A 71557-nucleotide genomic window follows, 5' to 3' on the forward strand; every position below is an offset into this window, starting at 1 on the left:
CATGGCAACTACATCCATCGGGGCATACAATGTCTACAAAGTGAAAGAGCAATTCAGGTGTGTGATTTGTAGGTTACGACCTCACAAATGGAAAATGCGTGAACAAAACAACTGCACTGACATTCAATTTATTACGCAGGTTATTCGGTAAAAATAATAACTATGTATGTATATAATACAATCATACATAAATTAATCTTAAATATAAAGGGGTGATTGAAGAGATGATCCGATGACACGTGACGATGACGCGTGGACGCTTACCACATAGCATTTCATCGTCCCCAGCTTGACATTGTTTGATCCCATCACATCTTTGATCCATCGATACACACTGGGATTCCCCAATACATCTATATGCACCTGGACAGTGGTATGTATCTACAAAGACAGATAAATAGGAAGAAGTTAGTTAAACTGGACAGGAGAAAGTGTTGGGTTTGAAGCTGATGCGAGTTCTACGTCCCACAATAACGGATGTTTAATTAGTTAATTTATTTAACCGCTCACTGATTGGTTTGGTTAATATTATGCACGTGCTGATTTTTTGATATTGTCAATCATTTTGTTCTTCTATTTGAGCAAAAAAACCTGTGACGCGAACAGTTTTAACTTTCGCGCGGTGACCAAAAACATTATTTTTTCTCTGAAAGTAAGCTATAATAGCTTTAAACTTACCAGTCAATTTCGTCTTTTCCATTTGGGCAGTCACGTGATCCGTCACATTTTCTATTGATTGGTATACAATATGAGTTGGGGCACTTCAAAGTTCCAAAAGGGCACATGAAATCATCTGTAATTAGAGGTACGCATGACTGAGACGTTTGAAGTTTGATAGATTTTCATTTATAGAAATAGATGCGACATATTCAAAACAGCAATGCATTAGAAAAAGACTATATATATAATCTGCTTGTAATTGAAAACGTTTCTTACCACAAAAACGCAGGTGCGTGACATCACGGCAGCCGAGATGATAGTCTCTGCCATTGATTATACTATAGTCAAACACACAGAGCCTAATGTCTGCTGCACATGCACCGTTGTTGCATCACAGATGGTTTTCATTACATTCCTTGTCGTGGTAATCTATTGTCAATTATAACAATATTTCTTTGAATGATAGTGGGGTTAGAAATATATATGATACTGGCATCAATATTATAAATATGCACAGGGAATTGTTTTACCCACGGGAATACAGTCATGATATTCACTACATGCCTATATTCTGGATATTTCAACCATTCTCATATATTTTTAAATATTCGTTATCAAAATACCCCGCCATAACACACTTGTGAGGCAACAGAGTACATGAACAATGGCAGAAAACTTGGATATTCATTGTGTTTCGTATCGTTAGTGTAATGTGTAGCAACATTGAATGACTTTATATATCCCTCGATATATTAGTATATCAATGTGACACTTTCACAAAATCTGGCGTAGTGATGCAAAATAAAATTAACTGTTAATTAAGCGTTCTTTATTAGACAAACACTCATCACATAATGAATGTTCATCTTCGTGATGAGCTCCTTGACAGTCAACCATACCGTCACATTCAGCAAATGATGGAAGGCATTTGTTGTCATAATAACGGAATCCATCGCACGCTGTTAGTTGAAACATGAGACATGGTAAACAAAGAGGACGTTATATAAGGTATTCCCGGGTGTAGATCTACTTTGACACTTTGCATAGATGCCGGAAACCATGTGGAGGTTGTACATATTTAAAACAGTCGTGATGCGGAAATGTGTTTTAGTGATAAAGTGCTATCTGTGATCTCAGTTTCAGAATGCTCGTACTTGATTTTATATTTCATTACAATTTGTAATTTGCAATTTTTGCGGGAAGGCGCTGATGACTACATGTTTCTGGGTGACGTTATATATCATTATAACTTTAATATAAAATACCAGTGTCCTCCTAACAGTCAGTCCTATGTACTTTGTCATTGACTTGCCCAGATAAGGGTTGATTTGCAGGCATAATATATCACCTTATATTATATTTTAAACGGTGGCAAACATACATGTTTCCACGTGACTTGCAATTAGTGATCACGCCCAAGAAACATTCCATGTGTATTATCATATTTAACGTCAATTATTCAAGGCGTTGACTTGATTGTTTCCAATCTATTTCCCATTTTCGCGCATTGAATGATGGGAAACATAAAGCAGTTAATAGTAATAGTGAAACATAACAGAAGTCGTGCTTAATTGGGTTACAGTGTTTGAATATTACTAAGTGTGTCGACCCCGAAAGTTTAAAAGTTACGTGATTGACGTCATATCTAATTGAGACAGGCTTAAAATTCCTCGTGGCGCAATTCGAGACACGCAGCACATTTTTACAAAGCATTCTAATAACTACGAATTTAATATGTATTTTGAATGTTACATTGAACGAAGGTAAACATTTGCAGGTGTTTATTGGTTGGTTTATTATCAACATTTCACTTGTTCTAATGCCTTGAGAAGTGATAATATTCAACAATAGATACACCTAGAAAATGTTGGCATTAATCGAGTGCAATGTATAACAAATGGTTAGGGATAACCAGTCTTGAATTCAAACTAGACTAACCAATAGCCAATATAAATTGCATACCATTCTCACATAGATAAGTAATTTGTAAATTACATCGCAGTTCAATAGCAATACACTGACCACTTGAACATAGAAACTGCTCAGATGTGCATAGAGGATATACTAGAAACACAATAATTGTATAAATGAAAGCTTGTGACTAAATGTGAATAAAATAATTACGGCACATTTTCAAAACAACTTGCTGGTATTTTATTCTATCGTGCATTTTGATCGACGTAATTATTGTGATATAGAAGAAGTATCTTACCACAATCAACTTCATCTGAACTATCTTGACAATGAACAATGAAATCGCAATAAAATGAAAACGAAATGCATCCGCCGTCATCGCACCGGAACTGTGACCTATGGCACGATGGCTCTGAAATCATACAGAAAAATAAAATGAAGTTTATCTGGTGAAAAGCAATTTATATGTAAATTACGCATAGTGGGATTCCCATCAAAAAATGAATGGATATGTCGTAGTTACAAAGTAGACTCATAAGGCGTGGTACTCAAGCACTTACGTAAGAACGAGAGTAATGAACATAATATTGTCATATATAAAATGTAACATATTTTAAAATAAACGGTGATATCTGGCGTGATGAAATCTATTATTTTCATGATAATTAGCATTGCTAATAATGATAGATGCCTAACTACAATGCATTTCGTCAGTTTTATCAGCACAGTCCCAATGTCTGTCGCATACTACTTCACGTAATGCGCATTCATGCGTAGTGTTACACTGAAAGTACTCTGCACTGCAATCCGAGGAGTAATCTAATAAGAAGAAACAACAAATCAAGTTTAAAATAATGCTATCCGGAGATGGTTCAATAAAATAAAAAGTTAATTATGTACACACAATTAATAGATTAAAATAATTATTATTATTATTATATGTACCTATATATGTGTCCGAATTGTTTGTATACCAATCCAATGTCATCAAATAGTGATTAAACGTCATTTCCTGCAAGTTCTTTATGCTAATGAGGTTGCCACCTGAAACATGCTCATGCTCTGCTTCTGGCCAAATCAACGGACTTCTATATTTGAAAAATCTATAGCAGTTGTTCTTGAAGATTACCCATTCGTAATCAGGACATTGGGAACCTGATATTAAAAATAAATATATTTATATAATACACACGTATAATTGTTAAAATAATATGTAATCTTAAAAGCCTAGATTGAGTAAAATCTAGCAAATATCCAGGGCTTTAAACATTGTTGACTGTCCTATAATTGTCATATACATTTCGTATTTACTGTACTGTGGTGTGGTGTGGTGTTATGTTATGTGATACGCTGTGTTGTACTGTACTGTACTGTACTGTATTTACTGCAATACACAGTGCTGTGTCGCACAACACTGCACAACACAGGTACTGTACCGTTGTGACAATATTTGAATATTCTATATTATATGAATGTATTTTTGTGCGTATACAAGTCAATTTATTATAGTCATTGTTCTGTCTAAAGTTCATTGAATCTGATTTGTATATTCAATATGTTACACTTAGGGAATTCTCTGTAATATAAATACGACCGTCATGTGGTCTGAATTTCAGTGCCGTGGTAGAATTTCAGTTGAATATCAGCTGGGTGGTTTTGTGTGCTTTCACTTGTACGCGTAGCCATGCACTTTGTGGACATTGAACGCAGCAGTTTCAAGAAACCGTCATGGTTCTACCTTCTGCCGATAAGTAGTCAACTTACTTTGTGCACCGACATCTAGCAAACGCACCTAATGTACTAAGAGGTCTATTTAACGAACAGAGACTACGTGAAACCGTGCCGTACTGTACTGTACTGTATACTGCATTTGACTGAACCATTCTGCACCGTTCTATACTATAATGCGCTGTGCTGTGCCGTGCTGTGGTGCACTGTGCTGTGGTGTGCTGTTCTGTGCTTTACTGTGCTGTTCTGTGCTTCACTGTGTGTGGTGTGGTGTGTTGTACTGTGCTGTGCTGTTCTGTGCTGTGTTTTACTGAGTGTGATGTGGTGTACTGTGCTGTGCTATGCTGTAATGCTATTGAACGAATCAGTAGGCTTACCATCAGGAGAAGAGTAGTCAATGGATACTGTAGGTGTATATCTAGCATATTTATAGGTAACAAGGAATCCAGTAATATTACTATTCATAACCATATTTTCGCCACACATTTCGAACAATATTACCATGGAATTCATCGTCATTTAGGGGACGTGCTTCTGCAGTAAACTTTTCAATGGGTCGTAATCCCAATGTTTGAGAATCATAAATCTCAACGAATTCGTTTTCACAGATGTACGATGGTTTCAATATGAACGTTTCAAACGTCAGCGTAATATGATGAATTTGTTTTCGCGTATCTGTTGACCGACTTAATTAGCTGATTATTAGCTGAAAGGCTGCGTTATGTCTGTCATCGTTTAGGCAGGCGAGGCCCTGAACGAAACTTGGCTCAGTGATTTGGAACTAATTACGAGATAACCGTTGCTATTTGGACTACTATTTCTGACAGTTGGTATTCGTAGTTATTAATGTAGTGAACGATTAATCAAAAGATATGACGTATTCAGTGCTTAGTGTGATTGGCTTTATGATTGAAGGTTACGCCTTAGAGTCTTAATACTGTTTTGTAATTGGTTAGTGTTTTGAAAATGAATAAAGAGAGTTTGAGTTGGTCTTGGCGAGTACAGCACGATAGACGCAGTCTAGAGTCCAGTCCTGGAGAGTCTTGGGTCAGCCTTGCGATAGTCTTGGGGACTTTTCCCCAGGGCGCTGTGTATTATAGAGTGCTCAAAAGACCGACTAAGACGAGAGTTGAAACGTATTTCGTTGTGTGCGTCTTATTTGACTGTAAAGCTTAAGTGACTTTCCTGATCCCGTACCTCAAGGGGACGCGATAGAGAGACGGGACGAGATTCCCCCTGACACGTGTGGAGAACCCCGCAGAGAGAATTCCCCCCTGATAGTAACATAAGTCCCCGGTGGTCCAACCAGTGACCAGCTCCAAGAAGGTAGACGCTCGTTGTGATATGATGGAAAATTTGGCGATGTGATGACGCCGCAATTTGGGTTTGAGAAGCATTGGACGTTTTGGCTTCTTTGTGTTATCCCAACAAAGCACCCAGGAAATGCTGTGAACCAAAAGTGGTATACATAGACAGATAGAACATGGTAAGGACAAATCTTTCAACACAAATAGAAAACATTATAAGGAATACAAGTAAATCTGAAATGGTTGATTGTGTCTCCGTGTCATGGTCTATATTATATATTGTTTGATTTGTTCGTGTTACTTTATTAATTCGAATATAATTTCTCATATGAAATCATATACTCATTATTTTCTTGTTCTCCCTGTAAATATGTATCAAGTGTTGCCTGCGTAGGCAAGCATAACTGGTGAACTAACGATCGGCTTGCAGCTGTTGTACCATGTTACCGTTTGTCATCGAAATGAAGGTATTTTACTTTTGGAAATTACGCCATATTTGGAATAGATCTATATGAATCAGGATTTGCATAAATTACTTTGATCATGTGATTCATTAATTATGAACATATTTTTCATCCATGTGCACAATTTCGTTTTAGTAGTAAATGTGTATCTATAATAGACAACTGATAATTGGATATGCACATAATCAATAAGGTAACATGGTCAGCTAACAGTTTATACACGTCTTCACAGTGTTAACTTGTAGTAAATGTAGAAAACCTGCATTTATAATAAACCACTGGTAATTTGGTATGCGTATAATGAATGAGGGCACATGACCAGATAATAGTCATCTATATGCATAATATCAAGCTAGTAGTGAATGTGAGTTTATGTGTAATAGATCTTTGGGAGTTAGATATATGCATAATTTATGAACTCATGTGATCATCAAATAGATTATCCAAATATCTGGGAAATTGCTGACATTTTTTCATATTCTTTATATACAAATGTATTGTGAAATGTTTATTTTTTAATTTTAATATTTTGTTATAAATACACTGCACAATATGACAACCCTTCTTTGAAAAAAACGTTGATAAATATTGATGATGATATTCATAACAATACAATAAATAGCCAAACTAAAAATAGCTCATGTGAAAAACGTTATGTAACTTTTTTTCTACACAATTATATGCTTCTATGATAAATATATAACTCACCGACGATGCGATATTCCAAAGTAAAGTTATATAAAGTATCATTGTCCGCTGTGGGTATTCTGTTACTTGTTAATACAATTAACACACTCTGAGTAGAAGATATGATTAATGGTGCCGTGACGTCACAATATGTACCAATATATTTATCCATATCACTAATTTGTCCTTCATATATATCTACTTTATCAATGCATGATGCATCTTGGTTCCGGGGTGGAAAATTGGATTCAATGAACTTCACTTGAATATACTTAGATTTATGTCCTGTAATAGTCCATGCACAGCGTGCATATGGAAGGTAATTGCCGCTGACTATTCTACCCATTGCTTCTTTTAGAATTGTTTGTCCTATGCATTCTGAGTTATCGGATTCTGTCTGATACTCTGTTGGAACTTATAATGATTAATGTAATAATGATATTTGGTTACTGCCTACACAACAAAACAATACAACGCGACACGACACAACACGACACATCTCACATCGCAATACAATGTAACATAACTCAACGCAACGCAGCACAACATAATGCAATGCAACACAACGCAATGCAACACAGTTAATAACGAAAGTTAATAAACAATGCATACGCCAATAACAGTAAATCCAAAATGTCATATATGTATCAATGTTGTGTTGTACATAATGCTTGGCTTAAAATAATGATAAGTTATATTACCTATTTGTTGATAGATTGCTTGGAAACCATAATTGTGGTATTGCATGTAATTAAGATCAATATCTCCAGATTGAAAGACTAGATAAAACTGGTGAGAGGATGACGTAATTATGAGATCTCTGTAGAGATTACCACAATACACGCCATACAATGGAATGTTGTGTGAACCACCGTCATAAAGTCGAAGAACATCAATACACTGATCCAATGACGTACGAAGATGAAGGACCCAGAGAATAATTCTAAGAACAGGATGAAACGTTACATTTACGTTATTCACAATTAATTATGCTGGTCATTTGTTTAGTATGTTATATTTGGGCGGCTACATCAAATAAATCCTGTTATTTGAAGTTAATGGCATGATGAGTTTGACGTATGGCATCATGTTCAACAGGAGTATTAGTGGTATTCTATATTCTTAGACTTGTGTCCATAGTAAATAATAAAAGAAAATTCTGTCATTATATACCTCTCGGGAATATTGTTGTAAACAGTGAAAGTACCATACACTAAAAGTAGTCGAATTTAATTAAATTCCCAAAGTGAAATATCGCAATTGTACAAGTATACATAAATACTTTTCCGTTGTTATATAAGAGAAAATGTACAGTCGAGAAAATACGCTAAATCATACAAGCTAGGCATATTATTTGTGTAGATATTTAAGAAATATCAAAACTTATTTGCCAGAATCAATCTAATCTGAAAAATGATTTTGGAGAGTAGATGGCCTAAGAACTCGTCCCTATCCAATATCATGACGCTGAGATATTGCAAGGAAGTTGTTAATATCCCGATTTATTGACAATGCAATTTGCATTAAATAAAGCACGCATGTTGTTATCATTAGTTGAACATTTAGAGAACTGGTTTTAGTCCTAATTGAAAATTCAACCACCATATTATCGTCTATATAGTTTCCACATTGTATTACTTCATCAAAGCAAACGCCAACAATAGTACCATCTGCGAGCTTTATTTGGTTGCAGGAGATATGGGATCTCAACGGTTAAATACATGAAGATCTTGAGTAGTTACATGGTTTCATCTGCCCGAGGAATTTGATTCCGACTTTAGTGAGCCCATCACTGAGCGCCAATGACTGGAGGTCTACATGTTCTCTACCACTGGGACAAAGCCTCACCAGGCATTTATTGGCGTTTCAATTATATCATCAACTATGGTTCAAGTCACCTTAGGCTCTGACGAATTGTAGCTGTGGGGCAGTGTGGGCATGGTACTGTTAACAGGACGAGAAACATTTCCCAGTTTTCGAAAAACATGGTTTTTACATTTTTTGATCAGAAAATTTAACAAAATGTATTGGAAATGAAGATAATTTTACTTTTTATTATGATCGAATATAGAAAAGTATTATTGTATGTCACAAGTGTGCCTAAAGTGCCTGTGAAATAGTCCACGACTACAAAAACCATCAATGTATACGTTACTATATATCACTTGAAAAAAAAATTCTTTGATCTTAGTATGGCAGCAACAGTAAGAAATTGTTTATTTCATTAAAAATATATATACATAAAAAAGATATTTCACAGAACACTTTTGTACAACAAAAATGAATGATATGAGACAAACAGTATAGTTTTATGGACAGAAAATATGTTATGAAACTTTCTAACCTACAAATATCCAGTTTACCATATGTAATTTCACTATAATTAACAGATGCATATTGAAATAGAAAATATTTGGGTAAAATATACCATCGTTTGGATAGTCGAGAAACTTTAGATTTTGATCCTCATATTACAATTCAATATCAGCAACTGCTAAGCTCTCAGAAGTGCCAAAGGGCTCTCCAGACAAAGAGTGTCAGAAATTTCCGACAACACTGCTATATTGAGATGTCAGAAATTTCCGACAACACTGTTATAATGAGATGTCAGAAATTTCCGACAACAGTACCAATGTGAAATGTCAGAAATTTCTGACAACACTGTTATATTGAGATGTCAGAAATTTCCGACAACAGTACCAATGTAAAATGTCAGAAATTTCCGACAACACTGTTATGTTGAGATGTCAGAAATTTCCGAAAACAGTACCAATGTGAAATGTCAGAAATTTCCGACAACACTGTTGAGATGTCAGAAATTTTCGACAACAGTACTAAATTTCTGATAACACTGAGAATGACCATGACAAAATCTTGGTAAGAACTGTCCTCACTTCTATTAAAATGTGCATTTTAGTGCAAACAAATAAATGTTTTCTACATGTAGCAACTAAAAAAAAAAGTTTAATACCTCTATCCAATTTACAGAAAATGATAATGAAATTTGTCAAGAGAAAATTAGCAAATTAAAATATTTCTCAAGAACATTACAGTCGACACTGTATGAAGATGGGCCACATCCAATGAAGATTTAAACATTTACTACAATACAACAAGTTCGATAACAGACCCAAAAATTCTACACAGATTCACAAGGATATGCCGTTCGACTCCAACCATAACTGTCATTACAGTACACATTTTTTGGGTTTCAATTTAGATCATACAGAGTTGCATTCAGTTCAAGTTTAAAACTCTGGTTTACCAGCATTTTGACTTGCAATTAGTTGTGGGTAAATGCTAACACAAATTAGCCACTTTCACTACTGTCAACTTAAAATAAAAGAACCTATCAAAGATAATGTCACCCACTGAATAACCTTAAGAAGTCCCGTCTCAGATTTCTGCACATATTTTCATTACTTCAGTCACTGTCACTGTTGAGAAAAAAGTAAACGATAAACAAAAAAGGAATTGCATTTAAAAGACTAATTTGATAATCATTTCTCAAAAGCTGAAAAATCGCTTTATTTAATTACCTATTATGATAGAACACAGTTCATTCCAAAACTGAAACCACAAACTTTTTACAATGCAACTGTGCAAAACAGCCTACATTTTACATTACTGTTTATACCAGAATATTTTTGTGTGTTTTCTTATATTGCAAGAAATTGACACAAATTGCCTTATTTCTAGATAACTATATTGATATTTTAAATATACTGAATACAGTTAGTAAAAATATTGCCTGTATTAATATACGATTAATATAAAAACTAACCTGGCATTGAATTTGTCCAGCTCAGCATACTTTTTCTTAAGATTTTCTGAAGTGCCTTTCTTTAATTTGTTTGATTTAGTGAACGCAAAATCCCATAAAATACAAGACTCTACTTCAACTTCATCCTCCCATGCATTTCTATTTGCTCCAACCCCATGGTATGCTGATTTCCAAACACCTGTGTATGTCCCAACAAACCAATGTATTTTCAGTTTGCTGTCTGTCCTTGCAATGACTTGAGCTATCTGTGGCCTAGCATCATTATCAGGTGCCCAAACAGCAACCAGCATACCATCTTTAACTGAAATGAAGTCATCCATCTCCTGTACTTCAGGAACAACCTTCTTTCCTTGATTTCCAATAATGATCTAAATACGGTATACAAAAATAAAATTTTTGTCATTTTTTAAAAAGTAACCAACATCCACTCTAATAAAGGGATGTAACAAGTGAAAATAATAGATATTTGACTTTTCAAACTTAATGTGATTCTATGTACCATCAGTATGGCACTTACTGGATTACATGCACGGTTCAGATTCTGTTCAATTCTTCGTATATTTTCAGGCATTGCATCCAAATCTTCAGAATTTTGCCTTAACTGTTGTTTGGCCTCTGCTGCCTCTACTAAATCATGAAGCTGCCACCTTTCAGGAACATCTACGGGAGTCTGAAAATGACAGTCACAATAAAAAAACTTGCAAGTTATGAAAAATCAAACATTATAATGTTTAATAGTAAATTAACAATTAAAAATAGGCACATGGGCCTGTCACTCATCGGTGATTATAACTTTACCGTCTTGGGAAGTTAATTTTACCCCCAGGTGCAAATGTTTCTAAACTTTTTTGGGAGCAAGATGCTAGTAAAATAAGCAAATTTACAATAAACTTTGATTGTTTATGTTTTTATTAGCGCATTATTGCAATGTAACTATATATTTATGTTGATTTTGTTTTCACATTAACTTTACACACATTATCTATGATGTCAATCATACATTATTATGACCAATGCATTTGCTAAATTAGACTGTTCATGTTTTTTTCACACTGTCATCCAATTTTGTTTCGTCGTCACGACCGAGTGTCCAAGCGTCATGGTACAGTGTCGTTTCAGAGGCCTGGAAAGAACACTTTGCTAAAAACTGTAATTAGTGACTGACCAGATGTATAAATGCACATAGTTTGGTCAAAAGTCCAAGTATGTAAAACTCCCTTTTACACAAACGTTCCAGTGCGACCATGGATCCATAGAGAGAACATATAGGATTGTGGGTGTCAAGTGTTGCAATGCAGTGTACATGCGCGATGTCAAGTACAAATGGAACACCCGGTACTTACTTTTTCTAAATCCTTTATATTACTCATGAAATCTTTCCAAGATTGTACAGCATGAGATGGCATTCTGTGAACAAAACCATTTGGAATGGATCTTTCCAGGGCTTCAACATCTAATTTCATTAAACTTGGTACTACCCATTCTGGGGGGTCATCTATACATGGAGTACTCTAATATGAAAACATACACAGAAAGAACATTAGCTTTGCTAAATAAAGTTTAAAATTTTGTAACTGGGACTCATCTTGCAGTCACGCTAGTGCAAACCCTGAGCTTATCACAATCACACCTACACCTCCCAAACCTCCAATAATATGTGCCAACACATTTCTGTAGGTGTGACTGTGTTAAAATTAAAAAAAAATGCAGGTAACAGCACCTGGTGTTCTCGCCAGAAACAGGACACTGTGTAATCAATAAATTACTTATCAGTCTGATGGACTGAGGAGATAAAAATAAATTATTTCTAACTTACTTTGAAACATATTAGGCCTGGAACATCATCTTCACTAGTACACTGAGGTTCCCATGGGTCTGATGACCATAATCTATAATGCATGTATGTTTTCTGGTCAACTTTTCTGAATCGAAAGTTATGTGGCTTTGAATGTCCATTAAAATTACCATATAGATGTGGTATCAGCCATTCTTTTATATTTAGAAGTGGCCCCAATACCGCCACATTGATGGCAGGTGTATAGGCATTCTTGATAATACTTATCAAATCTGTAAATATACAATAATATTAGCATTACATGGATAACACACATTTACAGTCACAAATGAAACAGAAGAAGCAATCTGTTGGGATTTAACAAATAATTAAGACATTAGCAAACACTGTTCATTACAATCTAAATATGTAAAGTTTTTCAAAATGAATGTGTACCTAGATTTTACTATCAGTACATATGTTTTTGAATATTTTTATCTACATGTATTGCTTGCACAACGTACCTTCAACTGTATATGCATTATCTTTCCTGAGGCCTGTTGATATTTTAGAAAACATCTGATCAACATTTTCATGGGTATGACCAACCGGTAAAAAGTTGACATACACCTTCAGAAGAAAAACAGTAAATTGGAACTGTAACAATCATGTTTTATGTGCTGCATAGTTTTTATCTGATCTGATACAATTACAAATCTCAAAGATAAGTACAATACCAGAGATACTAGTAATTGAATTATGTGCTGTTCCTGTCTTGATAACTTAGAACCGCTTTCTAGGCTTCAAGCTAATGTAATATCAGCACTCTCCCAATATTCAGGAACTTACACGTTAAAATATTAACAACAGAAAAATAGTAATGTAACGGGGAGATCAAGCTATTTATTCAGAGTCCATGGTAAGTGCAAATCATAACCTACAATACTAAATATGCGAATAGGAAGTGAAGAAACATTGTATTTACCCATTTACTTCATCATAAAATATGAAAAAGATCAGGGTCCCTATAAAATATCACATGGTTTGTAGATGTTGTTCTACTGGTTGAAATAGGATATCTTTTCAGTAATAACTTGAATAAATACTTACCTCTTCAAATATATCTAGTTCCACTAATAATGACATGAAGCTGAGAACATAACGGTTTTTGTTTTCACGGAAACAGTTATCTAGTTGGAGATACAGTACTTTGGCAAGATGATTTTTGGCAGCAACTAGCACTTCTAACAGAACATTTAATGTTAAGTTGGAGTCATGTGGCACTTGATTAAAGTCAATATATACATATGGCAACTTCCCAGATGTCACACCTGTATGCACAATATTTCCTTGATGTTTGGGGTAAAAAAAACATTAAATGTTAGTACTAACATAGATATTCGCAAGATAAACTTGTAATGTAGTTCCTCTTACTCAATGGAAGTAGTATTTTAACTACTGTAAATATTGTACTCTACTCTTTAGTGAATGTTATGTCTCCACAAGTTATTTCAGTAAAATTTATAGTTCATCGAATGTTATGCAGGAGTACTGTAACTGATTATCTGTACAATTATATTTCCCAATCACAGCAGCTAAACAGTCAGTACAAAACAAACAATACCTGTAACATGTGACCTAAGTCTATGTAAATTAGAGGTTCCCTTGTCTTCTTTAATCAGATGTGGTAAATCAGTTTTATTTTGATCCATGCCATCTTGTATAATAGTCAGTATTTCGTCTGGCTCCTTCTCGGCTTTCTCTCTATGGTAATGGAATCGTTTACGCTCTTTTCTAGAAAGCATAAAGAGGATAAAGTAAGTGACTAACTTGAACTAAACCAACTCCACAATATGACAAAAAATGTGAATTAAAAAAACAACATCGATTCATAAAAATAAGTGCAGTCCCGATGATGCATTGTCAAACAGTCTGCCTTCTGCACATGCATACTTGCTAGACTCTCATAACATATTGAAGTTGTATTTTAATTTTTGTTAAAAACTAATCATTTTTTCTTTTCAAAAACATATGTATATATATTTTACTATACTTCATACAGTACAACGCGTGAAAACAGTAAATTTTAAAAAAGAGTTCTCGGCTACTTAGGGAGTCCCAAATAAACATGGTAAATCCAGACGACTACATACAGCCAAAACAAAGTCAGCTTGGACTTTCAGTTGTGGGACACGACAAAATAAACGCTGCCGATGATACATTTCGAGAATAAACGCAATCAAAGGCGCCGACCACGCACGTTGGAAATAAATAATAATTTTATTCAACACGAAAATCCACTACAGAGAATAATTTTATGGTTGTAAAACAAATAACAGAAATAACACTTCACGCAACTAATATCACAAATAACACAGTTTATTTTTCAAATTTTGACAAATTTCACTTTTTAATTTTTTATGGCATTGTATGAACATCTGTATTCTGTAAAAATTTGAAATTAAAATTATTAGTGGAACTCTGTTAAATTTGCATCAAAAAATTAATAAGTGAATGCATGTGGCAGTGTTGTTGTTTTAATTGGCTCATTTGCATAAATAGACATAACCGGTTGCCTATCTACAGTTGACTGACAGGGCATATGCAAATTACTGATCAGGGGTCAAACTCATCTAATACCATAAGCTAATGTTATTGTTTAGGACAAAGCAAAATTGAAGTACAGTTCACTCCAAGAGAACACGTTGCGACATGAAGTAACACCTGCCTTTTCACTCTGCAAACGCACACACAAGCACTATTTCCGTATATTGAATACGTTGGCAAAGAAAAAATACCAAAAGGAACAAGTTTAAATCATGTTTGTATTAACACAACACGAAAGCAGTTTCACAGTGAATACGAGTAATTACATTACGTGAGCATGATTACTAAAAACTGTGGCGTGATTGAAGGAGGCTGATGTTCTATTTATTTCCAATACATGTGGTTGGCGACTTTGATTGCGTTTATTTTTTAAATGTATCATAGGCTGAGTTTGTTTTGTTCTGTCTTGCAACTGAAAGTCCAAGCTAACTTTGTTTTGGCTGTAATGTGCTTTTGCCAAGTTTTTTCTGTCTTACCACACCATTTTTTGTTAGTTAATGCTTTAAATGTGCAACCAGACTCCCCAGGCCAATGTTAGTGAGCTACTCACTGTTGCATCTTGGGATTTAATTTGAACTAAGTCAAATAACTTAGCCATTTTTCAGGCAAAACCCACAGATGATTTCCTGGATTTCTCACAAATTGTGCACATGTTGGATTTAAGTTAAGGGTCAAATTAACCTACATAAGTTTACAAAAAGGTTTCAACTAAATATAAAACATAATAAGCCACAAAAAAAATCACCAAAAATTCAACGTCTGTCATAACATTGAAAATAAAGTTTTTATTTATGCGACAACCACTATGCTACCAGTGACTGGTAATTCTTTGATCCTGATCTGTGTGATTGACATGCCTATTGTCTGTACATGTGCGACTAATTTCTCTAAAAGGTGTAGTCTTTAATGTATAGGGTGAACATTTTAAGCGATAACATTTTGAATACCTACAAAGCGAATGTGAAAGCAACTGCTTCAAAGAAGAAGTCAGAAAATTAGAAATAAACAAATCCTCATCTTTATTGTTTTTTACCTACCATACCTTTATACAAATCTACCAATCCAGCAATAAAGGAATACAAATACTTACTCAACTTGATGGTTATGTAGAATTACCAATGCTCTAATTCTGTTTCTCTCCACAGCTGACTTTGCCTTCTGATACTGTTCATCTAATTGTACACATGTGCTACACGCTACAAACTCATTACCCTACACAAAGAAAAATCAATGCATATAACAAATCAAATTACCGGTACCAATTAAGAAAATATGTAATTTAACTCTGGAAAAATATCATGTATAAATTTATTATGTATAATTTATGTACATATTAAGGTGAACCACTTGAAGAAACGGGTCCAACTACATGTACAAAACTGTGTTAATGTGTTTTTATGGTGAATAAAAAAAATAAACATGTACGTACAGGGTGACAAATAGCTACCCACATACACACACATTCTCACTGAATAACGTAAAAATGACTAATTTCCACTGGGTTTTGGAAAATTTACCAGTCTGGTAAAATTTGTGGTTTGTTCAGTTAAACATTAAAGAATTCTTCACACAGTTTTATTTAATTAAGGTATAGATGCAGGCTCTATTATTATCCAAACAGTCTTGGCTATAGACTGTTAAAATTTTACATCAATGTGAATAGTGGAACATACTCAAAAAAAACAATTTTAAAATATAGAAAACAGGTACAAACATTCTCTCTTTTGAATGCTTAGCAAGATTTAGCAAGGCTGTACATAAATAATAAAAAAGAAACATGGCGAAAGAAAAAGTAATGACAGGATCTTCATATTATGTATTATTTAACTTTTTACAAAACAATAATAGGTTTAAACACAGTCCCTCTGGTTTAAGTTTGGAACTGTTACAGCCATTTTAATTATGAGCATGAACAAACTTCTTACTGAGCGAATGTTTATGCAGATTAGCCATTATCTCTACTTGTGTTTTTCAGTTTACCATGGAAGTTCAAATATAAATACATGTAGCTCTCACAATTCTTGTTTATTCCAAGTGAAACCTTAACACAACGTTTATTAGTTCAGGTGTATAGATAGTATGTTTTGTTTTCATATTACAAAGTTGTCAAGCAGGATGTGTGCCGTATATGTTCAATCCCGGTCAGTATTTCACACTTCGAATGTCATTGTCCGATAATACAAAGCTTTTAAAAATAAGCCCAGACGTCCTTTTGTTTGTAAATACATCGTCGAATAGTGTGTCAATTTTGCAATCAGTCAAATGTAGCAGGCAAAATTAACCAACATCGAATGAAAGGCTATGAAAAAAAATCTCAGATAACCAACTCTAAGAAAACCATTTGGATTGGTTGTATGGGGCACCGCCAGCTGGCATCGCTGTCGCTGGGTGCATATGATAGAGGGAAGTTGTGCAACCAAATTTGCCAAGTTCGCAGTTTTTCGCCGATAACAAAATAACTAAGGCAAAAACTCACGGTTTTCAGCATTTTTGTAATAAAGACATTATTCTCTATTAATAATCCGCCCAAAACAGTAAAATTTATATTAATTCTTGTGTTTTTTCGACGTTTTTCGAAAAACCTGCGATTAGGCTGCGAAAGTAAACAATCCGGAGGGGGTGAAACGGAAGAGCATTACCAGGCGACGGACGCTGGGCTCTTTGGCAACGACCGCAAACGTATCGTGTCCAGTCATTGGTTAGTCACATAGAGGTCAAAATACGCGTTCTATTTTTACGCATTAAATTTGGCTCTTCTCTCTATCATATACACCCAGCGATACCGATACCAGCTGACTGTGGAACATAAATACCCAAAGATAATAAATACCTTGCCAATGGTGAATTCTGACAAATGTGTTGTCCACATCCTGCAGAAATAATCATAGCAAATGGTGTCTTGTCTGCAAAAACCTCTCTGCTCGAATTCATTGATCATTCTTTCATACACCATAATTTTTGTCCAGGAACATGGTAAAACAACTTTGGTGTTGTGTGGCATGTAGTCGCCCATTCTCTCAAAATAAAAGCGCATCCATGCAATTGATGTTGAAGTTTTGTCACGCATGCCACCCCTGTATAAATTGCCGTGCTTCACAGTAATAATATCTCGGCGGAACAGCTTTTGGCACTCTCTGAATCTGTAGCGTGAGACATTGAACACCATGCACCAACAAAAAATACATACATCCTTTCCATAAATTCGCAAATTAGTTTCTGCATAAACTTTGCCTTTGATGTATCTTTTGAATGACGAATCTCGAATGACCTTCAAAATGAATTGTTTTTGCTTAGACTCGTTTAAATTTTTCATTTCCCGCTCGCACTGAAGCACGTCGTTCACGGTTAGATCTCGAATACAATAGTCATTGCAACATGTCTCACATAACACATCAACTGGGTTACGTATTGGCTGACTTAGTCGACGGCGCTTCGTGCTATAAGTTTTGTTTGGCGTAGAACTTGCTGCTGGTTCGGTCTGCGGGGAGTTGACAGCAACACCGCGTTCGCTGAAAGAGTCAATGCTCCTGCTACTGGTGCTTTCATCGAACTGTGTTCTTATACTTGTATCAGAAATAGAACTATCAAATACAGTGTGTATGGATGAGCGAGTATTCTCACCTTCAAGTGAATCGTCGAACAAAGTAACCACACTGTTAACAGATTCGTCGAATAATGTTGTAAACGAACACTCGTGGACACTCTCCATGATTCGACCATTCATAGTATTATTGGTGGTGTAAATTAACAATGACACGGGACACACATCAACTATAAAATCGTTGTAACTTTATAATCGGTATATTGGGAGAAAAACACCTACACACCAATTTTCCGGTCTACCGATTGCGCGTGTCATGTCAAGCGCCTAACTGGGCGAAAAGATTTTCACGAGGGGTTTTTATGTAGAATGTATAAAAATAGGTCAGGTAATTCTGACATGCAATGGGTCATGGATAAATATTTTCAGTGTTTCATTATATATTTATTAATACAAACATACCGATCACAACTGAATGACCACAAATCACATAATATGATACAACTTTTAACAAAACATCCCCCACACCAGTAAGTGAAACTGTCTTGAAATGTTGGCTCCCAGAATCCTCTATGAAGATGAGCAATACAGCTGGTTTAATTCCCGAGATCAAGATCCTGTAATCACACCTTCACTTTTGAACTGTAATTCTACACAGCGGAACTCACAGCTTGGGTGATTACCTCTTTTGTTTTAAAATGATTAATACCAACCAGCTCTCAGTGTTGGAGTCAGTCAGTTGCTTATCGTGCTTCTTGGTGTTTACGCTCAAGCGCTCGTACATACGGAACGTTACCAAATTACGCAGTCAACAAACGTGTTTATTTTCAAAATGGGAAGAAGGAGTTGGTGGTTAGAAGAGGACGGACCTAAAATATACGTTTATGTGAATGAAGGAAAGAAGAAAGACAGGCTCACCGATAGAAAGACTGGCGTCCCTTATCCTCATGTTGAAAATGTTGAAGTTTATCCAAAGAAAACCGACGCTGTGAAGGTATTTGTTTCATTAATTTATTTGTCTGTTTTACTTTCACGATCATGATGCAGTTTACCCAATTCCTGTACCGAAATTTATCGATGCTGGCACTGCATTATGCCTCGTAATGTCAGCATCAATAAATATCGGCGTAGGAGCTGTGTTAACTGTATCGTGCTTTATGACTGCGTCGAACTTAAAACTGTGAATAACCCAGAAATTACAGTTACTAGTAGTACCCATTTTGTATGCATGAGTGTAGGATTCATTACTGAAAATATTATACTGGTCCCCTCAAAAGAGAATGGGAAACTAAACTACACGTATGTAAAAAAAAAAAAAAAATACTAGTAGTTGGATCACTATGTTTTCCCCGTCCTTGAGGCATAGTTTAATCCAAATCCAAACAAATACATTTCAGCCATGAAACTGTGGCAAAGACCCAAAAGTATACCCCTCAAAACCTATGCAAACTTTCTTTATTCTCTGTATTGCTTAGTCAAAATTATAACTGAAATATCAGATTTTGTGTTGCTGTTGTTGTATATCATAGATGGTTCAGATAAAAGAGAATTTTTTCTATAAGACAGACCGGAAATGGAAACAAGACAAAAACAAAAGATTTTTCAAGTTAGCATGGGGGAAATATTGTTGCTAAGTATTATCGTCAGGGAAAGCTATTGTTTAAGCTAGTCTGTGATTGGTTGCTGTGATGTAGGCTTGACTTGGGGAATTCCTGGTAACAGACGAAAATAACCATTTTGCTTTGAATTCATGGTTTTTGTACTTTGTCCAATGCATTGCATCGCACTATAACGTTTGCATCTGCCGAAATGTCGGTCATTGTTTTTTTTACATTTGCTGCGTACAAGTTTTATTTATGACAGTACCCGATGCCTGTCTCGTGTGAACTAGAATGATCCAGCATGGCTTTCGATTAAATATTTAGAACATCCTCTTTATGATAATCTCTTCTACACATCTCGTGAATAGTGCAGTTGGGTTTAGTTAATGGATCAAATTAACCACTTTTGTCAAGAGCTTTTAAGAAAATATAACAGGCAATATAACTTTAAAGTGTTCCAGTTGAAAGTTCACATTGGCTGAGCTGGAATGATGCATATAGTCGGTGGATCAGATGTTGTCATGGATTTTATGTAATATACTGTGGAATACTTTATTTTCACTGGAATTAATTTTCGCTGAAAAGGCTTTTTGGGCGTTTTTTATGGAATTTATTTTCACTGATTTTTGATGATATTCTATATTCGCTGGATTTTATTTTCACGGAATCATCCCTTCAGCGAAAATAGCGAAAATAAATTCCAAGCGAAAATAAAGTATTCTACAGTACCAGAATAATATTATAAAAGTTAGTATTACCAGTAGCTAATATATCAGCATGCAAACACATAATTTTTATTATTATAAATAAAAAAACAAACATTTTAATAAAACCTGTGGAAGTAATGTTGCATTTACATTGTATGTAGTGTTGTGTAACTTAATTGTGTCTTAATTACATATAAAAAAGTTTATAAACAATGAAAAAAATGCCTCTTAACATGTAACAAATTGAAATTAAATGTAGAGAGTTGTTTAATTTCACCTAGAGTACGGCTATAATAGTGTCAATATGTTCTTTTTTTTTGCAGTTTTTTTTTCATTCAGATTCTGGATCTTCCATTACTTGCCCATATGTATTGGAACGTACATACTTTGAATGGAATAAGTCACAGTATAGCAAAAAGTTTAAAGAAACAAGTAATGTAAGAGAGTTTGTTTCTTTGTTCAGTGAAATGCTTTCTACAAATACTGAACGAAATACTGCTCCAGGAAATTCCAGTGACTCTTGTAGTGATGTTGAAGATATGTCTTTATCGAGTGACAGTGCTTCATGTAGTGAGAGCAGTGATAAGTCATTTGAGAAAGCGTGAGTATTGAATTATTTTCATACCACCATATTTATTCTGTTATCAGTCCCATTATCGTTTACCACGCCCTTTTGTGACGGCTACTCGGCCTTCCTACAAAAACCATGGTGAATATCATGCAGTTTTCCCATATGTACAAAATCCTGCAAACAACCAATCAAAAAGTCCCCTTCTAAATGAAGGGACCCAATCACAGAGAGTATTTCTTGTAAATGTTCTTGTTCATGATAGTTCAATGAAATGTTTCTGATGTGCTTTTTACCTTGCCTGTAGTATATATAGAAGGTAAGGTATGGTAGTGGAAAGATTTTGTCATTTTCCTAATCATTTTATAATTTATATATGTTACAAACAAACATGCAAGGATAACCAAATTTGATATTGGAGTACTGCAATGCATAATTAATGAGATATGGTTGCTGATTGGTTTTTCTTCCAGGTGCCATAACTTCAGTGATTTTTATCTGATGTCTTTAAAAATTTACTTGACTATGCAGGCATAATTAATAAAATACAGTATAAAGCTTCTCCATTAACAATACATTAAAATATTTATTTCTACTTTTAATTTAAGCAATTATATTTCTGGTGTCTATCTGTATCAAGGATTTTGTCAGAATATCAATGGTCTCACCAATTTTTTCATTTAAAACAAATTTTCCATGTTATGGTGATTTTTTTTTTATGTGTGTATATAACCATGGTGGTAAAAAAAGACCTCCATGATATAACATACTAAATTTGTGTGTTTATAACATACTAAATTTTCACCCAAATCTGTGAATAATATGCTAACAGACATTTCATTTTTATAAATTTCTCATTTTTAGGGTCAGAAAGGCCAAACGTCGTATCAGTGACAGTACAAAAGATGTTAGTGTGGTGTCACTCAAACGTCAAAAATATAACACAGATATAGAAGAATGCAAACAAGATACACAATCAACTGTTCAACATGCTTTTTGTGGTATGTGCATATATTTTTATCATTGTAGACCATTGCACTTTAACTACATATCTTTTTCCAGGTAGAGGTGCCTGGTTCTAAATCAAATCTTAAAAAATTCATGATCTTTTTTGATTTAATTACACACTCAAAAACAGCATATTTTAAGATATCTTTTCACATAAAAGATCAACTCTGTGCTTACATAATATCAACATAAATAAATAAATGCCTCCAACACGATGACATGTCCAATTTTCACAGAGAGTGTTATTTCAGTGAAAGATCTTTATACTCTCTGGTGATCATCACTGCAGTTACAACTTACAAATAACATGCTACCTGTTTCATCTTTCTAGTGATTGTCTTAGAATGGCATAAGTAACTGTCTGGTGATATTGATTTAGAATAATAACCTTATTTCTACCTTTTTTGCCATTATGTTTTGTAGGTCATTTCCTTATATCTGTCAGAGCACTACAAGGTGGCCAACAAATCAGAGTACCAGATAAAGTATTTTTAGACAAATTAGTGAAATCCATGGAAAAATACAAAGATGAGTCCTATCAGCCGCTGTGTTTATTGGTAAAAGATGTTTCCTCTGCTGAACAGTTTGATGGAGCTAAGGTATTATATTTATTGTTGTTGTTTTTTTGAGTGTGTGGAAATACTGATAATATTGTTTCTTTAGATAGTCAAGCCTATATCCGAAAAATACACATTAAGACAGACGGGTTTAAACCCCAACTAAATGTATGCAAATTAGTCATCCAACCTCATTCACTGCAACAGGAAACAAAAAGACGAAGGAATGAACCACAAGCGTTTGTTAGAAATGGCTTTGTTTTGATTACAAAAGTTACTTTTCACTTAGTAGTAGCCCAATTTATCGATATACTTTTTGTAAATAGATAAAACTTAGTTGCTATGTCATCAAATTTGTTTTTCACCATTCCCAGATCATGATCCCCTCAAACACTAGTTAATGTACTCGTTAATGTACGGGTCTTACCAATTCATAGAATGAAGATGAACATACGGCCTAGCTGATCGAATTGTGTGGGTTTAGGCATGGAGCTGTAAAAAGACAGCTTCCTGGTTAGGTTGCCTATACTAGCCCACATTTAGGTATGCTATAAGCGGACACACATTTTGCTTTGTGAATGTGCCAAAGTTTTTAATTCTGTTTACTCAGTAAACAAAACATTTAGGTAGGCCTAAGTGAAATGCATGTGTGAAGCTAGCAATACCATTAGGACAGATCTTCTATTGGTTGAAATTTCTTTTTTCAGTTGTTTTAAAAATAAAAAATTAGAGATATAAAATAAGATATAAGATCCTAATTTCTGTTATCCTCTCTGGCAGGGCATATCTTATGATCTAGTTTTTGGACTATCATATTTTTATAACTGGTATGAGTGCAGTATTTGGAAATCTAGGTTGGCTAAGTGGGGAAATCATTAGTGACCTGCATGTTTACTTATATCTTAGCAGATTGATTTTAATACAATGCTCTGCTCTGCCTTCATAATCTTATTTTTTTTGTTTCCCTACCAATTAGAGAAATGGTTACCAATATGATGTCATAGGTGGACAACACACATTATTGGCAATTCAGGAGTTAGCCAGAAAATTCCCACAGGATGAAAAGCTCAAAACTGTAAACTGTGTTGTTTATGCTGGCCTCAATAATGAGGAAAGAAAGTGGTTGGGGGTGAGACACAACAAGACAGGAGAATTTCGTCATGCACTTTCTCTGAAAGAAAAGGTAAATTGACAACTATTCCACATTAAGTAATCAAATTGACTTAAATTGGTTCTCCATTTCTAATAGATGACTGTCTTCTCATCTCATCAAATTCACACACAAAAACTAAAACACTTAGAGGAGGGTTACAAAAAAGCAGGTCATGAACAAATGTGTGATATTTTGTTGTGCCCACATTACTACCACAATATAATTACAGTTTATACCTAAAAATAACTATGACAGAATTTGGTTTAATGGTAGCACAGTTGAGATGAATATGATAGCTTTGAAATTTTGTTAATGGATCATGAAACCAGAGATAAAAGAGAATTAAAATGGGGGGGGGTCTAAAAAATGTTGTGCCACCAACCTGAGGATTTTTATAGATCGGTGGGCCCACTTACAGATCCAAAAAATAAAACAGATGTTACAATAACACAACATTCTGATTTTGAGGTGGAACCCATGTATGCAGGTAACAAATAAGCCTAGCCGCTTCACGGCCTGGTATTGAACCCAGGTCGCAGAGATGCAAAGCGAGTAAGTGTGTCACTGCGCCAACCTACATCCCCACTTTATAGTAGATAATTATTATTATTTATTATAATTTTTTCAACTTTTGTGGAAATCATTACTTTTGACATTTTCTCTCAAATCTTCATTCGGGCTCCTTTTATGTATAATATGAAGATAACCTAAAAAAATTATGTTACGGTAGTTTGCTACCACCACTAAGGTTCAGAATTCCATCACAATATTTTATTTATATATAATTACTCATTAGAGCAAAAGTGATCAATAAATTACTTTTTTTGTTCAAAGAAAAACTGTCTTGTAATATGCAAAAATGGTATATTTTACAAATATCTCCATAGAAAACAGGGGTGAAGCTCTATTTATAATAAAAAAAAAATTTATGTCAGATTTTAGATATGAATTTTTCACCCCATGTCGCCATGCAAAAGGATCCAATGGTAGAATGCTCAACATCTGTCATTTTTATAGATTTTTGTAGTAAACTATTTTAACACTTCATGATTTCCACCTTCCTATAGGTTATGATATGTTATGGAAGAAGAAAAGAAATGCCCAAAGATACAAAAACAACATTGTGGAAAGAGTCGTGCAAAGTTATACTGAATGAGGTATTGTTGCTCTTATGTATATGTATCTTGTGTTTTCACTTACTGACACAAAGTAATTGTTTGTCTTTTGCCGATTTGCGGTGCATTCAATGTTCTGTGGGGTGGCATATTTGTACAGAGCAATTCTGACTACTGAGTTCAGTATGAAAAAAGCTAAAATATGAAAATGTTGCATCTGTTCACTTAATTTATCCCATTTTCTAAACTGAGTTAGAATTCATAGGTCTCCTTGAAGCCTATGTCACAACTTTGAAATAAAGGTGCCATAATTTGCCCAGGGGTCTAACTCAAAAAACTGGTCTGGTATGCATGTCTGTTGAAAAGGGCGTTAAAAAGGCATGTGATACCACAAACCTGGACAAAACAATTACCACTCAATGCATTTAGGGTATGTATTTTACCCATTGTAACAAGGAAAATGGTATGGAATTTTTTACTTATTTAGGGTCATTTATGAAACCTCGTTCACAGACATGGGTTTCAGGTGCTCCCACCCGACAGAATAATTTGCTTTATTTTACCAAATAACCAACTGTGCATTGTAAGTTGAGCTGTTTTTTTTCAGTTAAGTGTTCACTTTGATATATTAACTATTCATTTGTTTCAGGATAAGAACAGCCAAACTTTAGACGTTGCATGTGCTTTGGCATCTTATGATGGTTTACTCTATAACAAAATTATGGAACTGTTTGAAAAATATGAAGATGGAGATCTCAAAGAACAAAGAATTAAAAAGAAAGACCAAGGACACAAGCCAGATATAAAGCCATACAAGTTTAAATACTTAAAGAGTTTAGATGCAGACACAGTGCTGGCATTGGTGTCAGATGTTGTAGACAAAAACCTGTCATTGACAGCATTTGAAAAAGAGAGCCAAATTCTGACTAAGCTCTCATTAATACAAAGAGCATTCATACAAATGATGGGAGTAGAAACGTGGAAGGAAGCCATGGAGTTGTTTCCAAAAGAGACACAAAGAGAGAACTTGAGCAGGTTCACAAAGTTACCTTTCAGACCAAATATTCCTGATACCTTTGTCAGATACTGTCAAAGTATTAGAAAAAGAAATGATAAGGACTCGAATACAGTTCAAGAGTGCCTATATGGTATAGATGGTTCAAAAGGTATTGTTTTGCACCATGATGTACTGAAGCTGTCACCTAAGACTTTAAAAGAGAATGGTGTTAAATCAAATGGTTTTGACTGTGTAATAGTGGATGTACCTGATGTAAGTATTAATAGTTATCATAAGTTGTTTAAAAATAATACAATGATAGTTTAGATTCATTGAAGTTGTATTGCTTTTTATTTTTGTTAAAAACCGATCACTTCCACTTTTCCAAAATTTTATACTACATGCACTGTCACTCATAAAAATAATTTAAAATTATCAGAAGTTCGGGTGCCTCAAAGAGTGTTGTACCGAGGCTGCAACCTTGCGCTATTACCCCAAACTCAGCTGAAAGGGCATTTTAGTACACTAATTTTTCCAGTAATGTATTGTCTGAGAGGGGTTGTGTTTACAAGTCAATGTGCGCCACATCAAACAATGCTGGTCATAATTTATTGCTATTACCGAAAAAAAACAAAACATAAAAGATGAGCTGTCCAACATGTACCAGTTTTTGTTTTTGTTAGCATCTGGAAAGCCCAGGCGTTGAGACAGAGCTCTGTGCCCAGGCAGTTGCTCTTCGCAGAGCTGTGAAAAAAATAAGTAAATGCATGTGCGGGGGGAGATTAAAATACTGTAAAACATGTCTTTTTAGCTAACATGTTATTTTAGCTAATTTATAATTCAGGTAATTCAAGATGTTGCTAATTTAGAATAAAGTACAATATATATCCTAACAATAAGATTGTTGGCAGTTTAGATTCAGTTAATTCATGCATGGAGTCAAATTCGCTAAAATGCATGTAGCTACATTTGTATTTAAACGTGTTTCAAAGCAGTTAGTAAAATCTGTCTTGTTGTTTCTTATTCAGCCATTGTCAGTTATTACACTTCATTTTTTTCCAGGAATGGCTAACCGAGGAAATAAAAGAGTTGGTAATAACTGTAAAAACAATCAACACCAGCATTGACAATTATAGACTTGTCCTGTTATGTGACACCAGTCTGATGACTAGAATAAAAGGAGAACTTATAAAAACAAATACTTTTACTAAAGTGGAGGAAATATTTTATTATGTAGAAAATACAAGGAAAGGTGAGCCATATATGTTTTACCTAATTTGTAAATGAATCCTTCTGTCTATTCTCAGGTCGTATTAAATAATATAGTATTAATGGACTACTTAGATTGTCACCTTGGGGCTGGGGCAAATAAATATAGTTGTTACTTATAGTTGTTACATTTTCTCTGCAGAACCAACATCAATATTAACAGAGTCTGTCCATGGGGTGGTGATTGCGTACTATGCAGAAAATGGAGTCATCACACTTGACCAGGTCCATGTGGATGAGCCACAACACAATTTTTGGATTGTAAAAGCAGAGTCAGTCATAAAAGATGGCGAGGGGGATGTTGTTTCGAAGAAGCAAAAGCCGCAGCAGCTGTACGAAAAAGTCATCAAACTTTGCAGTAGCAAATCAGCATGGATTTTAGATGGGACATGTGGAGCAGGTGATTAGAAATAAGAAATTACTGTAGAATACTTTATTTTCACTTGAAATTTATTTTCGCTGAAGAGATGATTCCGTGAAAATAAAATCCAGCGAATATATTATAATTTCCTGTATTTCACATTCAACTCATCAAAAAATCAATGAAAATAAATTCCATAAAGAACGCCCAAAAAGCCTTTTCAGCAAAAATTAATTCCAGCGAAAATGAAGTATTTCACAGTATTATAAATTATAAACCACCTTTCAATACAACAAAACGTCTTCCACTTTACTGAAATGATTAGGTGTTTCTGTTGTGAATAGCCAAAATAACTTACCATTGAGCATGTTTTCCAAAGAGAAGCTCAAATTATCCTTATAGACTGTTTTAGGAGGCATTCCTGGTGACCTTTTTGGTGGCTTAAAAGATGAAGCTTTAGCGGAGAATGTTCTAAAGTTGCATGACCAATGTCATCAGACTTGTTCTTATTCGTGTGATTGCATGTGATTGGGTGTTCTCAGTGCCTGTGGTAACACTGTTATGGTATTCTTTTAAATATTGGATTTTAGATGTGCATTTCAAAAAGTGTGTGCAGTGAAAATTTTAAAAGTTTAAAATTTGTCTCATTCTATTATGTAACAGGAACTGGTATAATGGTGGGGCTTCTGCACAGTAGAAATGTTGTTGGAGTCGATATCAACGAAAAATGTGTAAACTACTGTAAAGTAAGATGTGATGGAGTTGCAGACTTCCTTGAAGATGACACAGAACAGGACCCACATAATTAGTGTCATTAACTTGCGTATTGTTATAGACAATGCATGTGTCATTTCATGTCAAGATTTTAAATTCTCAATTCTTTGTGAATATTTTCGTCATTTCCAACTTCTTGTAAAAAACGCAAGTTTGATTGCTTTGATATTAATTTTGATGAATATTTTTGTAAGTTTTAGTAAAAAGTAACATTTTCAACTTCTTGTTGCAAATCGCAAGTCTGATTGCTTTGATATTTAATACATATATAGGTACTACTTGTGGATTTTTCTCATTGTTTATTTTGTGATGATATCTTTAATTCTCTTATTTTAGTGAATATTTTTGTAATTTTTGGTTTATTTTTGATTAAGTTATATTTTTGTTGAAAACAGCAAGTCCCATTGCTTGATACTATACATATTGTTCATTTTCTAATGATATCTTCAGTTCTTTAATTGAAAATTATGTACATTGATAACAGCTGAACTATCTCAGCCTACAGGCTGCTTGTAATTGTATTTTCTATTCCCTGTGTTATGGTGATATATTTTACACAGAATGTTCACTTACATAGACCTGTATTTGATTACAATTGCTTTTTTCAATTTAGTACTAATATTTAATAAATTGAAATACTTCCTAACGAGAACTAGGTGGTGTGGTCTTTTTTACTTTCTGAATATGAATGTCAGAAATTTCTGGCAACCTTGGCCTAGATCACAGATGTCAGAAATTGTTGACAACTTTCGGCCAGAGCGCAGATGTCAGAAATTGTTGACAGCCTTCGGCCAGAGCACAGGTGTCGGGAAATTTTTGACAACCTTCGGCCAGAGTACAGATGTCAGAAATTTTTTTGACAACCTTTGGCCAGAACAAAGATGTCAAAAATTTCTTGCAAACTCCCTCACACAAAGACTGCAGTAGCATGATAAGTGGTCTTACAAAATTTGTCAGGAGTTCGGCTTTTGGTGAGCTGTCATTTCACATAGTTTAATTTTGAATTTTATCTTGGCAAATAATCAAAAATTATAAGGTATGATTACAATATTGTGAAAAAGACACAAAATTATCGTAAATGTATACAAGTTGGGGCACATTTTATGAAAACTGTTTATTATTGCTAAAATGTTGCAAATATGTGAAAGTTCTCAAAATGTTGTTTTTTTCTATTAAAAATAAAGCAAAATGCGCATTTTTCGGAAACTTGAAAATGTTTCTCGGACTGTTTGTTTCAGTCTGGCGAGCATTCTTTACCACAACTGTCCTCACCATGTTATATTGTTCCACTCACTTTGGATTTTTCACTGGTGGTCTTTATTTCTAAAAATCAAGTTTTACTCTCAAAGGAAGGTAGATTATCAGTGACCTAAATGCCGCTATGTTAGTTAGTATGGATCAAGCGACATGAAAAGAATTATGAGTACTGAGCTAACATGGTTTGTGAATACCTTACAAGTACATTTTGCAGTGAGCAACTACAGTCTGATTGCTGGACAAAACCCTCGATCGCTGCCTGTTGCACAGCACTATCCATTCTACATCTCAATTGTGTAATTTACACCCAGGCACCCATGCGTACGTACCTAAGGGGAATATAATCAATCAACAAGTTATGTGTAGGAAACCTTATTCAAACAGGTATCCCAAATAAACTAACTAATTTCACCATTATTCCAAAACTTGGACCTGCTGTTTCACACTAGAACTGGTCAACTCAGTTTTATTGGATCCAGTGAGCAAACAAGTAATTTACACAAAAACAGCAATTTAAATCAGGTTTGTTGTTCAAAGACAACTGTGGACCTGTTGCCCTCCCCTTCGGCTTTACCACTACCACTACCGGTGTACATAAAGGTGTCATGGGTTGTAGCGCAGTAGCCGAGGTAGTTGTCCCCATTACACATACCAAGTTGAACGCCATGGTCGACTATCGACTGACATCAAACCAGCTGTCCCAGAATCAAGAGACCAGTGTCTGTGACTAAAACGCTGCGCAACCAGACATTGACTCAGGACACTCCATTGATGTCCTGGTAGAACATTGTTATGCGTCCCCTACCTTCCAAATCATTGCTGCAACAATACACAAATTGTAGTTAGGAAAGGATGACACTGATAGCACCACATTGGCCAAGCAAGATGTAGTTTTTCTTACTGATCTGCCTCCTAGTAGAGTAATCACAGAAACTAGTGACCAACTTTGTAGTACTGTCACAACTGAGTAACCAATCGAATCACCGAGCCTCCATCCACACTAGAGGAGTATTTAAACTCCTTAAAAGAACTCTCCTTTTTCAGACAAACCCAATACTACATGGACTTGCAAGATGATATTGCATCGGGGGCGTTGCAAATCGCTTCAGCCTCTGCCTTTCAAGAGCAGAATACCAACATTAACTCAACAAAGCCCTAATGAATGTTTAAATTGCACAGTGCATACCTGGCAAGGACTCGACTTGGAAAGATTGCCATATATATAGCTGCTATACTGATATCCCACTACGATTTATTCAGCCTACATATGTCTGTTTTATTTAGATGTTATTACTAAAAATTTGTAGTTTGTTTAATCTTATTTAGACAGGGTAACACTCTTCAGCTGATTGCTCCTCTACAAGAGGCCATGTAAATTCAGTGGCGGCGGAACGAGGGGGGGGGGCTGGCAGAAGGGGCGGTCACACCCTCGACAAAAATGTTGGGGCGTCGCCCATCTAAAATCAGCATGAAGCCCTTTGTGTCAGCACAATTTGCCTCTCAACATGCAGGAAATAGCGTTTCAGATGGTCTATATTTCAAATTTTTCAAGGGGCGGCATGCCCCGGACCCCCCAGTAAGATCGCGTTATCGGCGCAAGGGTGGTGAGCAGATCTTGCCCCCAATCCCCATGCAAAATACAGTAAGGTACATAAAGTACAGTACCTATTATACACAGAGAAAATACAACAGCAATAAATTACGCAGTTAAAATTTATTTGTAGAATCTATGTTATGTATATATGGCAGAGGTATGCCAAGCATTGTTTTACAAGGGAACGCACAGATGGCTAAGGTAAACCAAGTAATGTTATTGTTAGTAGTATTTATTAAAAAGCAACAAATTTAAATAAACAGTATGCTTTTTCTTAACGTTAAAGGTTAACGTGTGCTTCCTTTAGTGTAAATAATGTTATTCTAATCTATTTTGTTTCTAGAGTCTTTTTTCAAATGGAATAACAACGTGTCATATTTAGATGTTATGTACATGGATCAGTGAACTCTTGTTTCCACATTTCGGAAATGTCCGTTTAATAGTTGTAGTATACTGTCATAGCAACGAAATCAAGTCAAATTAAAGTTTAGTACAATCGTCCTCGTCAGTATAGCACAATATAAACTAATTATTATATATGTATTGAATAACACATAGCAGCTGATTTAATGTAAAGTGGCGTATAACCGTACAAACAGTTTTTGTTATATTGTTAACAATTCTGACTCACAGAATGTGCACAACAGTTCGTATATTTCTGCGTATTAAAAGCAGATATTTCTACTTTATCATTTTATAATCATGCTGCTTGACCCTACCTTATTTTATAGAACTTTTTAACTTGGATTAGCCAGCTGCATACATGATTAGTGTCGTAACTATACGGGAAGCGACTGGACGATATAATACCCATCGGTGCATTCAGTCTTTGGTCATCTTCACAAGTGTACTTTTGATAAGCTAACACGTGAGAAAAAATATACCGGAATGAATTTTTTAAGGGTCGTGGTCTTCGCTTCGCGCATGTACGATATTTGTGTTTATAAACATTGATTTTCCAACAATACATTGCGCTCTTCTAATGAAAATTACGTGTACGAGTTTTGACCTGGGTGAAACGTGCAATAATTACGCCGGTGACTTATTCGATACCTTCCAATCACCAAAGGAATTACCTAGTTAAAGTTTGGTAACGTAATTACTCACTCACTAAGCACATATACGACATGGGCGTAACGCACGGTGCTTGTTGAACGCCGTGTTTATTTATAAAAGTACATGTTGCGTTATGGTTTTCAACTCCACCGATGGTGTTATTTTCGTGATCTGCGCTTGCGTTAATCCATATTCCAGTCGAGTTCAATCCGTCCCAGAACGTCGAATTCTGCTTATAAATGATGAATAACAAAAACGCAATACACATATCATTGTAACTCTAACTCTGAAGTCGGTGATTGAAAATTTGCATAATCCGTCACGTCTTGTTGAGTAAAACGGTAAAACGAGAAAATAGAAAGCTAAATTACCTCATTCAACATATTCCTCTCAGCTATATATGCACCGTACTGACTGCATCCAAAAATAGCTTCCTTCCAAGATCCTTTATCAATCATGTGAACAGGACATTTCCCAGGAACGTCAAGGCGCATTTGTTCGAGTCTTGGGTTCAATAAACCTCCGACAACTGTACATATTCCTACACACAAATATACACATACTGCTTATATAATGTCAGCATTTTATTACAACGAGAATGGATGTTTAGTTGTAGAATGGGGGATAATAGGTATATACACATTGTATAAACACACCATTGTCAGGACAAGCTATTCATTTAAAAACAAATCATTGACCAATCAACTAAATATACTTACTGGCACACTTTGAAATGTCATTTTTGTCGTATATATAATCATCTGAACATGTGCAGAAATAACTTCCTGGTGTGTTGACGCATTTGTGTGAACATCCATGATCATATTTGCATTCATATCTGAAAAATATGTATTTATAATATTTCATAAATGAGCCGATATGACGACCTGTTTTGGTATTAGATTCTTATTGTTAACGTTTTTAACAAGACATTTTCATAATTTAACTGTTGTGTTCGACCACCCAGGTCGTACCTATTTTATGTACGAACAATAAATAACTCAATAAAAAAATGATAATGTCCAATCGCTCTATCATTTTAAGATTTAAATTCCTTAACATTATGACTAAATGATTCACTTTCAACTCAGAGTATTACAATCTGACCAATATTTCAGCGTATGTCTCATACAATATAATACATAAAACATTAAGAGAGCTTAATATAAAACACAATAAAAATAGAGCGAACTTTTTTTTGGATTTATTATGTACTTTACCTTGTTCACATAAATAAAATCTGCTACACCGGTTTTTCTCATCTGCATTGATTGTACATTCAGTTTGCATCCATTGGTATTGAGAAAGGTGAGATTTGGTGAAAAATAAGTCTTGCTCCTCGTCCGAATTAAAAGTGTAAATAAAATTATTATTTATTGCTCAAAAACATATCAGTCTCCGGTGTTCTGATCACGAGTGCGTTCGTTTGATTACCATATATGGCGGGACACACTTCGAACACGTGATAGCCGTCAAAGTTGATATCAATGGTACCATCTAAGGCATGCTGCATGTAAAAGTTACATATTGCTAAAGGTGGTAAAGGTCCGATGCAAAAACCATCTTGTGCCAAAAAGTGGTTTCCGCATTCATTGAATACTGAAATACAATAAAAAGTGTGGTTTATCAATAAATTCCTAAAAAGTTATAACTTCGACCATTAATTGCTAACTGTAATTACCAAATGTATAATTCATTGTTATGTTAATATAGATACAGATGTCATGCTATAATTTGCTATGCAGTACCTTCAAACAATAGTATGACAATTCTCAACGGCCCAATTGCTAGTCGCTGTTCAATTCTTTTAATTATTCAATCGGTGTAAAATATCGAAATTCTAACCTTCTGTTGATTGATAAATAAAATAAAATTTAACAGTGTCCTCTTTCTCATCCTCGAACACTCTTAATCTCACCAAAACTGTGTGGTGATTGCTCGTATACGTACAAGGGGCAGTACTATCAGACGCGCATGCTACTTCTCCGATGACCGTTGCATTTTCATCGCTCCCATCGTAGATTACTAAACAGGAACCGTGTGTGAAGTGTCGATCTTTAGTGTTTATAAATGTCCATTCCAAAAAGTGCAAAACAACGAATGATTCGCTTGGAACAGAAATCAACCAGGACGAATCTTGAGGAGTGTCTTCTGAGACGCGAGTTGGGAAATCGTAGCTTTGTATAGCTCCGCTAATGCCTTTAACCTGCTTACACCAATCTGGAAAGTAGAAATTTGGGGAATAAATTGTAAAAAGAAAAACGGAAATAAACAATTATATTAATTGTAATTTATTGTTTACATTTATGGTCATCAGTTTTTTTATGAGTGTGTTACTTGTTTTACATCATGTTTATACGTAATACGATAGTTATAAATAATTTTAGTTCATACCCGCTGTTGTCTTACTCCAACGTTTTAGATAAACACATACACTTAAACTACTAACCAGGTATTTGGTAACAACGTGATTTCGTCTTAGACGTTTATGAAGACTCAAACTGAAGCATTGAATAGCATAAATGCAATAGACTGCTGTAAGTAAATGTGTATGTAGCATAAATGCAATAGACTGCTGTGAGTAAATGTGTATGTAGCATAAATGCAATAGACTGCTGTAAGTAAATGTGTATGTAGCATAAATGCAATAGACTGCTGTAGGTAAATGTGTATGTAGCATAAATGCAATAGACTGCTGTAAGTAAATATGTATGTAGCATAAATGCAATAGACTGCTGTAAGTAAATGTGTATGTAGCATAAATGCAATAGACTGCTGTAAGTAAATGTGTATGTAGCATAAATGCAATAGACTGCTGTGAGTAAATGTGTATGTAGCATAAATGCAATAGACTGCTGTGAGTAAATGTGTATGTAGCATAAATGCAATAGACTGCTGTAAGTAAATGTGTATGTAGCATAAATGCAATAGACTGCTGTGAGTAAATGTGTATGTAGCATAAATGCAATAGACTGCTGTGAGTAAATGTGTATGTAGCATAAATGCAATAGACTGCTGTGAGTAAATGTGTATGTAGCATAAATGCAATAGACTGCTGTGAGTAAATGTGTATGTAGCATAAATGCAATAGACTGCTGTGAGTAAATGTGCATGTAGCATAAATGCAATAGACTGCTGTAAGTAAATGTGTATGTAGCATAAATGCAATAGACTGCTGTAAGTAAATGTGTATGTAGCATAAATGCAATAGACTGCTGTAAGTAAATGTGTACGTAGCATAAATGCAATAGACTGCTGTGAGTAAATGTGTATGTAGCATAAATGCAATAGACTGCTGTGAGTAAATGTGTATGTAGCATAAATGCAATAGACTGCTGTGAGTAAATGTGTATGTAGCATAAATGCAATAGACTGCTGTGAGTAAATGTGTATGTAGCATAAATGCAATAGACTGCTGTGAGTAAATGTGTATGTAGCATAAATGCAATAGACTGCTGTGAGTAAATGTGCATGTAGCATAAATGCAATAGACTGCTGTAAGTAAATGTGTATGTAGCATAAATGCAATAGACTGCTGTAAGTAAATGTGTATGTAGCATAAATGCAATAGACTGCTGTAAGTAAATGTGTATGTAGCATAAATGCAATAGACTGATGTGAGTAAATGTGTATGATGATTGAACAAGACAAGTAAAGTCTCGCATTGAAGTGAATTATTTACAAGGATGTATAATGCTAACGATGTGCATGATAATAACACAGAGACGATGAACATGTAACATTCTGATTCTCAACTAACAAAGTAGTGACTGGTAATTACTTCCTGGAAACAAATGTTAAATTTATATTATTCAAAAATATATGTTAAAATGAATGAATCTTCCGGTTTAGTATCATCATTTGACACGTTGAGATTTTTTGGCAGTATATTATTTGAATCTGAAATTACAAAAATACCAACCATAAAATGATGTTATGTTTTAAATGTGTAATAAGACCCAACAATATTCAAATCAATTAAACATGTCTCTACGTGCTCTAATACTGGTAGATTCTTATATATTCGATTATTTTCGTATATTGAATATAGAGAAAAACGCAATGCCACCATACACACCATGAATACAAATCACTTATGTGGTTTACATCACGCAAATTTTATTTAAGTCACGTCACGATTCAGTGATGATTAATGCACAGTATAAGCCATGTGTTATACCTGAGAAGCCAAAACATGTCAAGTGTTGACAAGGTTACTCGAACTTATTATTACCGCTCCCAAGAACAAAAGTTACATAACACTGGTTTGTTAGGTGTTGTTGTTTTTGTTTGCTAAAGCTTGGCGTCTCGTGGATAAATCTCGTATAACTAGAAAGGTTATGTGATTATTTTAGTAAGATGTCTACTAATCTTTACAAATAAGCACACACGCCGAGAATTTCTGATTTCATAGTTGCTGAAACAGGAAATGTCAGTTGTATATTATTCAGATTTCACTCATCGTTAATGCGCCAAAAAATGAAGGAAGAAGTATAGCAAAGTCTCCTTACAATTGTATTTAATATAAAATAAATTTTAAATGATATTAAGTTTCCTAATCTACCATACTAATCTACCTACTCCCTACTAATACAATATTTGCATAAATTAATGCAGTATATTATTTCAATAAGATTCACTATACGCACCAGTTGTCTAGTGTCGGATCTCAAATTTTCCAGTAAGTCGGGCGCAGACTGATTACAGTAAAAGCGGTCTGATTGTTCTGTTACGAAGCCATAATCATCGTCTACTACTGACAGGACCGATTCTACAGCTGAACAAGATTATCTGATTCGATCCAATTATTTCAACCAGTCTACAGATCACGGTAGGTCACGTGTTTATATTGCCAACATGTTTCCATAGTATTCTATTCCATGGACAAAAATATGCCTCCATTTACAGTGAGTTGGAAGCACCGTGTGCTACACTTAAAATAAATAGATTAGTTCAGGAACATGTCGTGATTAGTTTGTGATACCATGATCCACCGGAAGCGTGACAAAGTAATTAGTTTTCAGTAAGTCTATGACAGTTCTTTACATACAGTGATACAAGAGACGTCATATTTGCTAAACTCAGCTGTCATGTGTAACATTTTGAAATTGACGCTATTCCATTTCGTTATAACATATTTATAGGAAGGGTTACTAAGGGCATTCAGTTTCATGAAATAAAACCGTTTCCTTATTTGTTGTAAGACTGTATTATTGTCACACACCCATTAATCAATATCGTTGTGATTGGTCCATCAATAATGTGTTCAATGACGGCTACGGCAGAGAAAATACATGTCGTCATGACAGGCAATTTATAATTGTTTGTGAATTTCATCCAAAAATCTCAGAATAGAACATTATGGATGTATCAATTAGAACGATCACGATCATTCGGTACATACATACAGTTTTACTGTACATTAATATACTGTATACAGTTTACACATTTGATTAACAAAAAGTTGATACAAGCAATGTACTTGTACAAAAATAAACATTATTAGGGATGCAGCGTGTTCATACATGTACGTATAAGGACGGTTTAATCAAACACACAAAGGACGTGTTGTACGCGTTGAATTTCATACTAACATTCAAAAAATGAATGGATATATCAAAAGAAAAATATAAATAAGTGTTTTTGACAATATATACTCACCGCGTGTTTTCGTCTTTGTATTTTCTTTGTGTTTTCAGATTTATCATGGTTAATACTGCACTTTCTCTATACGACATCTCTCGTACTAGTCAAATCGGTTTCTGTATCTCAAGCAAAATGAATGCATTGTGGGCAGAATATACGTCACATGAAACGTGAAATAACTTCATTAGCAGAAAATATAGCGTAGAAGGGAAAACACATGTGTATATAACATCATTCGCAGTCGTAATTATATTTAGGTGTACTTAACCTACACATATTGGAGAGCATGTTTTATTATTGAGTTTGTTCTGCTATTTTAACTGCGTAACCACAATTAACAGTTCACCATTACTGTGCTATTTGTAATCATCATCAAATCAAGTCATGCATGCAGGCTCTCAATGAAATCCTGGCTACTGTGTCATAAATATAAACCACTACTGTGTTAAATTTATATTCACATTTGCCTTTTGTGGACGGTAACAAGCGTAATAACGGCGTTTTTTCAGCGCTAGTATATTTGCAAACAGAAAGCTCTTACTCAGAAAGTTTCGGGGATGTACACACACAATTGAAATGGTACACCGCTAATGCCGAGTTCAATTTCTTGAATAGTTTCCTAACAATACGCTACCTAAGGTTGAAATTTTATTAATCACTTTCTGTGCAAGGAACATTAATATTTGCCATGCTTGCATCATAGATGGATAACTGTATATTTTTATTGAATGAATGAAAGCATACTACAAATGCGTCAACGGTTTATACAAGTAAGTATGGTCTTGTTAGCATAACTGATTGTCATCATTCCGATACTCACAGGATGGAAACTCGCACCCAGACAGCTTTCACGCAACACACACTAACGGGTTTATTTCGTCATTATATTAGTTGTGTTCACGTTACATGAAGTATGGGCTAAGATTTAAGCTGGTTTAGGCTTATCTAGCATATTTGCATTTCGGCTAGACCCAATTGCGTCCACACACAGGGAGGGCCAGTCGTTAGCACGGGCTAAGGGGCGCTATTAGTCGGTGACCTTTGACAAGTCGCTATTTACGAACGAAAAATGGATGACAAGCGCGAGGTTTCGTTCTAATTTTGAAGCGACGTGCACAGGAACGCGAGAAGACGGACCCAACTTATTTGGGTGCACAGAAACAGTATACAACGGCGTAACACAGTACAGAGTTTTATTAATGCTTGTCGTTGACAGCGAACCAAATTGATTTTGTCTACGCTTGGAGCTGCTGTACGCTCTACTACAGCGACGCGAGCAGTATGGAAGCGTGTACACTGAGCTCGGTTGCCATTTTGGGAATGAGAAAGTTGGATATATTTGATCACGTGCATAATGTTCACACCCAAAGGTCGCTGCAGAGGGCGCTTAGCCCTGGGCTAAGCGTTCGCGCACACTTCGTTAGCCCGTACTAAGGGTCTAGACCGCATCTTAAATTCGGATCAGATTTAACCCGTACTTAGCATTCCTTAGCCCGTGCTAAGCGTTCACGCACGTTTGCTTAGCACGGGCTAAGGAATTTGACCTCTTAGCCTGTGCTAAGGAGCTGTGCGTGAACGCAACTATTCATTACGCAATCTGACAGAGCAGAGGGAAATTCAATATGTTCACATTTGTAGATTATCATCAAGAATACATTGCAGTACAATGTCAGTGTAGAAGCGTGATTTTGGGAATATCTGCTCTACAGCGTTACGAGATAATTGCTATGTTCACACGGCAGCATTCTATTGGAGCCGAACTACTGCTACTCCCACCGATTAACAATAGATTATCTCCAATGCGTTCATACGGTCGGGAGCCAAACGAGACCCGAGATCTGCCATAGTTCGATTCAGTTCAGTCAGAGTCTAACGGAACAGTGCACTCAAATAATTAGTATAAAAAAATGAATGAAAACGATATTGATGTCGAGCTTGTGTTGTTTCTTTACATGGCAAGATTCTCAGGCTGTTGATCTGGGAGAAAAAAAAGACTAGTACTAGTACTCGTACTAGTCAAATCGGTTTCTGTATCTCAAGCAAAATGAATGCATTGTGGGCAGAATATACGTCACATGAAACGTGAAATAACTTCATTAGCAGAAAATATAGCGTAGAAGGGAAAACACATGTGTATATAACATCATTCGCAGTCGTAATTATATTTAGGTGTACTTAACCTACACATATTGGAGAGCATGTTTTATTATTGAGTTTGTTCTGCTATTTTAACTGCGTAACCACAATTAACAGTTCACCATTACTGTGCTATTTGTAATCATCATCAAATCAAGTCATGCATGCAGGCTCTCAATGAAATCCTGGCTACTGTGTCATAAATATAAACCACTACTGTGTTAAATTTATATTCACATTTGCCTTTTGTGGACGGTAACAAGCGTAATAACGGCGTTTTTTCAGCGCTAGTATATTTGCAAACAGAAAGCTCTTACTCAGAAAGTTTCGGGGATGTACACACACAATTGAAATGGTACACCGCTAATGCCGAGTTCAATTTCTTGAATAGTTTCCTAACAATACGCTACCTAAGGTTGAAATTTTATTAATCACTTTCTGTGCAAGGAACATTAATATTTGCCATGCTTGCATCATAGATGGATAACTGTATATTTTTATTGAATGAATGAAAGCATACTACAAATGCGTCAACGGTTTATACAAGTAAGTATGGTCTTGTTAGCATAACTGATTGTCATCATTCCGATACTCACAGGATGGAAACTCGCACCCAGACAGCTTTCACGCAACACACACTAACGGGTTTATTTCGTCATTATATTAGTTGTGTTCACGTTACATGAAGTATGGGCTAAGATTTAAGCTGGTTTAGGCTTATCTAGCATATTTGCATTTCGGCTAGACCCAATTGCGTCCACACACAGGGAGGGCCAGTCGTTAGCACGGGCTAAGGGGCGCTATTAGTCGGTGACCTTTGACAAGTCGCTATTTACGAACGAAAAATGGATGACAAGCGCGAGGTTTCGTTCTAATTTTGAAGCGACGTGCACAGGAACGCGAGAAGACGGACCCAACTTATTTGGGTGCACAGAAACAGTATACAACGGCGTAACACAGTACAGAGTTTTATTAATGCTTGTCGTTGACAGCGAACCAAATTGATTTTGTCTACGCTTGGAGCTGCTGTACGCTCTACTACAGCGACGCGAGCAGTATGGAAGCGTGTACACTGAGCTCGGTTGCCATTTTGGGAATGAGAAAGTTGGATATATTTGATCACGTGCATAATGTTCACACCCAAAGGTCGCTGCAGAGGGCGCTTAGCCCTGGGCTAAGCGTTCGCGCACACTTCGTTAGCCCGTACTAAGGGTCTAGACCGCATCTTAAATTCGGATCAGATTTAACCCGTACTTAGCATTCCTTAGCCCGTGCTAAGCGTTCACGCACGTTTGCTTAGCACGGGCTAAGGAATTTGACCTCTTAGCCTGTGCTAAGGAGCTGTGCGTGAACGCAACTATTCATTACGCAATCTGACAGAGCAGAGGGAAATTCAATATGTTCACATTTGTAGATTATCATCAAGAATACATTGCAGTACAATGTCAGTGTAGAAGCGTGATTTTGGGAATATCTGCTCTACAGCGTTACGAGATAATTGCTATGTTCACACGGCAGCATTCTATTGGAGCCGAACTACTGCTACTCCCACCGATTAACAATAGATTATCTCCAATGCGTTCATACGGTCGGGAGCCAAACGAGACCCGAGATCTGCCATAGTTCGATTCAGTTCAGTCAGAGTCTAACGGAACAGTGCACTCAAATAATTAGTATAAAAAAATGAATGAAAACGATATTGATGTCGAGCTTGTGTTGTTTCTTTACATGGCAAGATTCTCAGGCTGTTGATCTGGGAGAAAAAAAAGAAACACTCACGATCGAGTTTGAGCATTTAGGTAGAAAAGACAATGAACTGGTGTTATGCTTTAGGTAATAGTATCTCGAATAAACAGGAAACACGGCAGCTAAATTGTTTTTTTTCTCCCAAGTCCTTTCACACATAATAGATTTTATCAGAACATTTTATAAATTCTTTTATTGATTCGTCAGTCATTTATTTTGTGTTTTTTCCCTAGACTATATTTGTAAACAGATCTAATGTGATTACCTTTCCTCAAGTTTGGTTTGATTTGTTTTTCCGTTTTTGGAATAGAAATTAGAAACTATTAACTTATTCGGTCTTCGGTCTCCCTTTATGAGCCAAAGTGTCTGGAACGAGGCCCCTTTTGGGGCAACTGAATCTGGAAAGGGGTCTACAATTTCAGCATTTATTATAAAGGTCAAAAATCGCTTAAAAGCTTCGTTCACGTCAAAACATCGTTAATTCGTGTAGAAAATGGTTCAGGTATCACTCATGTAAATAAAAAGTATATTCCGTATTATATCTTGTACAAATGGATGGCTTACTTCTTCGCTCAGTAGTTTAGTATAAACAATGCATGTTGTAGCAAATGCGACAGCAAACCAAATTCAGTGACAAATGATAATGAACCAGTTAATACATACATGAATATATTAGATATATAGGTATAACATTTTCAGTAGTGAATATGTGGGTGCACTCAGCTAACAGTATTAGTGAGCATGTTTCACAAAACTGGATTTTACTGGACTGTGTTATTTGTAATCGTCATCAAATAAACTGATGCATGTAGCCTCTTATTAAATGAGACCCTGGTTATGATGTCATAATGAAAGGATTTGATTCTATTTAATATATATTCACGTAGGCATTCTGTAACTATCTGAAGCGGAATAAAGTCGTCTTTACAGTGGTATTTTGCGCATTATGATGCATTATAGTACGTACATTAGAGTGTTGTCACGTAAAACTCTCCCTCGCGATGTGCAGTTTATTTTACACAGACACTTACACTGAGAAACTACAATGAAGTGAACGGGTTTACTATAGTGTGTAATTTTTAAGTACTCTAACAGTATGGTCATAGAAAATATATAGGGCCTTCAATAATTGAAAGGATAACTAAAAAATCCAAAACTAATCGACTAATCAATTATATTTTGGGAGTGATTCGGTTGACATAGAGAAGGATTTGTTTAATGATTCGTCGCTATTGCCTAACATTTCGGAGGGTTTGCTTATGGAGCAATCGAATAGATGTTGGCAATAATCTGCAACCGGTTGCCATGGAGACAGAAATCTCTGACACAGCTGTACTGTACAAGTACTGTGCCTGCTATTTGCGCTCCATGTGTGCCTTCTAGATACTTTACACACACTGCCTGTACCAATTAAAACCAATTAAATTGAAACCAATTAAATGAGTTCACATTTGGAGATGACGTTATCACCAAATATACCAGTGTACAAGCTTTACCAAAAAATGACGTGGGATGTAATTTCTCTTTCTAGCAGTATTTGAAAACGTCATATATTTAATGGACAGATAGATAAATCTATTTTGATAAACTATGTTTATATAAATCATAATCTTTAATAATTTTCATGTTATAATATTGTGTTACGTTTTGAGTTTATTTTTATGTATTTATTATTTGTGCAATTTGTAGTTGGGGTTTTATTGAAACGTCACATTGTCCTCGGTCGCTTTATGTTGTGTTCTTTTGTCAATTTATCCATATTTTGCATATTTATTTGTACTGAGTTAGGGAGTCTGCTTTGGCTATAAAAGCCATTTGTTTTACGTTGACGAGGTAGACGGCAATTAGACGGTAGACTGATAGCAAGAAGACTCCAAATAGACGGTGAACTGATAGCACTATAATTTTTACCAGTATCACTGACTGGTTTATCAGTTTATTAGGAAATGAGGATTGTTCTTGAACATTGTTAGCTGTCCGGTCTGGCTTTGTGATTTCGTTCCGGTGACGTGTTGGAAGAAGCTGGAAGAAGTCCACGTGTGAGCTGAAACTTGGTACGCTTCGACGGAGATGAATGAATGATTGACACCACCTGGGAGTCGTGACAAAAGTTCGAAGTCGACGGAGTGACAGGCCAGCACAGAACGAACTCTTTGATTTGATAAGTATTGTTAATTTTGACTGTTTGTTCTTTTTGCCGTTTTTAAACGGAAGTCTATATTGGATGTATGTTACTGCTAGCATTTTTGTTTGAGGTGTGGTGTAGCACACAAAGTTATGTGACATTTCAATAGGCCATTGAAAATATACTACTGTACTATCTTGCACACTGCTTGCGTTCGGGCGTTTTATTTGTTATACGAGTCGAGTACCAGCGTCTGAACGTAACATGGGGGCTCGTCCGGGATTGTAACATAAGGCAATATATTGTTGTGTGACAAAACGTGAAGGCTGTACCAACCGTTCTTATTTTTGCCACGTGCAGGTGCATATGTGGTAAAAGTACGGTGTCAGATCGCGGACCCACTAAACACAGCCCGGGGCCTCCCGGGACGTACATTCCGGTCTAAAAGTTGCATGTGGGTGCTGGAGTGGGTTAGAACACAAATACACTGTGTGTGGCCAAAAAAAAAAAAAAAAAAATAACCGAAGCCTAGGGACAACAGTAATGGTACACAAACACATATTTTACTTACGCAATTCAGAAGGAAAGATTTCTTTGGTGTGCTTATCTCGTCGTAATTAACAACAAAAACAGTCGAAGTATTAGGACGGCATTTTATGTTGGGTAATACGTTGATTACCAACGACAAATGATCATTTGCGGTTCACGAGATGCGGCCACCGACTTTTACCGGATGTCACCAGTACGCTATATGCTAATTACTAAGGTCGATGGCCTGATTTGGAATCACGGGCAGCGCTCATCCACTTCTACGGACATCATCAATACTTCAGATACTAACTGCCTTTTTGTGCTAAATTAACCAACGAAACAAAGCCAACATTGTCTGTGTCTAGACTTATAAATAAACACACTACCTAAATATATGTGTGTAAATATAAGATGAATCAAAAACACTTTTCTAGTGTCTTTGTACGATTCCTCGATTGAGGCTCACTAAACGGTGTCAAAGATGAATGTGCCTGTCATTTTAACGCCATAGGTAGTGTGAAATTAAGGATGAGACCCAGGCTCGTGGGCGCTTATATTCAAACCTGTATTTAACAATGAAGTTGGCATTTGAACACCTGTTGTACATTTTTAGTTAGCTCTGTGTTTCCAGTTGTGTGTGAAAATATATTTTTTCTTTTCAAACTAGAGAAGTGTATGCGTGTTTATCTCAAAAATTGTTTGTTTTTTTTTTGTTTTTGAGGATTTTCACTGAAAACAGACGTACGGAAAACATGCTGAAGTTGCGGCCATCCTGTCTATTGTTATAAACTGGTCAGCTGGCTGGGGGTCGGACAGTTTCCGGACAGTACGATGCGAGCCTTTGTTTTCTTGAAATGGGAGTCAAAAGTGGAAATTGTTCAACTTTGCGAATAAATTGTCGTTTTTATTGTACTCATTGAATAATGTGATACATACAGTTGTTGGTATACTAGATGAGAATCTTCTGTGAAAAAGATTGAAATAGATCCTGTGTACGTTAGACGTTTATTAAAGTGATGCGCATAGAGCCAAAATGGAAGGCTCTAAAACGGCAAATTTGCATAAAAGTGAGATCTTGTCTTTCTACTGGACTGGAAACCTATTCGAAACGATAAAAAAATGTTCATAGTTATTTGCTTGGATAATACTCGCATCTTTGACGTAATGAATAAAGAACGTTAATCGACAGAGGGAAATAATGTAGCAGTTTATGTAGACAAACAAACTAGTTTTATTGGTCTATCTGTGAACAAACAAATAATGTTAATGTTATGTTTAATTTTTGGTACTCGGGCAATGCATTTCAGTTCCGTCCAGGGTCCCCATGGTTCGTTGGAATGTGTTTACATAGGGTATTGCGTGAATAAATTAAGAACAGAAGACGGAATGTGACAATGTAGCAAGATGCATTCACTTGGTTGACAAGCTAAATGCTCGACATGTTCGTCTTCCTGTTCTTTATATACGCTAAGTAAGAAAACACAATGACCTGTTGGTTGGCAGCAGATCATTGTTTAGAGAAAAAAGAGAAGGTGTTAACAACTTGAATAGAAGTGAGTACGTGACTGATGATACGCCGTCTTATATTAGTCCCACTGTTGATGGAAAAAACTCAAACTAGACAACAATACTAGTATATCGGTCACACTGATAACTAAATCGTATCATGTTACGGTACGTCGCATTATTTCAGTCGTACTGATAATAAAACAAATCGTCCCATGTTACGGTACGTCGCATTATATCAGTGCCACTGACAACACTGTCACACACAAAAAATAGGTGACGCCTGATGAAACCACACTACATCGCATATATTGGTGATGTGGGACCTAGTACCAGAGTGATTTTCATATATCATCTCAATAAGTAAATGAACAATGTGAGTCGATTGTGCCTTCCATTCCATCGACATACTTGCATGACAACGGAAATTGTTAGATATACGTCCAGTGGTTAGAAACATTCGTAATTAATTGAATACATGGTACACAGCAAAAACGAACATATTTTATTGTTATCACTCGATATTGTAATGTCGATCGGTGCGGACATCTCCATCACCAACGAACGTATGATTTGTTTTAGTGTCACGAAACTTCTACATATTTTTTAACCCTGTCTGCATATCGTGGAAGTTTCTATAAAAAACTCGCCATGGCATTGGTGTAATAGTTACCGTCGTGAAAGCCATTGTTTAGTCGGTGTCTCCAGACGTTCTCAGCAAAGACAATGGTGTGACGCGTTATCGTTATGTACATTGTTCAATTGTTACAATGTGACCCAAGCGAGCTAGTAACCAACCACTAATCTAAAACAGACTGACTTTTTGAGTAAAAAAAATGCACACGAGTTTACATGATATTGTGAATTCGATTCGGGAACAGTAGTATTTTTTTAAGGTTACGACATGGCTTCACTGAGAACAGTAACGCGCATAAACTATTAAAGTAACAGACGGAGTTAACGCTAAGGCAGTGTAAAAAATAAACATAAACAATAGAAGAAACGGGTATATAAAATGGGACTAGTGAAATATATTTCAAATGGAGAATGTTTTGATACAAAATTGGTATAGGAGTGCAGTTTAAGTAGTCTATTGTTGACGAGTGTGTTGAAAAGAGGCATTGTTCACGGTGTTACTCTTTTTAAATTGCAGACGCATTTTTTTTCTGTAAACAATTGTAATTGCTCGAGCCAATGAAAATCAAGTGCTAGTGTAACGTAAGCCAATCACATGAAGATGTGCGCTATAAAATGAGACTTATTTTCCCGACTCGGTCAGATCTTTTTGATCAGCTGATCTTAGCATTGCTTTGAAACGCATCTCTCTAAAGCTATATCCAGACAAACATATTATATTACAATAATTATGGCTTCTCGACGCAATCGCACTGCAGTTCATTGGCCATGTGGTCAGTGTGGCAGTCACTGTCGTGATAACGGAGTGATTTTGTGTGATGGGTGCCATGTATGGTTCCATGATCGCTGCGAAAACCTGACATCGCACGACATGGAAACACTAGGGACTATGACTAACGATTTTTTATGCTCTCTCTGCACAGCTGGTTATAGTTTTGAAGATGGTCTGGCCCGGTTACACACTGCTGCATGTTTGGGTGGTTTTCGGTTAAGAGATGTTGCAACGATGGAAAGTATTTACATTGGACGCGTGGAGAATATCGTGGTGCCAGAGAACAAGGTAATGTTGGGTGATAAAGTTGTAGATAGAGTGTCGTTGAAGATATGAGAGAAGGCTGGCGGCGATGAACAGCTGAAACCAGTCAGTGTGATGGGAGATGGTAACTGCCTGTTCAACGCCCTATCCGTTGCCTGTGTCGGAGATGAGAGTGCCGCTACCGAGCTTAGATTGAGGACATGCATCGAGATGGTAAACAACGTAGAGTATTACACAGAGTATCACCGAGGTAGAATGATTTCTCTTATATCGCCGGAGTACGCAAATTGTATACGAGACTGTGCAACCGACGGGGGATATTCATCGGCCTTCACGATTCATGCTGCCGCCAATGTCCTTGGGGTTGGAATACGGTCGGTATATCAGAGTGTCAATAGGATACTTGACAGGTGTGTCGGAGTACTCAATACTGTATTCAACCCCAGGGCAGTAGCCGGTAGTCGTGCGAGAAGCGATGTGTCCGTTATGTGGACATCGGTAAGTATGCCAGGTAAGTATAACTCGGGAATATGGAGACCTAATCATTTTGTTCCCTTGTTGCAGGTAGAAGAACAATCAATCCTGGAATTATCTCTGACACCTCCGAGTTCGCCTGTTTTTACCTCAACGCCTGTTAAGAAGATTAGAAGTAATGTGGCGGTTATATCTGACGACAGCAGCCAAGAATCAGATGACGACACACCTGAGGTAGTAAGTATGCAGGTGAGTATGCCTTCACTTCCTGGTGCAATGCACGGTTATGGTCGATTTCTGGATGTAGATGATTTGTTTCAATGCATGTCACGAAATCAGCCTAGTGCAACCTCAGTGCCACCAGGTGTGAAGGAAAATGTCTACTTCCTTTTAAATTTCGAGTCCAATTATCTCCGCAGGCAAAGTAACAAAAAGATGAACTATGTAGACGACTGTGGGGCGTGGGATAACAAATCATCTGGCAAAACTCATCATTATATTATGGAAGACGATAGACTAAAGTTTTATGTAGATTTGAAAGATGGTTTATACTGCCGGGACGTGAAGAGAAAGCGTGTACCACTAAAGCCCCAGCCAAACGTAGATGACGTCATAGTGTTTAGGAGGTATTACATAGTGCTGAAACGAGATAGCAATTACAAGAAAAGAATCAGTACAGTGATTAAGTGCAGGGACAGTCTGGCTCATTTGAAAAAACTCGCGGTTGTGGAGTATATAGGTAAGTATAATAGTTCAGTTACAGCACATGGAAACTCGAAAAAGACTAACGGCGGAGACTATATCAGAACGACGGAAGAGCAGAAATCAAAAATGGTGGAGATGGTTAAGACGAAGAAACCGCGTGTTATATACCAGGAAATGTTGGCAGACGGAGACGCACCGCGAAATTTAAAAGTTATAGAGAACATAAAATATAGTAGCGACAAAACGGAAGGACGAAGCAAGAAAAATACAGCCGACGACATTCAGATGCTGCAGAGCACATTTCACGAGCACCCGTTTCTGCAGGAAATTGTCCAAATCAAAGGCGAACATGGTAAACCACCCTCGTTTATGTGTTATCTTGAGGAAAGCCTGAGTGACATCGAGTTATTTTGTTCGTCTAACTCTTCCCATCCAAGTGTTTTAGGTATCGACAGGACATTCAATTTAGGCGCCTGCTACGTGACAATTATGGTCTATCATCACGGCAATTTATTAAGGAAGACGACGCAGAAACATCCAATTATGTTTGGAGCAGTTTATTTGCACTGGGATGGTCGGTATCAGACTTATCAGCGTTTTTTTCTCATCTACACGGAAAGCTGGTAGGTCGTATTAATGGTACGCAGTTGTCTAATTTGGTTATTGGTTCGGACGAAGAAGCGGCACTCACCAAAGCAGTTAGGGATTGTTTTCCGGATTCGGCGCAGGTTTTATGTATTCGACATTTAGAGGAAAACGTTCGTTGACACACAAGGTTGGAGTTGACTTGAAAAACCGAAAAATTATAATTAGCGATATATTTGGCAGTAGTGGTCTTTGTAAATGTACTACCAGCGAGGAATTTGAACTCCAATTTTCGGAACTTTCGGCCAAATATAACGCTTCGTTTCCAGGCTTTGTTTTTTATTTACACAGAATTGCCGACAAGTTGCGGACGTCTGTGTTGCAGCCAAGAAAAGGCAACAGTTGGATTCCACTTGACTGGAAAAATAATTCATGCGAAAGTATGAATAATATTTTAAAATTAAGTGCCAACTGGAAGTCCCAGAGGCTTCCCGAATTGATTGACATGCTTCACAGAATCTTCCGAGGTCAACAGCTTGATGTGTGTCGCGCCATTCATGGTCAGGGTGAGTATGAACTTGCGCCGTGGATGGCAAAGATGCGCATCCAACATGTCGTCTGGACTCAGAAATCGAAAGAGGAGCAGGACAGAGTTTATAGGAAATTTATGAGAGGCGTTCCGAAAAGAGAAAAAAAATATACTAAGCACTGACGGGAAACTGAAAATACCACGAGTTCCGAAAAAACGCGAAGAAACCAAACCAGAAGAAAAAAGTAAAATCAGCTAGAACCACGACTTTGAAATAGCAGGGAAAACACCGAATAATCGCCGATATTATATTACTTTCACTCGCGCGTAATTTACTCGTTCGTGTATTTTAGAACTTCGATGTTATGTTACTTTCACTCGTGTTTAGTTTACTCGTTCGTGTATTTTAGAACTTCGATGTTATGTTACTTTCACTCGCGTTTAGTTTACTCGTTCGTGTATTTAAGAACTCCGATGTCATGTTACTTTCACTCGCGTTTAGTTTACTCGTTCGTGTATTTAAGAACTCCGATGTTATGTTACTTTCACTCGCGTTTAGTTTACTCGTTCGTGTATTTAAGAACTCCGATGTTATGTTACTTTCACTCGCGTTTAGTTTACTCGTTCGTGTATTTAAGAACTCCGATGTTATGTTACTTTCACTCGCGTGTAACTTACTCGTTCATATATTTTCATGTAATTTAATAGCTCTCATACTCAAGAACCTCGATGTTATGTAATTTATGTCTCCCAAAAATCCAACCTCGCGTCCACGTCGTGGGAGATGGTAGCGGACCTTAGTGCCGACTGAAGAGGCTCTGGTAAAAATTAACCCCCATATGTTGCTTTCACTCGCGTGTAACTTACTCGTTCATATATTTTCATGTAATTTACTTGCTCTCATACTCAAGAACTTCGATGTTATGTAATTTATGTCTCCCAAAAATCCAACCTCGCGTCCACGTCGTGGGAGATGGATTGGGGGCATGCACAGAATTAGGGACATTTACAATATAAACCCTATTACCATATCATAAAAGTCATTCTTAGAGAAAACTGAGAACCACTACACAGATTCATGGTATTAATAGAACAGATTCTAAGCTCAGAACCTACAGCCTCCTTAAAAATGATATCAGTACGTCACCCTATCTGCATTTATTATATAATAGAGAAGACACACTTGAGATTGAGCTGCCATAAACTTCAAATTGAAGTTGGTAGACATAAAAGGTCAAAAATACCAACAGAAAAAAGAATCTGTAAAAAATGCACTTCATCAGAAATTGAAGATGAAATACATTTTGTAACAGGGTGTGATTTTTATAATGCTGAACGAGAAATACTTTATACAGAATTCACAAATGTACTCCCCACTTTTCAACCAGAAAACGATATAAACAAAATCAAAACTATTATTAATACAAAAGAACATAAATTAATCAAGCATGTGACAAAATACTTAAAACTTTGTTTCAAGAAACATGACACATAGTGTGGTGAAATACAATTATGTATAAGTACATGTCTATCTCGGGCTAATTTGCCATTTTAATCTTAATTTTCTTTAACTTCTATTTTTATTACTATTTTTTTAAAATTTATTGCATAACAGCCTAAAGTGATTTGTTAGCTTTAGTTATGGTGTAATAAATGAAATTATTATTATTATTACATTATTTCATAAACAGTCTGAGGTTATATATAAAGATCGATAAAACGAATGAATCCTGCCCATACATACTGATATTTCTGGTAATTACGTAAATACACTGTGTGGTTATACTGAGCAGCAAATGTTTATAACCAGTTATCATCTATCGAGAACCTTGTACAGCAAGCGAAATTTCACAGTTACAACTGCAACCCAGTTTATTTAGTCCACGGCGCAACTTTATGATGAAAACCTGTTGCAACCGGGGCATGCATTTCGATGAAATTCAGCTCCGCACCTACTAATTTAGCATATTTCTAGTCAACTACAAAATTGGGTTTTGTCAAATGTCGGAATAGGCTACTTTGGCCAGTAATATATGGGGAATTTGACGGAGGAGACATTCACAGCAATCAAAACAAAATTGAAACTACTTTGCGAGAGGAAGTAGACTTTTACGGAAACCTCGAAGACAGCATAATTATGATTACTACAGATGCGACGCATGGCTGGCGAAAAACTCTCGTGACACTGACGTGATTGCTATTGACAATGAAACCCACAAATTCCTTGCCGATGCAGTTGTTGCCAACGAAGACATCCGATTTCGGAGCGTCATGAAATGAATGGCGCGCTACAAATCAGCCGTACAAATATATCGGCATCTTGACAATAATGGAGTGAACGTAAAAAATCACGTCCATAACAGGAATATGTCTGTCATAAGTACCTAAGAGAGACCGGGAAATGAGAATCAGAATGATAAATGGTTTAACTTTCACTAAAACAAATGTTGACGTAATCGCAAGTTAAGCGAACCGAATGTCAATCCATTTGGATGTGAAAATAAACGAATCTTGACAATTAAATGTCAAGATAATGTCTAAATAGTGACACAATTGTAACATAATGAAACAATGACAAAATAAAATTGTAGCAATTACACAATAATGAAATAATTAAGAAATAAAGTTGAAATAATGAAACAATAGCAATACGATGCTGCGGTAATAGCACAAAGAAATTATAATGGAATAAGCGCAAAATAATGTTTGAATAAAGACCAAATAACTGAATAATAACCAAACAAGTTTCCAAATAAAGACCAAACAATTAAACAGTGTTCAAATAATTACACAAAGCTAATTTTGGCGGTATTCTCACCCCATAGGGTAAAATCGTTTTATTTTTGCTGTGACCTGTACTTTAAAACACATGCATTGATACAAGGATTACTCTGACAAGGTTTAGAGCATCAACAAGTATATCCTTTCCAGTTTTTGTTTGTATTTTAGATCTGTTTTTTGCTCTTTTGGACATTACCTTCATTTCGCTGTGCACGTTCAAAATAAAATATCCCATTGTATCATACAAACATTTCCCTATCTTAAAAACATAACCAAAACAATGAGACATGGTCGAAAAACATTGACTGCACGTGTGTAATTATACAAGTCTTGTTTTTAACCATAAACAGGTCAGTATATCGGTCTACTTCGACCTGGAACGAAACAAAGAACGCTTTAACAATGCATCTAAGCCAGGCGACAGGTGTGGTCTAGAGGGCGTGAATTAGGTGACCAAACCTGCATGTGTTACTCATCAGCATTGTGTAAAAAATACTCTTACAACTGTATTTTCCCTTCCTAATTTTCTTATAGCAGACAGGTATGTTAACGGTGTGTATTTAACCGGTTTCATGTTTCATTGACAACAAAGAATCGACCGGAAGGGAGCCCACAATGATGGCCGCCATTTTTTCCAATCAGATGCGGCTCATCGTACATTTGCTCTACACTGTGCAAGTTCCCAACCACTCTCGCCACTTACAGGCCCAGGGGGGTGCGACAACGAGGCCCCGGGCTGTGTTTAGTGGGACCCGTCAGATCGTGGCGTCACATAGCATGTGTTGCCGGCGTAACAATTTTGTTATCAGTTTTCTTGTTGACCACATGTTTGGTTTGTTTTGGAATTTTGTGGTTGACATTTTGCGCTTTGTCATTTGAAATTTCGTATGCATTGTCTCTGGTTTGTGAGAAACGCCGTGGTGTTTTGAAATTTCGTGGGCGTTGTCTCTTTTTTGGTTCATGAGAAACGCATTATTGGCGCGCATTTCGAGTTTGCTTGCTCGTTCTGATACGTGTGTAAGGTAGCGGTGAGTGACCTTATTTTTTCTTTCTTTTGGCAATATGGCGTTTCAACCCGTTGAGTTTTTGGAAACATTGGAGGAGTCAGTCGCTCCTTTTGAGTTAATTGAGGGTTTGAAAAAAACTGCTTTGCTTACATTAGCGGACCACCTTAAGTTAGAGGCGAAACCGGCAATGCGTAAAGCCGAGATTATGAAAATTGTTGTGCAACATTTGGTGGATGATGGTGTTGTGCCTGAGGGGGCGTTGGAGTCGTTACCTGCTTTGCCTGTTTCGGAATTCGATTACAAAAAATATGAAATGGAGTTGCAGTTTCGTTTGAGGGAAAAGGAATTAGATCAGGAAATACGTCTAAAAGAGTTGGAAATGAAGGAAAGAACTGACCAGTATAAATTCGATCCTGGTAGGGTTATTCGTTTGGTGCCTCCTTTTCAGGAGAAAGATGTAGATCAATATTTCTCTCAGTTTGAAAAGTTGGCTCGTACATTGAACTGGCCTTTTGAATACTGGACAGTGTTATTACAAAGTGTGTTCTTTGGTGAGGTATACCCCCGTCTCGCTGTCGATCAGAGCGTTGAGTACGAGTATGTTAAACAACGCGTCCTGGACGCCTATGAATTGGTGCCAGAGGCATATCGTTTGAAGTTTCGTAATTGTCAGAAACGTGAAAATCAAACTTGTGTTGAATATGCTCGTGAGAAAGAGTCTCTGTTTGACAGGTGGTGTTCGTCCACCAAGGTTCAGGACAATTATGATGCGCTTATAGAGCTGGTGTTGATGGAGGCGTTCAAACAATGTATACCGGGAAGCTTGAAGATGTATTTGAACGAACAAAAGGTGACTAAATTACGTCAGGCATCGGTTTTGGCTGACGAGTATTCGCTTACTCACAGAGACTTTGGGGTTAAAGTACAACCCAAATTGACTCCTAAAAAAGGGGGTAAGCCTGCCGACAGTTTTGGCGCTGAGGTTAATAAAAAGAAAGTGTCATCTTTTCCGGCCGATTCGGGTAGTCAAGCTCCTGGTATGTCTTGTGCTTATTGTAAAACGCCTGGTCATATTTCTAAGTGCTATAAATTGAAACGTAAAAATTTCCCAGTGTCTTTTCACGCTTGTCTGGCGTCGTCGCCTAAAAGTGTGGTAGATGTTGGGGTTGAGGGGCATTTTCCCCTGATAGTTGGTGGCAGGAGTGGTGGTGTTGATGATGGATTTGGGTTTGAGGAAGGGGTTCCCGGTCAGTATGGTCAGTTTGTTACTGATGGGTTTGTGTCTTTGGATGGTACTACTGTGAAGCAGCCTATTAAGATTTTACGCGACACGGGTGCGTCTCGGAGTTTAATTTCTGAGGCTGTACTGCCATTTTCTGGAGATTCTTATGTTGGTGCAAACGTGCTTATTAGTGGGCTGGAGTGTGGCGTAACCTCTACTCCATTGCACAGAGTGCATTTACAGTCTGAGTTGGTTACAGGCTTGGTTGTTGTGGGTGTGAGAAGTGTTTTACCGGTTAAGGGCGTTGCCATGTTGCTTGGTAACGACTTGGCTGGTAGTAAAGTGGTGCCAGAGCTGTGTGTTCTCAAGACGCCGAGTTTTGAGTCTAGTACTGAGCGGTTGGTTGGTTGGTGAGTTCCCAGGAGTTTTTTCTGCCTGTGCTGTGGGACCCTCTGGGGTTTGTGCTGGCGGGCGTGGCGAGGTTGGTGACAGGAAGTGTAGTGGGTTTGACGGTGTCGATTTGTCGGACACCTTTTTGGCGAAGGGCATTGATTGGATGGAAGAGTCTTCCCCTGCTGGTGTGGTCACACGGTCTCAGTGTTGTAAAGTCAAGGATGATTCGTTTAATCATAAAATAGTAACAGGCACTGAGAAGTCAGAGCCATTTATCTTTCCGCTAAGTCTAAGTCTAAGTAGGTTGGTGGAAGAACAGAGTAAAGATCCGGAGATCCTTCATTTGATGACACAAGTTCTGAATGAAACTGAGATAGAGGCTGGTGGTTATTATAAGAGGTCGGGTATCCTTATGAGAAAATGGAGGCCGCCCGATGCTCGGGTTGGTGATAGTTGGTTAGTGATAAATCAAATTGTTGTGCCCAAATCGTATCGTGCTGAAATCCTTGCACTCGCACATGACCATAGGTTGTCGGGTCATTTAGGGGTCACAAAAACCCTTGATCGAATAAAACGAAATTTTTTTTGGCCCAAAATGAGACGAGATGTGGTAATACATTGTAAAACTTGTTACCTGTGTCAGGTGGTTGGGAAGCCAAATTAGGTTATATCTAAGGCTCCCTTATACCCTATACCTGCTTTTGAGGAACCATTTTCTCGGGTAGTTATTGATTGTGTGGGTCCACTGCCTAAAACTAGGTCGGGTAACCAGTATTTGCTTACCATTATGTGTGCTTCTACTCGTTTTCCGGAGGCTATTCCTCTGAGAAAAATTATTACTCGCAATATTGTTAGAGCGCTGGTTAAGTTCTTTACAACTTTCGGTCTACCTAGGTGTGTACAGTCGGACCAGGGAACTAATTTCATGTCTGCTGTGTTTAGACAGGTGTTCCAACGTTTGGGTATTACACACTCTATTTCTAGTGCGTATCACCCAGAGAGTCAGGGGGTGCTTGAACGTTTTCATCAGACGTTGAAGTCAATGTTGCGAGCGTACTGTTTGGAACATTCACATGATTGGGATGAGGGGGTTCCTTATCTGTTGTTTGCAGTACGTGAGGTTGTGCAAGAGTCGCTGGGCTTTAGCCCCTTTGACTTAGTGTGTGGCCATATTGTTCGAGGACCTTTAAAGTTACTTAAAGAAAGGTTGCTCGAGGATAAAACTCCCACTAACCTTTTAAGTTATGTGTCTGAGTTTAAGACTAGGTTACATCAAGCTTTTGATATGGCTAGGGATAATTTGAAGGTTCCGCAGTGCGGTATGAAGTCTTGGTATGATAAGAAGGTTAAGAAGTTCAAGATCAAGTTCTGGCCTTGTTTCCTGCTGTAGGTTCGACTCTCCATGCCAGATATTATGGTCCTTTTCGGGTGGTTGAGAGGATCAACGATTTGAATTATGTGGTCGCTACCCCTGAGCGGCGTAAATCTAAACAGTTGTGTCATGTTAATATGTTGAAATTATATTCACAGAGAGATGTGAATAAACAGCAAGCGGTTGTTTGTGCACCTGCAGTTGCTTTGGAACCAGGTGAGGAAGTTCTTGATTCGCATGTTAGGTTAAAAAATTCACAGGTGTTGGCTAACTTAAATAAGACGTTGCATCATCTTCCTTTATCTAACATGATAGAGCTTAAGAGTTTAATTCTTGAATTTAGGATTTTATTCCCAGACGCTCCAGGACGAACCAATCTGGTTGAACATGATGTAGTGTTAGAGGAGGGGGTGAGACCTATCCGACAGCACCATTATAGAGTGAGCCCAGCTAAGTTGGAGTTAATGAGACAGGAAGTAGCTTATATGTTAGATAATGATATTATTGAGTTGTCTAATAGTGGTTGGAGTTCGCAATGTTTATTGGTGCCAAAGCCAGACGGTTCAGTTAGGTTTTGTACTGATTATAGAAAGGTGAACGAGGTTACTAAAACAGATTCTTTCCCCATCCCGCGTATTGATGATTGTATTGATCGGGTGGGCAATTCTAAATATCTTACGAAATTCGATTTGCTCAAGGGTTTTTGGCAAATTCCCTTGACAACCAGAGCTAAAGAAATCTCTGCGTTTGTCACTCGAGACAACTTGTATCAATATAAAGTCGCTCCTTTCGGAATGAAGAACTCCCCAGCGTCCTTTCAGCGGTTAATAAACAGTGTTATTGCGGGTTTGGAGGGGGTTTATGCTTATATTGACGATGTTCTGGTTGTGAGGGTTGAGTGTGCTGAACATTTGGCTAGAATACGCGCTTTCTTTCAAAGTTGCTCTAGTGCTCGGTTGACGGTCAATTTGCATAAGAGCGATTTTTGTAGAGCCAAAGTTGTATATCTTGGTCATGAGATTGGGTGTGGACAAGTTAGCCCTGTCCTGGCTAAAGTGAAGGCTGTTGCAGATTATGCAGTGCCAGAGAATCGAAAAGGGATTAAGGGATATTTGGGGATGGCTAGATTTTATCGAAAGTTTTGTCCCAATTTTTCGGCGGTTTCCGCTCCGTTGACTGAGTTGCTCAAGAAGAATGTTAAGTTTGTCTGGACTTCTGACTGTCAGGCAGCATTCGATAAAATTAAGCTACTTCTTATGAGCTCTCCAGTGTTGGTGGCCCCGAATTTCTGCTTGATGGTCGATGCCAGTGACTTTGCCATTGGTGCCGTTTTGATGCAGGAGGTTAATGAAATTAGACACCCAGTATGTTATTTTTCCAGAAAGCTTGATAAACATCAGCGTAGTTATTCTACTATTGAAAAGGAAGCTTTAGCCTTGTTGATGGCCTTACAACATTTTGATGTGTATTTGTGTTCGCCACAGAATATTGTGAATGTTTACACTGATCATAATCCGTTGGTGTTAATAAGATGAAAAACAAGAACCAGAGGTTGTTGAGGTGGAGTATTGTCATCCAACGTTATGTTAAAATCATACATATCAAAGGCATGGAGAATGTTATAGCTGATGCGTTATCAAGATGAGAGATAATAATTGGGTGATAATTTTGTTAAAGGACCCAGACCCTGTTTCTTATTTTTTTTTTTTTTAGGGGAAAAGTTGTTACGTTTTGAGTTTATTTTTATGTATTTATTATTTGTGCAATTTGTAGTTGGGGTTTTATTGAAACGTCATATTGTCCTCGGTCGCTTTATGTTGTGTGTTCTTTTGTCAATTTATCCATATTTTGCATATTTATTTGTACTGAGTTAGGGAGTCTGCTTTGGCTATAAAAGCCTTTTGTTTTACGTTGACGAGGTAGACGGCAATTAGACGGTAGACTGATAGCACTATAATTTTTACCAGTATCACTGACTGGTTTATCAGTTTATTAGGAAATGGGGATTGTTCTTGAACATTGTTAGCTGTCCGGTCTGGCTTGTGTTTTCGTTCCGGTGACGTGTTGGAAGAAGCTGGAAGAAGTCAACGTGTGAGCTGAAACTTGGTACGCTTCGACGGAGATGAATGAATGAAGATTGACACCACCTGGGAGTCGTGACAAAAGTTCAAAGTCGACGGAGTGACAGGCCAGCACAGAACGAACTCTTTGATTTGATAAGTATTGTTAATTTTGACTGTTTGTTCTTTTTGCCGTTTTTAAACGGAAGTCTATATTGGATGTATGTTACTGCTAGCATTTTTGTTTGAGGTGTGGTGTAGCACACAAAGTTATGCGACATTTCAATAGGCCATTGAAAATATACTACCATACTATCTTGCACACTGCTTGCGTTCGGGCGTTTTATTTGTTATACGAGTCGAGTACCAGCGTCTGAACGTAACATATTGTCTCCGGCTTTTACACAGACTCTGGTAGTCTTGATGAGTTAAGTTAAAGCTGTCTACGTCACGTTTTCATACTCCATTAACGTAACTAGGTTTCTCGGGTACACATCTCCCCCGAGAAATTCACACCGCTGTCCATTTGTTTCGAAGTACTCTTTGGAGTTGTAATGCACATATTTATACAGTCGAGCTCACTGTGTTCAGCAAACTCATGATTTATGGGGAGTATTATATATAGCACAAATACTCTATTCAGATCTATGTATGTCGATGAGCTAAATATAGCCGTGTAGACAACGTTTTCCGCGTGTCAATAATAACTAAGTGTCTGGGGTAGACACAGTCTCCTTCTTACACAAAAAAATAAATACCACTGGGGCAGCAAATGCATGATGCGACACACTGGGATCATTCGAACCAAAATAAAACGCAATATAAAAAGACATTTTCGGTTAAATGAACAATTTAATGAAACCCTCATGCATGTCCGATACATAACGAGTAATGAAATGAATAAACACCGCCAGTATATCTCCGTGCACGGTGCAGCGACTACGGTCGGACGGGCGACCAATGTTGTCGTGTTGTTCGATGATTATCTCCCGGTTACAAGCATAGAACATAACTCGTGCAAAGGAATGCAAGATAGCTTGTTGAGCAGCTAAGTTGTCCGTCCTGTTCACAAATTAAAGGCCAATCCCCTAGTAAACGCAGACAAACTTTAACAGCGAATCATACACAACGTCAACGCTTCACTCTTAAGCTTAAAACGGGAGATGATGTGCATGTCGTATCAATGACTGTCTGTGCATGTACTCGTGCCGTACGTCTGTGTCAAAACTGGTTTCACCGCTTCTCACGACCCACTAGGTGGACTGGGATGCAATTTAATACACAGATGCATAGTAATTAGCTACTTTGCACATGATCTTTTTTAACATAAGTGGTGTTCTCACTGGATGAAATAAGCCGTTGTAACAACGCCTTTTATTTGAGAACGTTGTTGAAAGTGTGTGAACAGAATACGCCGTTGTGGCGTCGGCGTTTCTAACACCGTCGTAAAAGGGGTGGACCAGATCCTATGCACAACGCAATGTGCCATGTGAACACAATACGACGGCCAAACGCCCTCTATCGCTGACTTATTTATGCTTGTCATTACACAAGATGGCGTCAGGTTACAGGTCGAACTGGTCAGACCAGTCACTTGGGGGCTGAAAATCAATAAATACTATTTTTTTTTTAAAAATCATCCGCTATACGTATATAAATAAACAAGTTGTGAAACATGGCACCTAGTAAATCGACACCCTGTCGGTTTCAAATTTTGATTTCTTACCTTAAAATGCGAAACAAAATTTTTAGAGGGGATCAGGTGTTACGTTAATAATCATTGTTCATAATCGCTAACTTAGGCGAGGGTTCTCCGAACCCGCCTATTCACATAGTTCATACCCACCATAGACTCCGGTCAGGCAAAATGACTATTTTGAACTGTAGGCAGTGTTTACTCTAGGACGCGCGATTGCGCGATTCCCCGCCTACTACACTTTGTGCGCCCTTAAAAAAATACTCCAAGGGCGAAAATCGCCCCTTTCTTCACTGCCCATTGAATTCTTTTAATGATGGTCTGTGCGTGTATTGGACTGCGACGCGCCGAGTAGCTTGCTGATACAAATAACAATCATCCTCCCACATATTTCGTTTAAAATTGTGCGTCCTTATATTTAAAAACATTACATTGTAACCTTCTTCGGGTACGCGTACGTAAGTTGGAATAGCCCACATTGAGTTTCTGAAGTGCGTGTGTGACAGGGCGACGCGTTAAGCAACTTGGCGAGGCAACAATAAATTGTTCTTCCCGCTTGTTGCGTGATTTAATTAATTATTTCGCGCGTCAGAATCATTTAAAAAATATTTATTATTATATGAATTTGCAGCGTTATATGTAAAAAAACACCACTTGATGTATGTGTCACGTTTAATAAATTACGTCGGGTTTTCGATTCACCCATGGAGCTTATGATGCACCGTTGTTTCACGGTTGATATCTCCGGTGATACCAACAGGAAACTCATCGTGCCAGCGATGATTTCGATTGAAGACCAACTTTAATCATGTTTATTCAAAAATAAACTACAGGCATATGACAAGAAAAGTGCTTTAAAACAATGCATGCAGATCGTAACACTTGCTCAGTCAACGCAGATAGCACCCCAGCGCGAAAGACTAAGGCGCCATGTTGTTGAAAGTTTGAAAGTTCATCGCTACCATATATGGGAGCAACAAGTGACCTGATGCGTGAATTCACGTTTTTAATTGGATAACTGCTTGACACGCTGTCAAGCCCCGCCAGATCGGCACAGCTCTCTGATGTGCGTAGTTTAGAATTTCCGATTGCAACTAAATTAATTAAACAATGAGCTTGCATTATGTTTTTTTTGGGGGGGGGCGAGTGTGTACCCAGTTTTTTTGGAATTTCCATCTTTGACGTAACTGGGTTACGGTGTTATTTTTTGGTTGATTTGCGTAATTTATACAAAGCTGTATGGAACGAAAGTGTTGTACTGTGAAGTTCTCGCTGAACCTACCCATGCTAGAAGAATGAGTTTATCAATAATTTGATAGACAACATAAATGCACGCTTCCCGGAAGTCATTTCGGCATTCGATGTATTGGCAATGCGTCATCTCTCCTTCGTACCCGCCGACCAGATCACGGCAATGAAAAATTGGAGACTGTGATCGCACATTACGGTGTTGATAAAGTAAACAAGGAGGGCCAAGTTTATAAAGCTCTTATCGATCCAGACGAAACCCGACATGAGTGGTGTTTACTAGTATTAAAAACACTAGTGATGCAGCAAGCTTACCCTCGTGACAATTTTATTTTACTGTGGAAATTGATAAACACGAATCATAAGGCCACGGTACCAAATTTAATAACTTTGGCAAAGGCAGCTGTTGTTTTGCCTGTGAATACAGCAATCTGTGAGAGGGGATTCTCTGCCCAAAACAAGGTGAAAACGTCCCTCCGAAATCGATTAGAAGAGGCTTCTTTGAATCGTCTGCTCACCATCCTAGTAGAAGGTCCTCCTCTTCCGAAATTTGATGCCAGTGAAGCTCTCAAATTATGGCAAAGCAGAAAATCTAGACGTATTTTCCAGGTTTAGAGAAAATAAAAATAGAATACTAAATACATGTTTCAGCTTTCCCTTTCAGCTTTTTGTGTTTTGGCAATTATTACTACAATTGTTCATGAAACATATTGCACGTTGTGTTGACAGGATTTCTCTGATTGTATGGTAACATGTGCAGAATGTTATTAACATTAAATAAATAACAAATAATGAAATTATTGTGTGGACTATAATTATTATATTTGCAAAATTACATACATTTCAGAACACAAAATGAAGAACATAACAATTGGTAACAAGTGGAGAAAATAATGAACAATTACTGCCAATGTTTTATTAAGAAAATTTATGCTTATTAGAAATTCCCCCCTTGTTACAGAAAATCCCCCTCTATTTTGATCTGAAGGGGCGACAATCCCCCTCATAAATACAAAGCTGGAGAAAACACTGTGTAGGCATTAATCAGCGATTCTGCCGGTGACAGAGAGATAGAATCTAGGTCAGGGGAAGCCCCATGACCTCAAGATTCTTTTATCCCTTACGTCACGAACCCACGTGACCGAGGCCACATGGCAACGCCATAGGTAGCCGTCCATCACTCTGGTTCCTTTCTCTCCGCCTCGAGGACTTAGACCAAAGCGACGGAAAGAGTGGGGAGGTTGGGGGGACCCGGAGTCTATGGTGGGTATGAACTATGTGAATAGGCGCCTAAATTCACTACGTTCAATTACCCACCATAGACTCCGGTCAGTCAAAATGACTATTTTGAACTGTAGGCAGAGTCAGACACGTACAGGTGGTGGGTTTTTCCGAGCAAACAGAAAAAAAAGGAGAATGATGAAAGACTTTTCCCCAGTCAGGGATGAAAAACAAAACCCAAAAACCTAAGTTAAGACCCAAAAAAGGTGGTGTCTTACCTTGCTTGTGCTGTCCCCGAAGCAAGAAGCCAATGCTGCTGTGGTGACAGGGTTCGGTGTGCCCGAGAAAGCTAGACCCAAGCCGAATTCGGGGGTGATAAGCTTGAAGTAGGACCGAAACAGTTCGCATGAGGGCGTAGGTCGACAGAAGCGAAACCTGGGAGCTTCCAGGAAGTGCTAGTGGAACAGACAATCTGCCCGCAAAAATGCCGAGACTGAATTATCGCCTATGCGTAGAGGCCCCTGCAGTCGTTCGGGCTGGGTCAGCAAACAAGGCCTGAGCCGCTACAACGGGGCCTAACCTAAAGAGACCCTGCTCAATAGATTGGGTGTCTCTTAGGTAGTAGTTGATGAAGACGTTCTGTGTTCTCCAGAAGCCTGCCCTCAGAATGTGTTTGAGGGGGCACCTGACGCTAGCGCTAGTGAGTTAGCAATTGCACGGACCTCATGTTCTCGTACTTGGTGTCTCTGCAAGGTCTGTGTTGAGGAGGATAGTGTATTATAGACCTCCAGTACAGTCGCAGTAATCCACCTGGAGACGGAAGTCGGGGAAGCCGGCTTATCCTGTTTGCCAGGGCCGTAACACAAAAACATGTGTTTGGTTCCCCGTCTAGAAAAACCTGGTACGGTTCTCGAAGCAACTCAGTGCTCGGACCGGGCAGAGAAGCAATTCCTCCTGATCCTCCGGACTGACAATATTTGCCAGCCGGGGGATGACGATCGGTTGAGGATCGTGTCCTGGGATTTGGTTCTTGGCGAGACACCCGATTCGTGTCTTTAGTACAACTTGATCGTCCATAAAAGTGGCACAACCATCCGTGAAGGACAGTGCGCGCCTAGCTCTGACCGGCGCCTACCTGAGGCGAGGACCAGTAGGAAGACTATTTTCCACGTCAAAAATTTGAGTGGTGCTGATTGGAGAGGCTCAAAGGGCGGTCTGCTTAGAGCAGACAGCACAGCCGACGAGTCCCAGTTGGGCGGCTCCCTTGTATGGGGTCTTGGCGTCTGGAAAGCAGTAAATAGTCTCCTAATAATAGGACAATCGGCTAGTGTTGTTCCCATACATTCTGAGTGGTGGGGGACAAGACCGACCTGTAGCCAACGCTCACTGCGTAGATCAAACCCACTTCATCAAACAGGTAGATGAAGGAGCCTGCTACCTGGCCAATAGAGGGATGGTATGAATCAATCTCCCTTCCGCTACACCAATCAGTGTATGCTTGCAGCCTAGAAATGTAGGCTGCATAGGTGGAATCCCTGTTCGCCCTGGCCAGGTCGTTGGCAGCCCGCTCAGATAAGGCTTTCGTATGTGCGGGTCTACTGAGAGCCTCTATGCATGAAAGTGATACCTGCTGGGCTCGTTGGTAGTGCGCCGTCTGGTTGGGACGGCCGGTCCGGTAAGTCCGGAAGCACTGTCGACGCTTCGATTAGCATTTCCAACAGAAGTGGAAACTAGGCCTTGCTTGGCCAATTGGGTGCGACCCATGATAATATGCGGGTGTGCACCTGTCGAAGTTTTCTCTGGTGCCCGGTGAACTAGCGGGAAGTGAGGAAAGGCATACACAACTAAGTGGGTCCACGGGGCTAGCAAAGCGACCCTGGCCCAGGCTCCTGAGTCAGCAGGAGTGTTACGTACGTCGGGAGCTTGGCGTTCTGGGGTGCGGCAAAACGGTCCAACCTTGGACCGTCCCACAGCCGAAACAGCCTGGAGGCTACCCACTGGGGTATCAGCCACTCAGTGTTCTGGAGACTGAGCCGCCCTGAAAGGGCGTCGCCAGACTGTTCCTCACCCCTGGAAGGTGGTGTGCGGTTAGCTCCACATTGTATTCCAGGCACCAAAGGAGGATTTTGCTCTGCTAGGACTGACAACGATGGGGAATGCGTCCCCCCTCTTCTTGAAGGAGACCACCGCTGCGTTGCCTGTGCGAAGCAGGACTCTGTGGTCTCGAACTACGGGTAGAAAGCGTGGTAGTGCTAAGTACACTGCTCTCAGTTCGAGCCGGTTGATATGGTAGTCCCGCAAACTAATGCGGGGGCCATATCCGTGGGCTTGTTGGCCCAATAGATGCGCTCCCCAACCCTGGGGGGAGGTATCTGTTACCAGAGCCATACCTGCGGCGAGCGGGCCCAAGGGGCTCCCCTGTCCGAGGTTGGCCAGTGCCGACCACCAGGACAGGGCTTCCTTCACTTGGTCCGAGATCAAAACCCGCCTATCTAGTTCCCATAGGAGAGCTCGGCGTTATAACAAGCGTTATACCGGGCGGCTGTGTAGTGCGGCCTGGGGAACGACCCTTCGAACTGAGGTCATCATTTCGATGACCCGTATTAGTTCACGGAGGGACACCGAGGGAACGCTGACTAGGCATTCAGCTAGGCTGCTTAGCGCTAAGCAATACGCTTGAAATAGCTAAGCCAAGCTTACCTCTGTGTCAAAACTTCATGCCCAGGGACACCAACTGCATATTGGGTCGAGGTGGGACTTGTCGATTTACTAACGAGCCCAACTGGTGAAGTAAATCTAGTATTAGCCAGACGCGTTTGGCTATTACCCCTTGCCCGGGTTGTAGGTAACCGGAAGCCTGGGTACGGATTGAGGTGTACCGACATCTGGTGAAGCAGCAGCACTACCTGTTTCATCACTCTGGTGAACACGTAGGGCGCTGTGCCTAACCCGAACGGGGGGCACCCGAAATTCGAATACTTGGCCCAGCTGGGCGATTCGAAGGAGATGGCAACTCGCTGGGTGCATCGGTACGTGCAGGTAGGCCCGCTTAAGTCTAGTGGGGCTAGCCAGTCAAAACAGTGGATGGAGAGAAGAACCCTGAATGGTGTCTCCATGTGGAACCGATCGAGGAGCACGCACTGATTCAGTCTGCCTAGGTCCAAAACTGGACGCCTGCCACTTGTAGATTTGGTACTACGAACACATTTGGGTAGAAGCCTGGCCTTAGTTCCGGCTGATGTACCCTGTGTATGGCGTCTTACCCCAGCAAACTGCTACTTCCTGTCTGATTGCTTCCGACTTGCGGGAGTCCCCTGGCAGTGCCCAACAGGGGAGACACTGACGGGGAGAAATGGAGATTTCAGTGGTATCCCGTAAACGAATGTCACCACCTGGGAAGGTCCAGGGGTCGGTCACCCGCCGTCTCCAAACCGGACTACACCGGCACAATCTGTGTACGACAGGGATATGTGGCCACGTGCCTGTCCTCCCCGGTTGCAGAGGTGAGCGTCAAACATGCCTCCCCTGCTGCCGGGTAGACGTCCGCCCAGGGAGGGTGAGGAGCCACCACCTGGCTCTTACCTCCCTGGGGGCGCGCCACTACCCTCCCCTCCCATGGAAGGGTATAAGTGCTTGCCTCCTGGCTGACTCTGGCTAGCGGACGACGCCCTAGGGCGTTGTGTTTTCTGTGCTTGGGGTGCCCTCCGTTTGCCCATGGCAGGATCAACTGGCCAGCGGATTCGATTTGAACCCTCTGGTTCATTGCATTCCGAAGCTCGGAGACTGTACCCACCATTCCCTGAACAAAAGAGGGTGGAGGATGTCCAGTCTGCGTCACTGAGGTGGGGACGTACCCCGGTTCAGCTTCACAGCGAAAACACGTGCGACTAAGGCTTTGTCTCGTTGCACGGTAGTGGCCCTGGCCAAGAGAGCCAGGTGACACTAGGGGGTGTCGCATGTAGATGTGCGGTGGCCCACCAGTAAAAATGTCGCCTGGTCTAGGAGGCTGGTGCGTTCTGCCTCCAAGGTCTCCAGAGTGCTGGTCACTCATAATAATGTGCTCAAACAACTCTGCCCTTAGGGCTGGATGGGTCGTCTTCAATTGGCAAAGACACCAATGGAACGTGGCTATCCCCCTTTGCCTGGTTTGCCAACTTCGTGGTACCGGGGTCTGGGGAAGGAGCCATGGAATCCGGTTGGGGGCATTTTGGTCTCATCCCACGCTATGGGGTCTGATCCCGAAACCACATCGACCGGGTAGCGTTTGGTCCAGTGGGAAGTGTTGCCTAATGTTATCCCCACCCAGGGGTCCTAAGCATTACATCATCCACGGCTGACCAATGCCGCCCATCAACACCGTTTGCGTGCTCTGCGCCCCACTCCGCACTCAGGCGGACAGGGAGAGACTTGCCGACGGGGTTGCTTTGGATCCCGACGCCTGTGATCCCATAAGCGTTGAAGCAACCTTAGGTGGTCACTTTAGGATCAAGGGTGGGGGGGTATACATTGTATCACTGGGATCGATGATACTCCGCCTCACCCCAAAAGCGTGGCTCACCAAGTCAAACAGATGGACCAAGACTCTGAGGGACCGCCCGGAGTACTGGCTGTATCCGACGCGAGCAAACTGCATCTCCTTTCACTTTAAATATGTGAGAGGGAGCGTGTTCGACTGTGCGTCTCATGACAGGGTCGGTTCCCTCTGGGGATGCCCGTGGGTCGGTAAGAAGGGAGTCAAAACCCACAGCGGGGACCGGACACAAGGAAAAATTTGTTACCGTTGTACCATTACCACGTGACGAACCCTAGCTGGCTGAAAGTAGGGGGGTCAACGTGTGCCCTGCCCTGCAAGCCCTGCCCCGAGATCGGAGACTTGGCTGCCAGCACCCCGTTGGCATTCAGTGCCAGAGGATCCAGAGAAGGATCAGTGCAATTAGCCTGAGCCTCGGCCACCCCCCAAAATAGTGGGAGAGCCGTGCCTGGCAACGGGGGTTCCCCGGAAGAGACGTGTTTGAATGCAAACATGCTTTCGTGTCTCTTCCTGCTTGCCCACCGAGGGGACACAGTGGAGACAGCTCGCTCCGACTGCGTCTGATCTACCCGGCCCGCCAGGGATGCAATTGCCCCGACAGTCCTTCGACCAAAGTCCTCAACTCGGAGGCAAACCCGGTGTCGTGCGAGGAAGGGCCCACAAAGAGACCCGCAACAGGCCCCATAGGAGGAAAGCCTCCAGGGGCACAGCCTCGCTGCAGCCGGTAAAATCAGGTAAAACACCGCCTGAAAACACAGACTGTGAGGATGCCCTCCGATCAGCGGGGGAAACCACGAAAAAATATCGGTACCTCCGCAGTCGGGCCTCTTACTCAACGCCCCGGTACATAAAGTACCGGTAGGACTTTCCACTCATGCAAAACACGCAACTCACTTTAACCGATTTGTTTACTGGACACACGACCTTGCTGTGACGCGGTCAGTCTCAGCGATTTGATGGCTCTGAAAGAAAAACTCAGGCCTCAGAACTCCAGTGAAAAAAACACGCTTCCACGCAAAAACCCCGAAACCCGCATGTAGCTACGACAAAGTATCTCAGATGCGGGTTCTATGCTGGTAAATTCTGAATATAACCACTGCACGGTCGATTCGAAACACGAGGAGACCGGAAAGAAAACGGCAGCGAGCCCTGGTGCTGTCATTACATCTATATATTGCTAAATAAATTGAAAATAAAAGACGACATGCATGAGGTAAACGAATTACAGTATGTTGTAAAAGGTGCCGCCATGAGATCAACATGTGATTACATAGTGGCGCTGGGTTTGGTTTCTTTGTTGTGGAAAAGCATAATACACAAAGGGGAAAACGACACAAGGGTAAAAAGACAAGAAAAACTTATCCTACCAGCTAGAATGTCGGATGCCACGGCTGCGGCGACGACCCACGCTAGAAACCTGGACAGGAAAAAGCAACAAAGCCAAGCAGAGCCGCTCAGAATCATTCCCCGACGAGGCGGAGAGAATGAAGAGTGATGGACGGCTACCTATGGCGTTGCCATGTGGCCTCGGTCACGTGGGTTCGTGACGTAAGGGGTAAAAGAATCTTGAGGTCATGGGGCTTCCCCTGACCTAGATTCTATCTCTCTGTCACCGGCAGAATCGCTGATTAATGCCTACAGTTCAAAATAGTCATTTTGCCTGACCGGAGTCTATGGTGGGTAATTGAACATAGTGAATTTGGTTTTATTCAAAACTGCACAAATCCCGCGATTTCTGATGATATCCGACGATTTCATGAACGAAAATGGCCAGCAGCCAGAATCAAGGGGGATTCGAGTTCTGGGTAAATCAAGTGCGCTTACTCATTTTCAGCCAATCAGGCGTACTGTAACAGAGAGTATTTCCTCATCGAAGCAGTCTGGATACATCTGTAGTAGATGTTCCTTGTCTCGTATCAAAGGCGTGTTGCTATCAATGTAGTTGGAGCTCTTCTGTTCCATTTGATGTGCAGTTTGTTTTGCTGCATTTGTTGTATGTTTACTTTCTATAGCACAATGTAATGAAATAAGGTTAAGTGCTCTGCATGCTTTTAGGCCTAGGATGGCAGGACCTGTTGCATCTGTCACATAGAAAATACAGTTAATTTTCCTTCCTCTGTGTTGACAAGGGATTGTTATTGTTCCCAACTGTTTGATTTGCGATCCTCTATATGCTGATAGAATCATGTTTGTTCAGTATTAAAACATATCAAGAATATAGAAAATAAATTTTGCAAAAATGCTAAGAATGAAAAAATCATTACTTGAAACAATAATAGGAAATAATTCATCCATGCTAAAATCTTCCAGCTTTGGGGCATAGATGTATAAAGCTGCAAGGAATCTAGATCTTTGTTCTTTGATTTGACAATTATTACAATATAAAATGTAATGTTTCTCATCCCCTACTTCATTGCATTCATGGAGATTACATAGCCTGTTTTCATTCAAAATGCCTTTATGTCTACCGGATTCAATGGGAAGAAAATGTGCAGAAGTTCTAAATTTAGTATAAGCTATTCTATGATTTTTATTTTTAATTTTTTCCAAATAATGTTCAAATTCAAAATTTTCTTTAACACACCTGTAAAAGTCAAGCTTACAATTGTTCAACAAATTGTTTTTCCACTTCATATGGTACAAACATTTGAGCTTCTCTTTAAAAATATCACAAAAATTGTTCTGATGTGGGTCTGAATTAGTTAGATCTGTTATGACTAGTAATTTTTGTATAAAGTTAAGCCATGGGTCATGCACAAGAGTTTTGGATTCTTCATAGGCTGCATCAATGATAGAATTGTTTGTTTTTTTACATACTAGTCTTTGATAATATTTCATGACTGAAACACAGATATGCAATATAAGTGGATATTGACCTAATTCACCTCTACATGGGTCATTAGATGCCTTCCTGTGCACACCCAGAACTCTTTTACAGAATTTAATATGAAGTTTTTCTGGAATTAATTAATCTGAGAAAAGTTTTGTTTCAAAATTGCAATTGTCAACTGTACATTTATTTTTACCAGACCCCTTGTAGATGTTCAGCATAACCCCTTCCCACACATCAGCCCCATATAAAGCTGTGGGTTTGATAATAGAGTTAAATAGTTTTTTAGCCAGACTAACAGAATAACATTTCTCACTGATCCAAAGCATTTTGTACATCTTGAACAGTGCTTTCTGTGCTTTGTCTTGTAGCCTAGACATAGCATTATGAAACTTACCATTTGTTTGAAAAACAATGCCAAGGTAATTATAATAATTAACACACTGTAATTTAGTGGTGTCCAAATAAAACTGAAATTTGTTTTCTAAGTTTTTACCTAGTCTATTAAAAATAATGATTTTGCTTTTGTTAATATTTACTTTTAAATGCTAATTGTCACAGTAATTTTGGACTGCATCAATGCACTTTTGTAACCCCTCTTGGGTTGTAGAAAACAATAGCAAGTCATCAGCATATAACAAACAATTGAGCTTCAAGCCATTTAAATCAACAGGGTCAAAATTTTTAACATCATCACAGATTCCATTAACAAAAATATTAAATAGTTGAGGACTAAGGTTACACCCTTGTTTTACCCCTCTGCATGAATTGAAATATGGAGTAATCCCTGCACTCAATTTAATGCTATATTTAGTGTTTTTATAGATAGCTTTAATAGCCTTATAAAAATTTCCTCCCACACCTAACCGAAGAAGTTTATATAACAGCCCTTCTCGCCAGACTGAATCAAATGCTTTGGAGAAATCAATAAAACATGAAAACAAATAATTCCCTGATTTTTTCAGTTTGCAATTGACATATTTATTAATTAAGGATTTAATAATATAAATATTATCTGTTGTACGATGGTTTTTCTTGAAGCCAAACTGATTATCCAC

General features: G+C 38.2%; 3 protein-coding genes across 3 annotated transcripts; 2 read left to right on the plus strand and 1 right to left on the minus strand.

Moving 5' to 3' along the window:
- Window positions 1–8960: 8960 nt before the first annotated feature.
- LOC146738030 (uncharacterized) lies at window positions 8961–18044 on the minus strand. Its single transcript, XM_085504800.1, has 10 exons — window positions 17756–18044; window positions 16016–16137; window positions 13943–14112; window positions 13429–13667; window positions 12843–12948; window positions 12361–12611; window positions 11888–12055; window positions 11062–11214; window positions 10545–10912; window positions 8961–10197 (listed from the first exon to the last, which is right to left on the minus strand). The coding sequence occupies exons 1-10, from the start codon at window positions 17990–17992 to the stop codon at window positions 10185–10187; spliced, it is 1827 nt and encodes a 608-aa protein (XP_085360926.1). The 5' UTR covers window positions 17993–18044; the 3' UTR covers window positions 8961–10184.
- Window positions 18045–18903: 859 nt separating this feature from the next.
- On the plus strand, window positions 18904–27478 carry LOC146738031 (uncharacterized). The gene is made up of 8 exons (XM_085504801.1): window positions 18904–19460; window positions 21098–21375; window positions 22207–22343; window positions 22774–22949; window positions 23884–24090; window positions 25128–25217; window positions 25825–26445; window positions 27235–27478. Exons 1-8 carry the CDS (start codon window positions 19299–19301, stop codon window positions 27457–27459), a joined length of 1896 nt encoding a protein of 631 aa, XP_085360927.1. The 5' UTR covers window positions 18904–19298; the 3' UTR covers window positions 27460–27478.
- A 25-nt stretch (window positions 27479–27503) lies between these two features.
- Window positions 27504–29228, plus strand: LOC146738032 (uncharacterized). Its single transcript, XM_085504683.1, has 3 exons — window positions 27504–27549; window positions 27584–27841; window positions 28466–29228. The coding sequence occupies exons 1-3, from the start codon at window positions 27504–27506 to the stop codon at window positions 28609–28611; spliced, it is 450 nt and encodes a 149-aa protein (XP_085360809.1). The 3' UTR covers window positions 28612–29228.
- Window positions 29229–71557: the final 42329 nt, after the last annotated feature.

This window comes from Saccoglossus kowalevskii, chromosome 10, assembly GCF_978046115.1.
Source record: "Saccoglossus kowalevskii chromosome 10, keSacKowa6.1, whole genome shotgun sequence".
In the NCBI taxonomy this organism is placed as follows: Eukaryota; Metazoa; Hemichordata; class Enteropneusta; family Harrimaniidae; genus Saccoglossus; species Saccoglossus kowalevskii.

Coding starts and splice junctions, on each gene's coding strand:
- LOC146738030 (XM_085504800.1), bottom strand. CDS start 17,992: ATGCGTGACAAAACTTCAACATCAATTGCATGGATGCGCTTTTATTTT. Junction 12,949..13,428: donor AACTAGATATATTTGAAGAG/GTAAGTATTTAT, acceptor TTTCTTCTGAAG/GTGTATGTCAACTTTTTACC. Junction 12,612..12,842: donor TAATGCATATACAGTTGAAG/GTACGTTGTGCA, acceptor GTATATTTACAG/ATTTGATAAGTATTATCAAG.
- LOC146738031 (XM_085504801.1), top strand. CDS start 19,299: ATGGGAAGAAGGAGTTGGTGGTTAGAAGAGGACGGACCTAAAATATAC. Junction 22,344..22,773: donor TGTTCAACATGCTTTTTGTG/GTATGTGCATAT, acceptor TATGTTTTGTAG/GTCATTTCCTTATATCTGTC. Junction 22,950..23,883: donor AACAGTTTGATGGAGCTAAG/GTATTATATTTA, acceptor CCTACCAATTAG/AGAAATGGTTACCAATATGA.
- LOC146738032 (XM_085504683.1), top strand. CDS start 27,504: ATGGACTACTTAGATTGTCACCTTGGGGCTGGGGCAAATAAATATA. Junction 27,550..27,583: donor GGCTGGGGCAAATAAATATA/GTTGTTACTTAT, acceptor TTTTCTCTGCAG/AACCAACATCAATATTAACA. Junction 27,842..28,465: donor AGATGGGACATGTGGAGCAG/GTGATTAGAAAT, acceptor ATTATGTAACAG/GAACTGGTATAATGGTGGGG.